The sequence below is a fragment of the Mytilus californianus genome, unplaced genomic scaffold (assembly GCF_021869535.1).
Source record: "Mytilus californianus isolate M0D057914Y unplaced genomic scaffold, xbMytCali1.0.p SCAF_8, whole genome shotgun sequence".
NCBI classification, from domain to species: domain Eukaryota; kingdom Metazoa; phylum Mollusca; class Bivalvia; order Mytilida; family Mytilidae; genus Mytilus; species Mytilus californianus.
In genome coordinates this window covers 66,573,285-66,645,373 of record NW_026262734.1, presented here as the reverse complement: position 1 = coordinate 66,645,373, position 72,089 = coordinate 66,573,285, and the positions used below count along the sequence as shown (strand labels likewise).

Below are 72,089 nucleotides of genomic sequence, written 5' to 3'. Positions count from 1 at the left end.
GTAGAATGCAGCGTTTATAGATCCTTGTAAGCAAAGCTTAAACACAGGATCTTTATTTTAATCAGATTGGAATACATTTTTCGTAATTTCTCAAATGTATTGGGGAACCTTATTTTCAATCTTTAAAACGTCGCATACGGAATGACTTCATTAACATAAGTGCGTAATTCAGGTCTAAACGTCATCTTATTAATTATCCAATTGTCATGTGACCCGAAACAAACATACATCTGAAATATTAAAGGCACAAATTTGTCGGATCTTCAGGAAGACGCAAGGCTCAAATTTAAAAAAAAAAACATTTAGTTAAGATTGTGCGGGTTGTCTTGCATCAGCATATTTACTCATACAAAAGTTTTGCGTGTACCTACAAATGCATTTTTTAAATTGAATTCTGTGCACTATATGTTTAGAAAAGTGTCGTCACAAATATTTATACTAAGTACTTATAGGCGAGTGACATTTTTGGAAAAGACGCTTAGTTTTTGACTTCAATGCATCCACCTAACACACAGCGTAGATAGTGATAGATGAATATCTGAACTTCATTGTTTGCCCGGTCGTAAAAAAATCGTACGGTGCAATTTTGGTAAAAATTGAAATAAAGTCGAGAAATATTTTCAAACTGAAAATTTACAACCTGTGTGTCAACGTAAATTAATTGCATGTAGCTTCCATTTCTTTTAATACAATGTATTGATTTTGTGCGTAATACATAATTAAGTATAACCAAATGATTAAAAAAATAATATTGTGTGTTTTTTCGGAGAAAAAGTAATTTTTGTAACAATTTTGTCATTATTTCCAAAAAACCACCCCTTCTTTTCAATTTCTTTTTGTTGTTTTTGCATATTTGATTTTGTTTCAAAACAAAATCATATCAAGTAATTATTCCAACTTTATAACGCATTTAATACATATTGTTTTAACTGAATTATTCTGGATTGTTTGCATTTTCACACACACATCAATATTCCACCGCAATTACGGAATTCATTTTCTCCGTAATCATTTCTTTACCTGTCTATTATAATGTTAAAAATTTTCATGAATGTGAATTTAAGTATTTGACAAGATTCACAAGCACAATTGAAATAAAATTATTTGTTTGACAAATTAATGTGATCCAGTAATAGAAAAATCTTTACGGGAATAACATGAATAGCTTAAGTATTTTTTCCGTACAATGTATAACTGGAAGTGTAGTCCTGTGAAACTAACCCCTCCTGCTGCTAAAAATGGCGGACTCTCCATCGACTGGCAACGATGTATCGTTTGTCAAGTATTTACGGGAGAGAGGCTCTTTGTTTTCCAGCTGCCAAGGGGAAACAACTTTATTTTTGCCGTAAATCAACGGAAGGATAACGTTTATAGAAGGCGTGTTGGTGAATACAAAACGGTCGAGGAAGCACCACTTGATAGGATCACATATCATAAAAGCTGTTATAAAGCTTTTACAAGTAGACAAAACATGACCATAAATTAAATCGACTGAAAGGGAACGTCGGTCTCAAGCAGCTAAACAGGCTTTGATCTGCTTTATCGGGGAATTTATTTCGAAATTCTATTGTGCTTGTATCCACTGCCTGTCGGACAAACATTATATATATAGCAGGGACTTTCCAAAATCCAGAAATCGTAAAAAAATTAACTTACGATAAAATAAAACTGACTGTGCGAGCTTGTTCAGCACACAAGAGGAAGCCGACACAAGACTCGTTCTACATGCTCTCCATGCAGACGAACATGTAAGAGGGAGAACGATTGTCAAATGTTCTGACACTGATGTTTTAGTTTTCTCTGTTCATCACAGATCAGTTATGGCTCTTCATGGGTTCTGTAACTAGTGATAAGGATGGTAGGCGATACATCCCAGTGCATGAATTGTGTAGTTTCCCTAAAAACATTTCACGTGAAATTCTACCAGCAGCTCATGCTCTTACTGGTTGTGACACCACATCAAGTCTCTTTGGCATTTGGAAAAGGTCTGTATTTAAGATTTTGAAGTCGTAATCTGCAGAACTGGCGGGTCTATCACAACTATGCAACTCAGATATTGACACCTCCATCTGTGTTGCAAGAAAACTTGTATCTAAGTTGTATGACACAAAAGGCACATATAAGTCAAGTCACCACGATTTGAACAAGTTACGTACGTGTTAGACTTACAACCAGCAAAGACTGCTCTCTTGTTCGCCTTCCAACAAGCGAATCGTCATTTAAACAACACGTTCCAGGAGCCAGCATGCAAACAACCATATGGATGACATCACATCGAGCAAAACCGTCAATATAGGTTCACCCTATGATTACGGTTGGGAAAGAGGTTGCAATGGTCCAATCCCAATTCTGTTCACTGGACTTATGTCATCAGACTTTCTTCAGGATTTGATTTGTTCTTGCAAAGAAAAAATAATTTGCAGTAGAGAATGTGTTTGTGTTGAACAAAACCTTTGTTGCACCGAACTATGTCCTTGTCAGGGGAGCGATCTCTGTTCTAATATATTGATAAGTCAACAGACGATGACGATGAAGAGGAAGCTCATCAGGCTTGATTTCAGTTTTGTAATTTGAATTTAAATTTTGTTTCAGTGTTAATAAATCACAAGATGAAATGTCGCGTTGTGTGATTATATTTTTAACATTGTGTTCCATTAGATAAAAAATGGACAAAGAAACTCCTTATTCAAATAATCAAAACCCCTTTGGTGTACCCTAAAAATTATCTAACAAAAGAAAAAATATAAAAACAAATAAAAAATAACCTACCAGACGGTCTCCACCTTGACGTGGTTGGTGGGCTTTACACAAACAAGAGGCCCTCTTTATTGTTGATGCGACAAAGAAGTCTACTTGGACACCCTTTATTTTGATATTCATCTCACTATTATGCTTCTATCTTTAAAATAATTCTTATTTCCTTTATAGATGCATGCTAGAACAATAATTGCAATATAAAATAATATGTTTAAGGTCAAATTCTTTTCATATTCAGTCATATTTTGCCAAAAGAATTGTTTTACTCATATCAGAGTAAAAACGTCAAAATGCCGTCAATTATTGCATGTAGCGTATGTAATTTTCAATTGGAGATACAATATTATAACATTGTATAAAGTGGAAAAAATCGATTTCATAACCCTCCAGCTTCAAATTAGCTCATAGTGCTAAATAGGCCTGAACTTTGAAATTTTTCTCGTCCAACCGTTGACCCGGAGTTTTCAAAATATGCACAATATTTCATTTTTACGACCGGGGAAATTGATATCTACACATTTTTCCCTTTCCAAAGATATATAATTTAGCCGTTTGTTAGATAGGTGCATTAAAATTACTTTTTAGGTCTGAATATCGCTTGCCTATAGCTATTATACATGTTATATGCATAGATGTAACCTATATCTTTTAATTAACAGGGCTAACAATAACGTGAATCGTTGACTCTTCATTTGTCTCCATTGCTGCTCAGTAGTTCTATTGCCCAACGAGGGAAATAACCTGCCTCAAATTATAATTTAGAGAGAAATTCACGATTCAGAAATGAAGAATTTCTTTCTTCGAAGGAAAACATGACGGACATAATATCAAACTTAAAAATGAAATTATCCAGATGAATAAAAATAAATTCAGGTAAAGAAGGTGTCATTATCACCACTGTCAAATTGTTTGGATTTTGTAGGCTTAGCCTGACGGGTTCATTGGATCTACCAGGTCAATATTAGGCTATTAATAGCTCGAGTGCTATAAATATATCTTATCGACTAAAGCTTCCAATGCGTAATAATAATCTCAAAGAGTACAAAATATTATACTTGAAATAAAGATTGTCAAAATACATATATTGCAAATTCAGTCAGCTCATAGACAAAATTCTGTCATGTGGCTGTGACATCATCAACATTTTTTCATGATTTACTCCTTAAACATGAAATTTGGAATTAAATTATAAGGAATTACTGTAATATTTTGTTCTGTCTATTCAAAATAACCTAACAAATGTGGTGCACGCTGCTTTTAAATAACGTTATTCTATGTGCACCACATTTTTGACGTTATTTCGAATAGACAGAAAAAAATATTAGTCATTCCTTAACTGCACAGTATTTTTCAATGATATGCAGAATGATGGGAATGGGGTAAATCGTGCATGTTGTCTTAGAATACTCCATATTACTAAAGTATAAATGGATTAATTATCCATGAAACAGCACCTTGTCAACACAAATAAACCCTTTAATGACAGAGAATACCAAATAAATATGTCAAATTTAAAAACGAGCCTTTTATTGTAATTTTGAATTTGATTTTATTGAAAATGATTGTGTGCAAAAGGGAAAATGAATAAAACAGCTCCTTTCATTATCAACTTTATTAGAACATAATGATAAAATGCATGTTTATCGAGCATGAAAATGTTACAGTGAAATATAAATAGTTTTACATAGATTACGAAAGTAGTTTTGGCAACTTGGTCTATCGAAGTGTAGAGAATGGAAAATCCAAATTAAATAGACCAATTAAGAATTCGTAGACGTACAAATCATATAACAATTTTCAAAGAGTTACCAAATCAAAAAGTACAAGAAAGACAGACAAAACAGACAATATCTTGACCAAAGGAAAAAAAATAAACAAACAACATTCGAAATAACACTAAGCAGAAATAAAGCTTAAGGAACACAAATGCCGACTAAATCCGAAGGTAAATTCATAAATATGGGTGATGTTTTAATTGATTGACACCGTGCTGAAGTTGCATTGGGGGGAATTAAATTTTTTGCCATATTTTAACCTGTAATAAGTGATTCCAAACACTTTGTCTGTTAAAGGAAGAATACGAAACGTCTTGATCTTTTAAAGAAGGATAAATATAAATAAGATGTGGTATGAGTGCCAATGAGACAACTATTCATACAAGTCACAATGGGTAAAAAGTAAACAATTATAGGTCAAAGTACGTCCTTCAACACGGAGCCTTGGCTCACACCGAACAGCAAGCTATAAAGGACCCCAAAAAGACTAGTGAAAACCATTCAAACTGGAAAACCAACAGTATAATCTATATAAAAAACGAGAAACGAGAAACAATTATGAACCACACAGGACAGGTGCATAAAAATGCAGCGGGTTTAAACGTTTTAACAGGCGCCAACCGTCACTCTAACCAGAAACAGTGGTATAACATTACAACATAAAAAGACACACAATAAAATATCAATTGAAATGGCTTAACTTGATCAAATAGACAATACACAAAAAGAAGTGAATATACACTGAACGAATAAGTTTGATCTATGATACAATATAAATAAAAAAGATGTTTCAATGTCAAAAAACAACTTTAACATAGGACAAAATGGCGTTTAATAAAGTAACGTACACAGGTAAATTTAAATATAATAATTTTGTTGTAAGTACAAAAGCAATTTTTACAAAATAAATTTGTTATTCATAGTACAAGTACAGAAGTGAAATTCCCCCCCCCCCCCCCCCCCCCCCGTCAAACTTAATACTTATCAAAGGTGGTACATTATATAAATAACACATAGCTGAGAAGGTGATATAGCAGATTGTTTTCCCGAGAAAACATTGTCAACTGAGGCGAAGCCAAGGTTGACAATGTCTTTTCGAGGGGTAACAATCTGCTCTATCACCCTCTCAGATATATGTTATTTAATTTATTATACTGAATGTTCTGTTATTACTGTCTATTAAATTTCAAATTCAAAGTAATAAACTATGTCGTCTCGTACATAACAATCATCCGTATTTATTAAAGCGCACACTTGAGCAAGCGTTTCCGTGAAACGTAAAAGAGTATTTGCCATGGGATAGAGTAAATTGTCTCCCTCGTATTAATCAATCAAAATCTGGCATTTTGACATGAAGTATAATAAATTTAAAATAGTAAGACGAGTATAACACAAAATAAGTTAACATCGAATAATAGAAATGCATTTCAAATTGTGTCAACGGTTCAAATTAACACAAAATAACGATTTGAGAGTACTCGCAGTTACTGAAAGCTAGTTAAAAGCCAAAAACAATTAAAAATAAAAAATCATGCGTCAGACACTAAAATCAATTAAAACACATCCCAGGCAGGGATTTAGTGTTTTAACGCCATGGACAGTCAAAGAAGACATGACTTATGCAATGCCAAAATAAAAGTAACGACAGGCAGTAGGATAGTTAGGATTTAACCTTATAATAAATATGTATAATATAGATATAAGAAGATGTGGTATGAGTGCCAATGAGACAACTCTCCATCCAAGTCACAAATTGTAAAAGTAAACAATTATAGATCAAAGTACGGCCTTCAACACGGAGCCTTGGCTCACACCGAACAGCAAGCTATAAAGGGTCCCAAAAATGACAAGTGTAAAACCATTCAAACAGGAAAACCAACGGTGTAATCTATATAAAAAACGAGAAACGAGAAACACTTATCAACCACATCAACAAACGACAACCACTGAACTTCAGGTTCTTGACTAAGGACAGGTGCAAACAAATGCAGCGGGTTATAATGTTATGTATAGATAAAACAATTTCTAAATAGAAAATAAACGTGAATGTGTATATATACATCCTAAAAAAACATTCGAAAAGAATACAAATTTAGTTATGTTTCAATTTGTTGATGACAAAATCGATGTTAGTGTCAATGAAAACAGTATTCAAAGATCTTATTACAACATTAATACATTGTAAGATTACCTTTACTAATAAGTTTGTTTAAAGGTTCGATAAGTTTACACGGATCACAACGTGATTTTCGCGCTTTTAAAGCACATTTTTTTGTGAAGGACCAACCCCAGATTAACAATGAATATGATTGCAAAGATAACCAACTTATGTTAGGAATACTATATATTTATTTCAGTCGAACATAAAATATTAATTTTTCATATTCGCTTGGTTTTATAAGTAAACACGACATAAACATTGATAAACAGTATCGATTGAAAGTTATTTATTGATTATTTATTCTACGACGCGTTTGTTTGTTGTTACGATGATGACTATATGAGGGTTTTGATGGAGTTTTACCGAATAGAGATTACTAGACAAAATGTGCAGAATAAAGGACAAAAAAATTAAAGAATAGAGAAAAATAGGCCAAAATAAAGAATAAAGAATAATGGTGTGTTTTAAAAATATAAAGAATAGAGAATAATGAGCAAAATCTATAAAGAATAGAGAAAAATTGCTTAAAAAATAAAGAATACAGAAATGAAGGACCCCATCCAGACCCTCATACTACCGCTTAGGAAAACGTTCAAAACGCTATGAACATTAACCGCGCGTAACATTGCACGAGGTAGACCCGATATTCAGAGATTAATATACAATATTCAGAGAGGATAATGAAGTTTTGTTCAATGCAAATGAAATGTCTCAACCAATCAACTGTTGATTTCGAAATCAATATCAACATACAGTTTGAATCTTTTAATTCATATCTCATAAATCTTGATACAAACTCATCAAAGATGAGGCTTAATATTTTTTCGTCAGAGCGCATTTTGTCAGATTACCAGTCACGGTCGCGCTAATCAAAACCATTGGAAAACCAAATTACTACAGACAAAAATAGAAGTTTAAACAACAGGATATTTACTCCAGACGGGGTGATACCAAGAGTGTCGACAGAACCAGCATATCCTATTTTGGTGAAATGTTTAAGCTAGCGTGGTAAATGTCATAGTCGGAAACGTGGCAAAATCAATACAAATCAGATTGACATTACAAGACATATCTGATCAATGCCAGAACTAAAATGACACTTGTCAACAGACGTTTATCAACGATCAGTACAGTTACGGTCGTCCCTGAAGTATTTGCATAATTTGGTGGTTTTTTTTACACATCGAGTTTAGATGACTTTTTATTCTATAATATCTTTTTTTTATTGATTGAAAGATCTGACATTTTCAAACTATTTGGCATTTGTTTTCTACACGTAAACTAATTTTTCAAGTAGTATACAGTTTTAACAATATTTATATACTGTGGATTCATTTTTATTCGTGGTATACCAATTTTCGTGGGTTTCGTAGGTCACAGCGAACCACGAATTTAAGAATTCAACGAAGAATACTCCCGAGAAATGTGTATGGAGTCGGATGTTTATTTCCGGTTATGTTATGCTGTTCTAGTATAGTGTTGACTAGCGATAAACATTGTAACATAACACGTGTTTTTATTGAAAGAAGATACAAGTATTTTGATTAAATCAATAATAAATATATCGAATATCGGTAATAATTTACTTTTTGAAATTGATTAAACTGTTCATGGAAAATAACTGCAAGTTGTTAATTACCGTGTCATAGTTTGGTTTACTGGTGATAAAAAATCAATAGGATTAAGTACGGGGATATTGCCCGTAGGTAATATTGTTTATGACAGGAACATTTATTTTCACACCTTTTACTTATATGACTGTTAATTATATCGTGATTAGGGAAATGAGCTTTCAATCATAGAGTTTTGAATGCCTTATAAAATTCCGACAAGAATTTATAAATTGTAAAACAAACAAATAATTAGTTGTCTCTGTCCATTATTTTTATAGAAGTTTTCAATGAACACTTTAGCCTAGAATGACCAAGCGAGGATTTTGACAATTCAAAACTTTTTCAATGAATTCCTTCTTTTTTGTTTGTTTTATTATTGATTAAACCAAGGAGGTTATATGATCTCCAAAATCAAAATGAAATCCACGAATTACGTATCTGATTTTTTTTTTTTTTGTAATTAGCGATCCACGAATTTACGTATACCACGAAACGTCTTTTTTTCTCTATCCACGAAAATTGATACCCACGAAAATAAATGAATCCACAGTAGCTAATATTTGTGGATAAACTAATCATAGATACCAGAATTAAAATTTTGTAGGCCAGACGTGATTTGATAGTTGATGTAATGAAACATCTTATATAACATTTCGAAAATGGAAGTTTTAACAAAATAATATATAAAGCATATCACTGTCCAAGAAAACACAAGGGAGACATGAAAAAAAATCAGTTTGGTTCCTGAAATTGCATAAAAGATTTTCCTTATTCTTTGATTATTCTAGAGAGCCTGTGTCGTCACTTTAATCTTTGCGTATTTTTCAACATTGAAGGCAAAAATGTAATTCAGGAGTAGGATCTCTTTTTTCTTGATTCTAAATTACTGGTCTTTTTCTGTTTTCAGTTTCTCTATATCTATAATAGTTTGCCCAAAATACCACAAAATGGTACATTAAGGCGACAGTAGTTTGTCGATGTTGAAATCTCGTCAGTCGCTTTGGTAGAGACAATCAATTTAACAAACAAAAAAACTGAGATTTATATCTTGAATTATGGGATTTATTTATTAAGAATTTTAATGGCAAATCATGTTTCTTATATAACAAATTGGTTTCCTCAGATGTTTTGAAACTTTATTCAGATGCTGCTGGGACACATGGTGGACTTGCTGCTGTTTTTGGCAGTAAATAGTTTGCAGGTGAATGGCCACAGGAAACAAGAAATTTGCCCATTACAATAAAAGAGTTATTCCCGATTGTTTTGGCAATTAATATTTGGGTTGCTTTATTAGCCAACCATAAATTTTGTTTTTAACCGATAATGCAGCGGTTCCTGCAATAATAAATAAAACATCTTCAAAAGAAAAGAATATTATGAAATTGGTCCGTAGATTGGTACTAGCTGCTTTAAAATACAATATTCATTTTCGAGCTAAACATATTCCTGGAAAGACCAATGTAATTTGTGACCTGTTGTCTCGTTTTTCTTTTCAGAAAGTTCATCGGGTAGCTCCATGGCTAAATCCTTCTCCTGTGTACATTCCACCTCAATTATTGAATCTATAAATGATCAACTCATTACTGCATCCTGAATGTCAAATGCGTATCAAAATTTTGGTACAAAGTTTTTTCCTGGTGATCAATTACTTCCATCTTCTCATGTCATGATCGCTCATTTTATTTCGTATCTTTTTTATTAAAAATTATCAACACTCTACGATAGCTTCATACTTTTCTGCTATAAGCTATAAGCTATGTACACAAAACAAGATTTTTACAAGACCCGACAGATACCTTTTCGTCACAAAAATGCTCAAAGGTTCAAAACACTTACGTAGTTCAGTTGATACAAGGTTGCCTATAACCAACGATATTCTTAAGAAATTAATTCAACCTATTCCAAAAGTGATAGTAGGATAATATAATCAATTTCTTTTGAAAGCTATGATGTCATTGGCATATTTCTGCTTCTTACGGATTGGAGAAAAAGCTATTAAATGCGATAAGGAATTATTTTAAGTAATTCAGAGACCAGATGTGAGTTTTGAACAAGTGGACAATAAAACGAGTTTTGAAACATTCCATACACAGTAATATGCAACAAAAGACTTTATCAATTCCTATGGTTAAAGGAAATACATAGTGTCCTGTTACTGCTCTATTGGAGTATTTACGGTTGTCAAATCATAAACTATGTTCTCTATTTAGATTTCAGTGTGCGAAGCCTGTTTCATCATTTTACTTTAATTCCTCTTTGAAAAGTCTATTATTGTTTGCTGGTTTGGATGCTAATGTTTATAAGGGTCACAATTTTAGAATTGGGGCTGCAACTCCAGCAGCTGCCAGAGGAGTGCCCTTACCTATGATTCAAAACATGGGTAGATGGAAGTCTCATGTCTTTCAGCATTATATAAAACTTGATAATTTTTGTATGTAAGGTAAATAACCTTCTGTCCTCTTGATAGTATTTTTTTGTTTTTTCATTTTGTCGAACATTCTGGACTAACTAGTAGAGGTCAACATGGCTTGCTCTACATTTGTTTTTCATTCAACATGTCCAATACATAGTGTTTTGTGAAATAATTTTATTTGTTTGTTTTTCTTTTTATATTTTAGAACTTGTAAGTGAATATTTTCACATGACTATTATTAATACTATTTGTTTTTATTTTCATATGTATTTTTGTCTATATGGACGGTAGAGGTCAACATGGCTTGCTCTGCATTTTGGTGGTCAGAACTGGCTTATTTTCCTGAGCTTTATATACAGTACAATTTAATGAACAAGCCATATTTGTCTTCCCTAGTTCTGGACAGGGAGTCCTCGGGTGGGGATCCCCTAGGGGAATTGGTGGCATTTTCTAAACCCCAAATTGGCTTTTTAATATCATTGTCATTTATTTGCTACTATTATTATTATTATTAATATGCCATTCTCAATTAATGATCAATTTTTAATAAATGACATTTTCCTCAACTTGAGTTATATATTAACAGCAAACTTAGCTCAGCCTAGCTATAGGTTCTTGAGGAAACTCGGCTGTCAAAAGTAAATTTATTGGAAATAAAAACATTTTTGTCTCCAAGTTCAGATAATCATTAAGGTTTAAGTAATATCTACTGTATAGTAATTTTATCTAGGGATTAGCTACATGCGGTCTAGGGCAGTATTTTACATCATAAGTGTAGAAACTTTATCTCCCGCCTGAGGTCAAGGTCTGCATGATCAGTGTATGCTATGGTCAAACAAGGAAATGGATTAGCCAGTTATTGGTAGTGACAATTAAGATCAGATTATTGCATGAGCTTGGACATGCAGTCATTCGGCTAATTTCGCTCAAAGAAGAAACATCGTTTATTTGAAACTTAGAAAATATTTTGTAACTTTTTGCAAAAAGCCACCCATCTTCCACCCAATTTAAATAATCAGTTTTAATCTTTTTTTTAAATTTCTTACTGTTATTATTATTTCATCTAGAAATACTTGTTATGTGATGCTTCGCAAGATTAGTAGTGTTTAACTATTTGTTACTGTAATGTATAAACTGGTTGGGGCATTTTCTAAACCCCACCTTTGCTTTTTAATGCCATTGTCATTTGTTACCTACTATTGATATTGTTAATATGTCATTCTCAATTAATGATCAATTTTTAATAAATGACATTTGCCTCAACTTGAGTTGTATATTAACAGCAAACTTAGCTCAGTCTCCCTATAGGTTTGTTGAACACTATCTTGAGGAACCTTGGCTGTCAAAAAATAAATTATTCTTTATATCTGTGAGACATAAGTCTAGCAAAAATCCGGAGGTTGAAATGTCCCTGGTTTTAATCTGATTTTGTATTGCTAAAGCTACCATCTAACAATTTCATTGATACATTGTAAGATAACCTTTACTAATAAGTTTGTTTAAAGGTTCGATAAGTTTACACGGATCACAACGTGATTTTCGCGCTTTTAAAGCACATTTTTTTGTGAAGGACCAACCCCAGATTAACAATGAAGATGATTGCAAAGATTACCAACTTATGTTAGGAATACTATATATTTATTTCAGTCGGACATAAAATATTAATTTTTCATATTCGCTTGGTTTTATAAGTAAACACGACATAAACATTGATAAACAGTATCGATTGAAAGTTATTTATTGATTATTTATTCTACGACGCGTTTGTTTGTTGTTACGATGATGACTATATGAGGGTTTTGATGGAGTTTTACCGAATAGAGATTACTAGACAAAATGTGCAGAATAAAGGACAAAAAAATTAAAGAATAGAGAAAAATAGGCCAAAAATAAAGAATAAAGAATAATGGTGTGTTTTAAAAATATAAAGAATAGAGAATAATGAGCAAAATCTATAAAGAATAGAGAAAAATTGCTTAAAAAATAAAGAATACAGAAATGAAGGACCCCATCCAGACCCTCATACTACCGCTTAAGAAAACGTTCAAAACGCTATGAACATTAACCGCGCGTAACATTGCACGAGGTAGACCCGATATTCAGAGATTAATATACAATATTCAGAGAGGATAATGAAGTTTTGTTCAATGCAAATGAAATGTCTCAACCAATCAACTGTTGATTTCGAAATCAATATCAACATACAGTTTGAATCTTTTAATTCATATCTCATAAATCTTGATACAAACTCATCAAAGATGAGGCTTAATATTTTTTCGTCAGAGCGCATTTTGTCAGATTACCAGTCACGGTCGCGCTAATCAAAACCATTGGAAAACCAAATTACTACAGACAAAAATAGAAGTTTAAACAACAGGATATTTACTCCAGACGGGGTGATACCAAGAGTGTCGACAGAACCAGCATATCCTATTTTGGTGAAATGTTTAAGCTAGCGTGGTAAATGTCATAGTCGGAAACGTGGCAAAATCAATACAAATCAGATTGACATTACAAGACATATCTGATCAATGCCAGAACTAAAATGACACTTGTCAACAGACGTTTATCAACGATCAGTACAGTTACGGTCGTCCCTGAAGTATTTGCATAATTTGGTGGTTTTTTTTACACATCGAGTTTAGATGACTTTTTATTCTATAATATCTTTTTTTTATTGATTGAAAGATCTGACATTTTCAAACTATTTGGCATTTGTTTTCTACACGTAAACTAATTTTTCAAGTAGTATACAGTTTTAACAATATTTATATAGCTAATATTTGTGGATAAACTAATCATAGATACCAGAATTAAAATTTTGTAGGCCAGACGTGATTTGATAGTTGATGTAATGAAACATCTTATATAACATTTCGAAAATGGAAGTTTTAATAAAATAATATATAAAGCATATCACTGTCCAAGAAAACACAAGGGAGACATGAAAAAAAATCAGTTTGGTTCCTGAAATTGCATAAAAGATTTTCCTTATTCTTTGATTATTCTAGAGAGCCTGTGTCGTCACTTTAATCTTTGCGTATTTTTCAACATTGAAGGCAAAAATGTAATTCAGGAGTAGGATCTCTTTTTTCTTGATTCTAAATTACTGGTCTTTTTCTGTTTTCAGTTTCTCTATATCTATTATAGTTTGCCCAAAATACCACAAAATGGTACATTAAGGCGACAGTAGTTTGTCGATGTTGAAATCTCGTCAGTCGCTTTGGTAGAGACAATCAATTTAACAAACAAAAAAACTGAGATTTATATCTTGAATTATGGGATTTATTTATTAAGAATTTTAATGGCAAATCATGTTTCTTATATAACAAATTGGTTTCCTCAGATGTTTTGAAACTTTATTCAGATGCTGCTGGGACACATGGTGGATTTGCTGCTGTTTTTGGCAGTAAATAGTTTGCAGGTGAATGGCCACAGGAAACAAGAAATTTGCCCATTACAATAAAAGAGTTATTCCCGATTGTTTTGGCAATTAATATTTGGGTTGCTTTATTAGCCAACCATAAATTTTGTTTTTAACCGATAATGCAGCGGTTCCTGCAATAATAAATAAAACATCTTCAAAAGAAAAGAATATTATGAAATTGGTCCGTAGATTGGTACTAGCTGCTTTAAAATACAATATTCATTTTCGAGCTAAACATATTCCTGGAAAGACCAATGTAATTTGTGACCTGTTGTCTCGTTTTTCTTTTCAGAAAGTTCATCGGGTAGCTCCATGGCTAAATCCTTCTCCTGTGTACATTCCACCTCAATTATTGAATCTATAAATGATCAACTCATTACTGCATCCTGAATGTCAAATGCGTATCAAAATTTTGGTACAAAGTTTTTTCCTGGTGATCAATTACTTCCATCTTCTCATGTCATGATCGCTCATTTTATTTCGTATCTTTTTTATTAAAAATTATCAACACTCTACGATAGCTTCATACTTTTCTGCTATAAGCTATAAGCTATGTACACAAAACAAGATTTTTACAAGACCCGACAGATACCTTTTCGTCACAAAAATGCTCAAAGGTTCAAAACACTTACGTAGTTCAGTTGATACAAGGTTGCCTATAACCAACGATATTCTTAAGAAATTAATTCAACCTATTCCAAAAGTGATAGTAGGATAATATAATCAATTTCTTTTGAAAGCTATGATGTCATTGGCATATTTCTGCTTCTTACGGATTGGAGAAATAGCTATTAAATGCGATAAGGAATTATTTTAAGTCATTCAGAGACCAGATGTGAGTTTTGAACAAGTGGACAATAAAACGAGTTTTGAAACATTCCATACACAGTCATATGCAACAAAAGACTTTATCAATTCCTATGGTTAAAGGAAATACATAGTGTCCTGTTACTGGAGTATTTACGGTTGTCAAATCATAAACTATGTCCTCTATTTAGATTTCAGTGTGCGAAGCCTGTTTCATCATTTTACTTTAATTCCTCTTTGAAAAGTCTATTATTGTTTGCTGGTTTGGATGCTAATGTTTATAAGGGTCACAGTTTTAGAATTGGGGCTGCAACTCCAGCAGCTGCCAGAGGAGTGCCCTTACCTATGATTCAAAACATGGGTAGATGGAAGTCTCATGTCTTTCAGCATTATATAAAACTTGATAATTTTTGTATGTAAAGTAAATAACCTTCTGTCCTCTTGATAGTATTTTTTTGTTTTTTCATTTTGTCGAACATTCTGGACTAACTAGTAGAGGTCAACATGGCTTGCTCTACATTTGTTTTTCATTCAACATGTCCAATACATAGTGTTTTGTGAAATAATTTATTTGTTTGTTTTTCTTTTTATATTTTAGAACTTGTAAGTGAATATTTTCACATGACTATTATTAATACTATTTGTTTTTATTTTCATATGTATATTTGTCTATATGGAGGGTAGAGGTCAATATGGCTTGCTCTGCATTTTAGTGGTCAGAAATGGCTTATTTTCCTGAGCTTTATATACAGTACAATTTAATGAACAAGCCATATTTGTCTTCCCTAGTTCTGGACAGGGAGTCCTCGGGTGGGGATCCCCTAGGGGAATTGGTGGCATTTTCTAAACCCCAAATTGGCTTTTTAATATCATTGTCATTTATTTGCTACTATTATTATTATTAATATGCCATTCTCAATTAATGATCAATTTTTAATAAATGACATTTTCCTCAACTTGAGTTATATAATAACAGCAAACTTAGCTCAGCCTAGCTATAGGTTCTTGAGGAACCTCGGCTGTCAAAAGTAAATTTATTGGAAATAAAAACATTTTTGTCTCCAAGTTCAGATAATCATTAAGGTTTAAGTAATATCTACTGTATAGTAATTTTATCTAGGGATTAGCTACATGCGGTCTAGGGCAGTATTTTACATCATAAGTGTAGAAACTTTATCTCCCGCCTGAGGTCAAGGTCTGCATGATCAGTGTATGCTATGGTCAAACAAGGAAATGGATTAGCCAGTTATTGGTAGTGGCAATTAAGATCAGATTATTGCATGAGCTTGGACATGCAGTCATTCGGCTAATTTCGCTCAAAGAAGAAACATCGTTTATTTGAAACTTAGAAAATATTTTGTAACTTTTTGCAAAAAGCCACCCATCTTCCACCCAATTTAAATAATCAGTTTTAATCTTTTTTTTAAATTTCTTACTGTTATTATTATTTCATCTAGAAATACTTGTTATGTGATGCTTCGCAAGATTAGTAGTGTTTAACTATTTGTTACTGTAATGTATAAACTGGTTGGGGCATTTTCTAAACCCCACCTTTGCTTTTTAATGTCATTGTCATTTATTTGCTACTATTGATATTGTTAATATGTCATTCTCGATTAATGATCAATTTTTAATAAATGACATTTGCCTCAACTTGAGTTGTATATTAACAGCAAACTTAGCTCAGTCTCCCTATAGGTTTGTTGAACACTATCTTGAGGAACCTTGGCTGTCAAAAAATAAATTATTCTTTATATCTGTGAGACATAAGTCTAGCAAAAATCCGGAGGTTGAAATGTCCCTGGTTTTAATCTGATTTTGTATTGCTAAAGCTACCATCTAACAATTTCATTGAATTCCGCTAATTTTAATCTAGAAAAAAGGATTTTGATAGCACAAATTGTAGAATTTAGGACCTGTTGTTTACATTGCTAATATAAATACAATTTGTTGTAAATGATCTTAATATTACATCTCAAAAGTAGTAAGTAATTTGCACAAGAAAAACTTAATATCCATCTCATTCTTGACATGCTAAACTTGTAGATAGTTTGCACAATTAAGTTTTGATTTAATCAGCTCTTAAACGTACGATTAGCCAATTATGTCCTAAGTTTCAGAACTAATTCCTTTGTAGTTATAGATATTTCAAAAATTGGGGACAATTAAAAATGGCTCTGGCTGTCATGTATTTAACTTTTATCTGATTAATATGAAATCATGATCATATTTTGATCCTGTAAAATATGGTTGAAAATCAACCTATGATTTCAATGAAAATGTGACAATATGAAAATTGCATAACAACTGACTGAGGGTGATTGATGATATCTACAAAGTTGATGACTAAATCTACGAAAGCCCTTTCGGTCAGATGCTTAGATACTTGTATCGTTTAGGTAATACCAAATATTGTTCACTCTCAGTACTATCAGCAAACACTGTTAGATATATGATTGATAAATCCAAGTTTAAGCAAAGGCTGAATTATATGCCTCCTGTCCGCTGCTTAAAGATAGTTGTACGGTTTACTAAATCGTATTTTAGGTCCCGTTCCTGCAGGAAAAGAAGGATCTCCTCTTTTTATTTGATCAAATTCAATCTCAGAACAATCCAAATGTGTGAATGTTATCTGAAAAATGAATACAAACATGACATTCAAAATTTTAAACAAATGAACACCATTTAATGAATATCTCTCATAAAACTGTCAGATATAATGATACATTTTTAATTGAATTTTTTTTTATCCAAACAGTGCTGCTGGTCATGTTGATTTACAATAATTTCCTGGGGCAATTCAGGCCACAATGTAAGAAAATTGCCTAGCTATGATCACCCAGTTTGTTAGAAATCTTGGAGCTGCACATGATTAAAACATGGAAAATCTACAAAAATTCTACCACAAATGAACAACTCACCATTTCATAGTTGACTTATTTTTGCTTATGTCACAATACACAATATTTCAAATTTTAGAGATCAATAATTTCTGTCTTATTAACCAAATTATCAATATATTTAAACATGTGTTTTAAACACAATGTGTTAGGAGGGCCTCAGTGACCAAGTGATCTAAGTAGTCGAACTACTGAATGAATGAATGAATGAATGAATAAATAAATCTTAATTGCATTAGCAACAACATTGCTTTAGCAAAATAACAAGGTATATACATGTATGGCAAATATGACAGAATACAGAGAACAATTAAATAATGCAGAGATAACTTAAAACAATACATACATTTCTCAACATATTAATTGATAATTTGGAAACTTAATTTCCATGCACCCTTTAAATAATTACAGTTTCTTTGTTAAGCTTTTTGACCCGCTTGTAACAAAAAAAAGTTAGCTTTTGTGTATTTGGCCATGAATAATATAATATGACAATAACAATACTGTATCTGACTAGCCTGTCAAGAATGAGGTTGTGAGTTCAAATCCGGCATGTGGCAGATATGTTCGACTATAATTTTAATCGACAAGTTAGTTTCCTACCGAAGGTCGTGGTTCTCTCCTTGCAGTCCAGCTTCCTCCATCAACAAAAACTGACGGCAAGAAATGGCGCAATATTGCTGAAAGTGGCATTAAACACCAATCAATCAATCAACACACCATGTTTAAGATTAAGAAATCGAAAGAAGCCATTAGGCTGTCAAAGCAATTGACCATAAAGCAAATTGAAGACAGGAATATTCTGATCATGAAAGAAATAAGCCTTTCAAGTTGAACGAAAGAATCCTATTAAGTTTGTTTCAACTGTTATGAAGTAAAAAGGGCAGGATTTTTTTTATACTACTGAAGAAAAAAAAACTCAGAAGATATTGCAATGTTTTTATTAATGCGAAAAATGCAACAGTATCAGGTTCACAGTGAAAACAACTCGTATTCATAATTCAGATATTCCTTCATAATTTTTTTTTTGCAAATGGTCAATGATTCACAATAATAGATCCACATGTAAGTTTCTAAATTTACAGTATTCAAGTTAGATTTTTAGAACATCTGATAATCATGCTGCCAGTGTTTATGAAGTAAACAGTACAGGATTTTGCTGCTATAAAAAAACTAATCTCCAACAACTTCATAATAGGAAGACTGTGACTTATACACCTAGCATAATGTGGATTCATTTATTTTTTGGGGTACCAATTTTTTTTTTAATATTTGAAAGTACAAACTTATAGAAAACCAAAAAGAGCCAAAAGTAAAGCAAAACCTGGACAAAGATGAGAGTTGTGCATGAGGAAGATACAATACTTTATTTAAAATTATTTCTACTGTGCATTGCAACTTCAAATAACACTTACACTGGTGCCCTGAACAATAAAACCAAAAAGACCATACTGCATTTTTGATTTGCAAGGAAAATGTGCGAGATCACCACCATGTTGTCCAATTAAATTAGGAGACAGATGACAAACTTGCTGTTCCCTTCCTTCTTCATATCGACGTGATTTTGAAGGTGATGGTTCTTCATCATTCATTGAAGCATCTTTGTTTACCTGTTGTGAGAAATATAGTATATGATGAACATGTGTAGTACAATGTATATCAATGTATCGTCAGATCATATGTTTTCGTACGTCATATGAATTCATACTATGCATGCATTTTCAATGGGAATTGTGACGTCACAATGCATTCTAGATAGCACAAAAACCCATAATACGAGGATGGATACAGATCCAGGATTTGAGGTGACAGGTAACAGTGACCCTAATAATAAATTTTTGCTTTGTTTTATGTTGAAAAATGACAATTTTTTTCCAGTCTTAGACAGCACTCGACAGATGCACCACTGCCTGAATCCAACAATGCAAAGAATCAAAGAATTGTAGTACTCTTCATTGTATTTTGTGTAAAATTATTTAATTAAGATGCTCCCAAGAGCTTGAATTGCTCCCTGGTAAAAAAATATGCCAATTTGATATATTTTTTTCTATATTGCAATCAGTTTATTTGTAGATCTTATTTGGTGGCATGTCAAGTATAAATGATGAACATTGAATTGAATTATCATTGATATGGTCATTATTAGAAATTAACTGTTTACTAAACTTGGAATATTATGAAATAGGGATTGTCTACCAGAAATAGACTACCTGCCTAAATTTTTTTATTCAAGCTAACTGACAAGTCTTTTGTAGACGAAACGCGCATCTTGCAAACAAAATTGTAAGCATGTATTTATGATGAGATTATTTGTTTAGTATAAAAATTAGATGTGGTATGATTTCTAACGAGACAACTATACATGCACTTCAGACACAAAATGTCATGTGTGTAGTAAACTATAAAAGGATTCATCATGACAAAATGTCAAACAATTAAAAGGAGAAAACCAATGACGACACTTATTCTAAAACAATAAAAAAGATTATGACAGACAGCAACTAACAACTACCACTGAGTTAAAGGATCTTGACTTGGAACAGGCAGATACAAAATGTGACAGGGCTTAACATCCCCTACCCTAATATCAGAAAAATTAAAAAATAATTCAGATCCCTATTCTTTAACCACTTATCTTTGATATATATTTATTATATTAAAAGCTAATTTAAAACAGTCTTTCACAAAAATCACAAAATAAAAAAATACCCATTTTGGAGTCATTGCCCCTGAAATGGCAATTTTTTGGCAAATTTCCCAGTTTTTATTTAGTATCTTGAGAACATTAACAAATATCGAGAAATTTTGAATAGCAAGAATGACCAAAACAGTAATATCTTCCAGCAAGTCTTCATGGCTGAAGCATAAATTAACCATTTATAGGAGTTATTGCCCTCGAAAGACTAATCTTACTCATGTTTTTTGCAGAAACTATATAAAATTGAGTGAAATTGTGAAAGCAAAATGTTCAGCAAAATAAATATACAAAGAAGTCAATTTAACTGAAATTGTCATTTGACCACTTTTAGGAGTTATTTACATTGAAATGAGGTCAAGGTCAGATTACACCAAATATAGTAGACCGATTGCTTATAGTATCTGAGATATGGACTTGATCGATTGATTGTGTGTTGGGGTTTAACACACTTTAAACACTCTTGGCTATTTCATGGCAGCCAGTTTTTGATAGAAGAAGAAAAGTTAGTGGCCAAAGAGAACCATTGAACTCATCAGGAAATTCTAGTTAATTAAGATTAGAGATGAACCCACCTGCCATAAGCCGGGTTCAAACTCATAACCCCAGCATCAACAGCTTTTATAACACTAAAGAAGATAAAATAAAAGTCATATACTCAATGAACAATGTATTTTATTATCAACAGACTTAAAGACTGAAAATATAATTCTTCATATAAATCATTTAAGGCACAGTACTGATAGAGCATAACAGTATTAAAATATAACAAACAATAATAGTTTTACAAATATAAAATATCTGAACTAAAAATTTTGTAAATAATTTAAATTATTTTTCAGATTTTAAACGACTGTCTATCAAAAAGCTGTTCACACATTTCTCTTGCATTCAATCAAGCAACTGTCAAGTAATTGAATATTTTTTTCCCCTTTATATGCAGGTCACATGGCAGTTTACATTCTGAATATTGACAAAAAAAACTATATTGACTGCAAACATTGTTTTGATGCCATATTGGTGTATATCCAACATCTCCTTCTATACAGAAATTAAACCCTCTAATATATTTTAATTTATAGTAAATAAATAAAAATGTGTTTATTATCTATATCAAAGAAAGGCACTTGAAGGAAAACTTCAAAGTAACTGCCAGCTAATATAAATTACATTAAGCTAGCTCATACAAAATATATTCATGTGTGAAAAAAATAATGAAATTTTTGCAATGGAATAAACTAATGTGAAACTAAAGTTCATTTAATGAACAATATAGAATACATGTTAGCATTTAAACCCTTTAAAGTTAACTTTCAAACAAAGCTCCATTTGGCCAACAATTGTTTTCAAATTATAAGCACTACACTATAAAAATAAAATCTTTGACTGGAATATGTCAGTGAATGATTCATCAAGTTTTGGCAGCACTTAAGAAAATAAATAATTCAGTATATAAGATTCTAAGAAAATGTACAATAATGTTGATATACTGATATATAACAATGCAGGTTATACAAAAATAAATGAACAAATTAAATTGGGATCATATCAGAACATCTAACAATCACCATTGAGTGACAGTTGTAAATCCAAAAACAATACATATTTAATTATATTTTTGAGTCCAAATTTCTCAATTTTCTCTCACTTAGGCTGCAGTGAGGCTGAGGTATACTCTAATATAGCTCAACTAGAAATTTTCATAATTTTTTAGCACTTTCATCAAGTTCCATTTCCCTTGAAAAACTTGGATCAAAAGTTATCTCCCATTTTAGAGTTACCTCGAGCTCCCATTTCAATAGAAATATTCATTATTGGAATGTACAGAAAATGTTCACATTTCTTCTTTTTCAACATTTAATCAAGCTCTACTAAAACTTTCATACTCAGAATATTCTGTAATTGATCTTGCATGTTTTTTACTTCACAAACATTTAAGGAAAAAAAAACCAATATTAATAAAAACCCCACTATTAACACAAAAAAATTTTTAATTCATGTATACCTTTATTTTGCATACAAAAATGAATAAGATGGAACATTTAAACTCATTTATACAACGGAACAGATGATGTCATCATGAAAATGACAATTTAAGACCAATATTTTAAAGGTAAACATTTCCATAGCTATATTTAGACATGTTAGATTCCAATAATGATGAAATTTTTACATATATATAATAATGAAGATGAACAAAACAAACAGAGTAAAACTGAAAATAGGGCAAGTTGTAATATTTAAGTTTCAACTGATTGAAAAAACAAATTCAACAGATGCCACTGAATGGCAAAAGCTTATGGTTTCACTACCAAGCAGTAACAACAAGTTGATGAATAAAGGGCTTTAAAAAATGACAAAAAATGTAAAATTTGACCTTAAAAAAAAATATATTTGGCATTCCTATGTATCTCCCCAGTCAAAGACGATTTAACTAATTTATAATTACAAGTATCCACATTTTGATTTTGGGAAACAATATCATCGATTGAAAAAAAATAATAAATCTTCCATTGTTTGGTTTATGCAAGGATTTGTATAGTTATATAACTACCAGTATACAAATCCTTGGTTTATGGTAGAAAGTTTGTGTTTGAAAGCTAAGGAACCCAATTCATAACCACAATGTGAAAAATGTAGTGATTATCTCCCCTTCACCAGTTGTTATTTATTTATCTAACAGAACTTTTTAGAAATAACTTTAAATAATAAAAAAAAAAGAAAGAAATAAAATACAAATGAAAAGGAGTAATAACCATTGTAAAGATAAACATATAATTTGGAATGATTTTATGGAACCAAAAAAATAAAGCTTTTAGTTTTTTCTTGATTTCCCTTTTACCACCCCATTATATGTTTATCTAAATATAAGTATAATTAAAAGGGACTATTTAACTAATATTAAATTGCCTTTAGAATTTAATTTGATAATCTTCTTTGATTTACACCTCTTTATATACTTAACACTTTTGATTTGTAGTGTAAAATTAAGGTCTGTGGATTTATCTTGTAGTGTAAAAACCTTTTTTTTACCCGAGATTTTAAAATACATGTTTAACTATTTGTATCTCTGTCACACAAGAAATTCATATCAGACATGCTCAAAAGTGCCACTGACTACTACTCATTAAAACAAAATTAAGCTATATAGACGCATGTATGTGTATGTTAATACAAGATCTGAAAGTGTCGGACCAATAAGCAGAGAAAAGCTTTTCATGCCTAAGCTTTTTTGAAAAAAATGACCTATGTCATTGAATTCTGAGTATAACTGAAAGCAATTATTCAATCTACATTGTATGATCGACAATACAAAAATTTAACATATAAATAAATATTATTATGTATATTCAAAAGCATTAGAAATATGTAATTTTAACGAAGACATAAAGCTACAATCTCACTTTTAATTTTTTTGGCAAGTAAGTAAAATACACATTATAATATATGTTACTCTGAAATTAAAATAGTCTATTGGTAGTTTACAGAGTTTAAAGTATGTGGTTACCAAATGATATAAAGAGCCATTGGTTATTGTTTCTAGTTAAAAATAAACATGAGCAATATTTTAACAAATCTTAAATAATATGGAAGTAATTTTATAACAGAAAATAATAGGATAAAAATAAGTGTTTTGAATAAAGTTAATCTAGATCAAAACTGAATCAAATAAATGATGAAACAATGATATTGTGAGGCAGTATAACTGGGTCAAATCGTCTTTTTCTTTGCCAACCTGTATTCAAGTAAACCAAGCTGATTCTTTTACTAGGTTAATTAATCTTTTATCTTGGTAATTTTACAGAAATTTTTAAATATTCTCCTATGTACAAACCCTTTAGTTAAAATGTAGTCCTCAGGACCACAAGTTGAAAAATTTGAGCACACTGAATTTTAAATATGAATTTTTGGTTTAAACTATATCTATTTAGATCTGATGCCATTTAAATGAACAACTCTTTTGAAAAAATAAAACAAGCAAAAAATGCATCTAATGTAACACGATGATCCCCTTAAATATAATTTTTTTTTAAATAAACTTTATGATAGTAATACAATTTTTTTTTCAATGTATTCCCTCTTATTATTGAACAAAGAAACACTTGTTGCTTGTCTGGTAAGTATATAAATACACAGTACACAAAAAGTTGTTCTGAGAAAAGTCACTTTTTTTGTCTACCTCTATGAAACAACAAATCTACAAAAATGTGAGACAATCCACATTTGCTGAATTTCGGAAAATGAATACTTGGTTTCAAAGCCCAAAATTCTAATAAATATCAGTTATTAAAATTTTGTAAAATTAAGAATCACTATATGAAAGTTTTTTGGCAAATAAGTGGTTTTCAGCTTTGAAGAGGAAATTTGTCTTTGAGGAAGATAATGAAAAAGTTCTTGTCAAATGGAAAGCTCCTTTTATGTTTTTTTGTCTTATATAAAAATATATATAAAAAAAATTTTAACATGGACAATAATTTAAAAGTACATGTATGTTTCACTGAAATTGTATGAATTGACCTTTCAAAGCCTTTTTCAGCGAAATCAAAATTTAGGGCAGTGAAAAAGGCAGTCAAATCAAATTCACACAAAGCCATCACTAATGTAGTGTACTCTTCAATCCTTTCTGTTTGGCCTGCAAAAATAAATTAACCACAAAAAACAAAGAAAAATAACCCAAAACAACAGATCTATATCTTAAAAACTCCAATCAAAAATAATATAATCTGAGGTAGATTGTAACATTCCTTTCTTCAAAAAAACTTTGTAACTCACGATGAGATTCTATACAAGCCAAGAAAAAACAATCAAATAGTCTCCATCATTCAGTAGCTTAAGTAAGAATATAAATAGCTGATAAGATAAAACATGCAGTAGATATATCAACATTCCACCATATTACTGGAAGTCATTGTCTGACTAGGTGCTAGCTTTTTTAAAGAGGAAAAATCAGCAATGGCCACTGGTGAAGGATGAGTATCACGAATTGAAAGACGTTCCTGTTCCCTTGTCTCGATCCCAGAATCCTCTGACAATGGAGACCCATTGCTTTGATATTTAGAAGTCCAACCAAGTCCTTGAGCTTGAGCATACGCTAAATATCTTTTTCTTCGATTTATTTTATAGAGCTTAATTCTTTCTTTTTCCTCATCACTATCAGAGACAGCATTTTCCCATCTTAAACTTTCCGTAGATTTTAGTTCGTTTCTGTTATTTCCTTTCCTTGGGTCGCTGACGGTAATCTTTTTTAAGTTTTTAGCACCACTTTGATTCCCTGATTTGCTTTTAGTTTTATTTCCTTTGGAAGAAACTGTTTTAGATTTGGATGTAACTTGCATGTTGGTCATTGATTCTGATATAGATTGAACAGCTAAGGGTGAAATAGGGGAGGCTACTGGTTTGCAATCCTGTTTAATGTCAGATAAGACTGTTCGTTTGTCCTCATTCTTAACAACAGGCGTATCTAAAGGTTTCTCACTTTGTCCTTGAGTAGAGGAGTCTGATTCATAACCTGAAAAGATATAGAATTAAAAACTTTTAAATTATGAGTTGATATTGGTGCAAAGAGCAATGATTTCAAAACCCCTACAATTGTATACATATATTCATGCTTACTGCTGAGAAATAATGAAAGGCACATGTTAGAATTTAAGCTGAAAAGTAGTTGTTGGGTAAATATCAATGAGACAGAAACCAAACAACATTAGAAAACAAATTTAAGTTAATTACTTCATGATCAATTTATATTTAATTATGTTTGTACCATTCATGAAACTGCAGTACACACAAAGTAATTTAACTAATATAGCCAAAAATCACTTCAGGTGTTGATGTTTCAATATGAAACAAGGTGATTGCTAGTGATTTGAGGTGAACCACTCATAATTTGTGACTCTGTTACATTTGTTATGTACTGAGCAATATTTCACAATTCATCACTCACAATCACCAGCATTCACCTGAGAATATTCACAACAAACTGATTTTTGATACTTTTATATGAGATGGGAATATAATGCACAAGACATGTGAGAAATGTTTAATTTATAGACACAGATTTTCAAGCAAGTGTATTGGAAGTGTTTATTTGTTAATACTTGATAAATACTAAGTTTTGTGTCCAAAAGCTCTTTCCATTTGTATTTTGTGGTGGTCCCATTACTTGTTTACCCCAAGGGTTGACTGCATGGTGTATAGAAATATGGTCATCCCTGCATGGACTTTTCACGTCCCAGCAGTAAAAGTGAATGTAAAATTAAACCCATGCTGAAGTTTAAGGACTCAGTTTGGGTTTGCAGGATATATAAAATGAAGCCATCTTGTGTTACTGTAGATACATTTGTTCTCATGTGTACCAATTTTTCAAAAAATGTATTTTCGTGGATATTTGAATTTGTGGTTTTGCAAAAGTTTGTATACAAGCCTATAGCAAAGTAATACTTCCTTGGCTCCATGGACTGTATCTATATATATATAAATATTTCTGATTTTTTAGATACGCTCATGAGTAATTTTGATGATGGATTGTGATTATTCAGAAAATGACTATAAATATGTAGTAAATTTCTTTTGTTTCTCTTGAAATTTTTTTTAAAAGCACATAAACAGATTTGAAAGTACAAATGTAGTTGAAAAATCAGTTTACCTATATACATTACCTTTTTATTACAAGAATGCTTCAAAAATAAAAATTTAAATAAAATCCTTTTGAAATATCTCCAATCTAAAAGATGAACACAAAACTTTACAATTTAACTTTTCCTGTATTTTTCTCCAAGGTAGAATTCCGTGAATCCATGACATTTAATATTTTACAGTATAGAATTTTAAACAAGTAACTGTTTATTCCATAAAATAACCTTAATCACCGGTGAAACACAACAAAGCGTTAAGTTATTGAACGACCAGTCACTATACATGCGATTTAAGTCAAACACTTTCCATATCCAATGTTTAATGCGTGGACAGATTTATATTTCACCGAAAGACAAAAGCCGCAATGTCTGAACAATGACCAGAAATAAGAGATTTAAAAGGATTAAATTGGATGGAACATCATGCTTAGTCAATTGAGAATAATTAGGAAAGTTATATCTTTAAATATTGATTAATGATTTTTTTTAAACTTGCTTACTGTACTGGATTCATTTTTATTTGTTGGAAACCAATTTTCATAGATTTCATTTGGTACAGGAATTTAAATGCTTATAAGGGGAAAAAAATTTATTTAAACTTTGGCAAAACCACAAAATTAATTAAATATCCACGAATGCAAGTATTCTTCAATCCACCAAACTTGGTACCTACGAAAATAAATTAATCCACAGTATATATTATGTAAAAGTCCTAAGACTTATCTTGCAACAGTACTACATGTAATATAAAGTAGTAATATATAAAGATGATGTTATAAAATCATGTTGACAATTATTTTGGCTGAACAAATAGCCTTCGTCAGTGTCAATAATTTTAATAATACAATATATTTATATATATTTTTAAATATTGATTAATGATTATTTTAATTTACATACATACATATATTGTTTATATTTATATATGAGCTGCATCGGATAGAAATCAACCTTATGCAAGTGCATGTATACATGTACATGTAGAAGACTTGGATTGATTTGGGAACATTTAAGGAAGGGATACTGTAATATTTTTTCTGTCTATGAAGAAATAATGTCAAAAATGTGGTGCACACTGAATAACCTGCATAGCTTGTTATTTAACGTGTGCACCACATTTTTTAGGTAATTTCCATTAGACAGAAAAAATATTTAGCTCTGTATAAAAAGTGTTAATACTCAATCCTGATATTCAGATTTTTTTCATGGTAATCTTTTTTCTGTGTTTGTGTCCATCTACAGGTACCATTAAAATGCAACAGAATATTTTTTCTGGTTCTTACTAGCTCTGATCTTCAATTGTTGCTCTTCATAAAAGATTTTAAAAACATTATAGTGTTTTGACAGTAAAACTGACTCAATATTAAGCCTCATAAAAAATATTCATTTTTAACAACATGAACATGTTTAGTCAATTTTAAACTTATATTGACCAGTCCTTTTGACTATTTTTTTTTTTTTTTTGCAAAACTGTTTCCATAATTTTTTTTATCTTCCATAAATGTTTTTTTTTGGTTTTTAAACAAAGCAGAGTTATCTCCCATTACACATGTTAATTTGACCAAAACTTATATGATACCTATATATTTATGTTTTGCACTAGAATCTAGAAGATTTTTTATAATTTACAATGTCTTAAAGCAGAATAAGACTTTCCAGTACGATTATCGTACTCAGAATCAGAAATCAATCTATCAAAATACTAGATTTGTTGTTTCAAGCACAAGCTTTGTACTTTTGAGTACTAAGTAAAGTTTTATGACTGTAATTAAGCCCTGATCACTCCAAATCAGACAGCAACAATACTGTTTCACTGTTTATATTTCAAGATTTTGTAGGGTAAACATATTGCACCTAATGGTTTATTTTTTCTTGGTATATTTAGAAGTATAGTTTATTTTTTTTAATATATTTAAAATATTTGTTTATAATATATACTACTTTACTACAATTTTGATAAAGAAAAAACGAGTTAAAATGTAGATAACAATGGCCAAACACAATTGGTTAGTTATTATTCTTCAGCAAGTTTTCAGAAATATAAATTTAAAAGAAGAATGTGTCTGTGGACATTAATGCGTCCTCTCGAGCTTGCTAATAATATGTGAAAAATACTTTTGGACAGACAGAGGGATGGATTGGAAGACACTCAAGGCAGAGTTCTTGAAATCTTATTTTCCCTGGTAGTCCTTGAAGAAAATCTGCTGGTCCTCACTATTATTTCTATTTTGAAATACCAAAATTTGTCGGCCCTTTGCAAAATTATTCAAAGAACTCTGTCAAGGGTAACACTTTATGTCCCCTTCACCTAGCGGCAGGGGCATAAAAATTGATTGTGTCATCAATTTTTTTGCCACTTTTTTACTGTTTGTCATTTTACACAATTAATATATGTATGATATACATGCTATATATATACATATAGTATCAAAGATACTGAAAGTTATCAGAGTTGAACAAAAATACATGTATATTGTTAACATTATTAGAAGTACAAATAGTATTATCTAACCATGACAAATCATGACCATATCATTGTTAGGACCCTCATAGTAGCAATATATTAATGTCAATGTTTGAATAACTAATCTCTAATAAATACAATAATCTCTAATCAATATGATCAATAATCAAAGTTACATAAAAGCTTTAACCTATTGACCATCTAGATATGTTTAATTTGGTTTATTGGTTTAACATTGTGTATTGTCTATTAAATTGTGTCAAGTCATATATTTTATACAAACAGTTAAGTCAACTCATCCAAGTCATTCAAATTTAAGTTGCTTTAAAATATGATATGCTGTACTTAAATTATATGATGTCTACTCTCAAGACTAATATAGGTATGAAAGTACTTAAAATCTTAATTGTCAAAAAGATTTTGTAAAATTGAAGGGCCCACATCTCAATTAATCCCCCCCCCTCAAAAAAAAATATGCAGAAATTAAAAAATATTTCTAAAATAAATTTTTAAATGTGAAAACTTCTGCGATTTATGTTGTTTAAGGCTTCAAGATGCATTTTAACATGTTTAATGTACTAAGAATTTACCAAACAACAAGTAATCGATTCAAGCTTTATCCTGGTAAAGTTAAACACTTGATATAATATTACTTAAGTGCCAGTCTTTGTAAGAATCAGGCAATTTCGAAAAAAATCAAAACATGGCTGAAAAAAACCCACCAACCTAACCATCCTATTTTGAAATTACTTTCATCCCGAGTTAGAAATAGTAGGTCTTTCGTTTCTGTGTGTCTGGTAATTCGTGAAATCTCTAGATAACTTTTGGATAGAATGATAGCAAATTACGGAGTTAGCTCCCCTTAATTGTAAATTTCTAGTGCATTTCAACCAAATTATATCTTGAATTACCAGAACAGGAAAAGGAAACAAATGTTATATTCATGCACCATTATACACTTTGAACATAGATTAATGTCAACCTAAGTGGTTTTTCGTTTGTCATGTTTTCACCACTGCCTGATTCTTAGGCAGATTGGCACTTAATTTGGGGAACAAAACCTGACTTGCACTCTCATTCAGGCTTATATAAGTGCAAATATTAAAAACAGCCATTAATGCATGAAATGTAAGTGATGTTAGTACACAGTTCAAAACTAGTCTCAGTCTTAAAATAAGTTTTCCATTCATAAATTATTAAAAATTTATTAACTATTGCATACATTATACTATATTTATACATAGTCCTTCAATTGATAATGCACCTTACTGTAAAAATTAACAGAATCTTTCATGCATAGAAATGCAAAGCATTAAGATGACCAAATATTTCAACCCTGACCCTTATTTTTAATTTTTAATAATATATTGACTCTTTGGCCTTTTGGTAACATGTGTATCTTGTCAGTGCCAAAGTTTGAAGCTGACAAAGATCATAAATGTAAATCACCAACAAATAATTTCAAAGTATAAGTACGTGTACTTTTAAAAGTTGGTATTCACAGCTTCTCTGCCAAGAATGTAGCATTAAAGAGCAACAGTATGGAATTTTTTTTAAAGGAATGTGGCTTACATGAAGTGTAACTAAAAGAAAATTTTAAAATTTAAAAGATGGGGGGGGGGGGGGGGGGGGGAAGGGGGGGCTTAATTAACGCATAGGGTCACCATCATGAATTAACCCTTTTAGCTAGATAAAGCCTGAATATGTTCAGGGAAGTAATCTGGATCTTACTGCAGTTTGTTGCCTCAGATGTGCATGTATACGTAGGACTTTAAAAATTTGAATCACAATGTTTGTCTTATACAAAACAGAGACTCACTGCCAGAGTTAATTCAATAATACCAAAATGACAGAATTAGACCGTAGATAAAACATGTAATTAAGTATCATTTTGTTACAAATTATTGTTTTATAAATATATGTCAAACATAACATTTATAAGGTCACAAGACAGTGTCAAATGTAGGTCAATGTGATCTAATCAATTGCATATAACACTACTGTTTAGGTTTAATCCACTGACCAAATATATTTACTCCAAGACTTGTATTTTTTTTAAGTTATCTACATTGTACCTGTACCAAAATGCATTACATGTAAGAGGTTTATACAAAATGACAGGTATACTTTGCAACAATTTATTATAAATCACAACTTTTATTGTAAAAAAATACCACATTTAAAACTTTTAATCATGCCTTTGAATAAAAATTGGTTCCTTCATGTCTATATCAGAATAAATGTTGCATGTGTCACAATACAAATTTCTCAGCCCTCACTAATTATACAAGAACCCCCCTCCTCTGATTAAATAACACAACTAGTACATATTATACTACATTGAAACAATTACGAATAGTAACCAGGAAGACTTGTGTTACCTATCCTTACAACAAAGTTCCAGGTCAGGTAACCGTTTCATTCAAGTTTAAGTAATATGATCACAACAAAATTAATTAAGAGAAGGTTGTATAATATATTGAATGACCCCTCTCAGAGAATTTGTTACAATTGCTTTCATTTTATTTCTATATATCAAAATATTTTGAAATCAACATATTAAAAGGTAATCTATCTTGACAATGTAACAAAGAAAGTCAAATTGATATATTAGTACATGTATTTATATATTTTAAGCAATGTCAAGTGATAAAATCTGAACAAAAAGAACATAGAATAAGATAAAGGGATTGTATACACATGTTTCAATATTTTCACTGCCTATACTGAATATTTTAAATCTTGATAAATGTGTATTTCAGACTAAAGTTTTCATACTTAATCCTTTATTTTGATTTCCTTTCATTTATGAATTTTTCATCTTAAAAAGTTTTAACATATATAGATCATGTAGATATAAGAAGATAGCCTTTTAAAAGTAAAAGTAGAAGAGTAAATTTCCCAGGTGTTTTTAATCCACATGACTTAGTTACATTTGTAGGTCCATATTAAAATTTGAGCAATTAGGAGTTAATTTTCCAAATAAGCAATCCAGGCTCCTCAAACAAAGACCTTAAATCACCAAAAATTGAATTGTTCAATGCTTCTGGTAGAAGCTTATGCTGTTTAGGCACAATTCCTTTTTTACAAACGCAAGATAATTAAATTGTGTGTAATTTTGATAGTACTATATAATGCAAATATTGAAATTCTTTCAAAGTCAGTGCACAATGATTAAGAGGACAGGACAAAATAATATGAATGGAAATGAGATCTGCTAATGCTACAACAAAACAACCAATGCAATGACTAATCAATTACTTATACAAGTTCAATATTACAAGTGGTTCCCCTTAAACATGTTAAACTAACGATCACAAACTTCAATAATTGTTGACACCCCCTGATATCAGAAACAGAGTACGTGGTTAAGTCTCACCTCTGTGATTTCTTTTCAATAGGCAAGACAAAATCATAGGACCTTCAACTAACAGAAAAACCTTCAAAAGAACATTGTTGGAATAACATTTTAAGCATCCATGACATTTCAAATGCAAATTTGTAAGACTTGTATGAATGTATTGGCCTTTCGTTGCATTAATTTAATTTGTTCAATATGATAGGTAATCATTAAATAATTTAATATGTCGTAATAGCCTAATAAATGGAATTTTATTGATGCATTTCTTAATACAACAGAATATAATTTAAAGTTTTAATAGTCTGAGTTCAAACTCATTTAGAATATTTACCAAAGTTTTAAATTCTGATAAAGACCTTTAATTCAAATCTATTCAAGACAGATATATATCTCTATGTATTTAAGTACTTTCTCTCTTTGGTTATAAATTTTGGTGTGATGAGTCAAGAACTGTATATTATTTAACAAAATAAATAAATTGAAATAAAAGTAGCTGCATGTACATGTACTGCATGCAGTGCACACAGTGTTATTTAAAGAAAAAAATTATTCTTAGAAAGTTGGTGATTCATCCATCCGTCTATAATATTTGTAGGACTGGGAAGATGTGAAGGAATTAAGACAAAACCTTTATCATTAGAAGTAGGCACAAAATCCTAAAATCAATGGCAATGATATCGATGGAAAGCACATCCGCAAAATCATTTTGTTTTCTGAATTATTCCCCAAAACAAATAATCATTAGGGAGGATAACAAACTACAGTTTAAATACTACTTTTAGGATAAAGAGCCATATAGAATGATTTGAATTTGATCTTCTAGACAGAGAAGTAACACACAAAAACAGGTCTCCTCATTTAGTATTAAAGATCATATACATGTATGACAGTACCCTAACTCAGAGGTTATGGTGAGGTGTGTTACAAATTTTGCTGTAACTGCATGCATATTCCAGTTACCTGTTACAATGCAAGTCTAACAGGTGAAAAACAATTAAATACAAAAAAATATGTTTTGACAATTATAAACTATGAACTTTGGTGGATAGTTATCTCATTCAGGCAATCATACCTCATCTACTGTAGAAACATTAATTTTCATGGGGTTAAAATTTCGTGGTTTTGTCTCTATATAAAATTTCATGGGGATTTAATTTTTCATGATTTCCATTAACTGGAAGTGATATTATATGTAGGTTAAATTTTCGTGGGGGTTTTAATTTCGTGGATATATTCTTTCCACAAAATAAACGAAATTAAATCCTCCACCAAAGTTTCTGCTTTTACAGTATCTCCTTATTTATCATGTTTATATATAATCTTAAAATGATTCATCTTAATCTTTCAAAAAATAATAGAATTTTTTTCAGTTCTTTAAAATGGGTTTAAAACATGAATGCATTAGAATAGTGACATCCTTTTTTGTTTAAGGTAATGATTCTGGGGAGAAAATTCCATATTTATATTAATTCTTTTTTCAAGGTTTTACAAGGGTCTGGATGGGGTTTACAGAATATAGAAAAATGGGCAAAAAGCTGCCACAAAATGTAGAGAAACAGACAAAGTAAATAAAGAGTAGAGAAAAAATGGGCCAAATTAATAAAGAATAGAGATTAATTGGGTTCTCAAATATAAAGAATAGAGAAAAATGGCGGAAAGATCCAAGCAAGACTTGATTATTCAGATGGTATTTTAATAATGGCTTACAAATACTAAATTTGTATCGCTGTACAGTAGCGACGTAATCTGATAACGTGAATGTCACAAAGGTTTGTGTTGTAGTGGTATTTTCCTGGAATAACGGAAGATATTGCAAATGGCCCGAAAAATTAAAAAATACATAAACTATGTACACCCCATCCAGACCCTCTTTTACACATAATCAAAATTATACCATAAAAGTTTGACTCACAAAAGACATAGCAGTAAAATGGTTGCAATGAAAAACTAGATTTCCCAGTGAAATAAAAACCAATAATTTCACATGTTAAGTAAATCTGATAATTTCACTCCTCATGTGTTATACAACTATAGGTGTTGTCAAAAAATTGTCAATGATGTTGCATCAGAACAAAAAGCGGAATGCGTAGAAAAAGATACAGTTTCTTGTGTTCTCTCCATTAAAAAGCCCATGGCCAATGTAATAAAAAGAATAACTAACCCAAGAATTAAAATATCGACAGACACTGATACATGTAATAAAGTTAAAACGCATGCAATATGTCATGTATGTGCATTCATGAATTAATGTGTTATTCTGTCACTCGGTGAATATTCTTCTTTATATTAATTCTTCACTTATATTAATTTTTTTTAAAAGTATATTAAATAACACTTAAAACAAAAATCTGCCGTAACATCTCACTTATTAATTAAAATTATTGTTCAGCCCTGAATGCCATTAAGCCAATGATGTAGCTATAGGGTATTCAAAAGTTACAGTGTGTTTTGAAATTATAGTGAATTTTTAGTATTTTTTAATGTCATAAATGATAATTTGTAAATTAAGCCCCTAAGTAGTTTTAATTTTTGCAGAAATCAGCATGATCAGTATGTATACTGTATTTAAATAATTATTTAAACAGACTCTGTCCTCCTTCACATCATCATTTTATTGAATTTCGTATTTATGTTTGAACAGTACAGTTTTGAAGAGACAGAGTACAAATACTGTTCATGATTGAATCTAATAAGGACAACATCAATTTGTACCTCTCCAAATTTAATTATAGACGATTTAAAAGATAAAATCAATAAAAAAAAACACCAAAAACACAGAATTAGATGGAATAAAAGAATAGCACAAAATATGTATGTATAGTAAGTCTTAGACAATCAGCCTCAGTGATCCAGTATGAAAGTTTATAACTGGAGTTATTGATTGAAATGAGGCAGTTGCTGTATAAAGATTCTATTAGCTGCGTCTAGAAGTGATGCTTTTATTAGAATATTAAAAACATTATTAGATTAATTCATTAATATATATATATTTACTTATTACCAATAAATATGAAACCATGTATATTTCGTTTAAATCCTTAGCCATAACAGTGCCTTTATATCTATGTAAAGTGTGCCCTTAAAGTGTAGCCAATTGTGCTAAGTGTGAGAAAAAAATTACCCTTGCTCTTTAAAAAAGCTGCAGGACACACTATAAACTATTTATGTCATACAACAATCACTTTTCTTTTGCGGCCTTAGACATTTCCTATTGTGACAACACAATTTTACAGAAACCTATCTGAAGTTCCTGTAAAATTTTGACGTCACAAGAAATTTCTGATGCCACAAAGGAAAAGTGATTGTTGTTCGATGTTAATAGTTCAAGTATCGCAAATTCTTGGGTCAAGTGGTGCAGATCCCCAAATAATGTAGCAATATTTAAAGGTCTATCAGAGTGAAATCACTACAAAACATTTAGCTCTTTTGATGGAACTACTTGTGATCACATAACTGACATGTTATTGTTTCAACCATAATAAAACATAGTTTGATACCTGTTTGATCTAAAGCCCTGACCCCTTCAATTTCTAAGGCATCTGGACTCGGATCACTGTCTTTCGCATCTCCTTTTGACGCAGATTTCCGTTGTTTCTTTTTCTTGTTTTTACTGTTAAGTTTTGCCATATTTTTGTCAACTACTACTGACAGCCTTTTCTGATTTTTCTTTAAAAGTGTCTTTGCTTCCATAATGTGACGAAAGCCTAATATAACGTGAATATGTTGACTTTTTCATCTTTTATCTGCCGATATCATCCATTGCTGTTGACAGGACCGAAGAACAAAGAATATAAACTATGAGTCCGCGAAAATTCCAACAAATAGTTCATGATAACTTACCACTGTTTTCAAAGTCTTGATCTTTTCTAAATCAAATCACAAAGTTTTGTATCAAATATGACTTTTTTTTTTACTATTGATTAATATTGAAATCATATTATATTTATTTTAAAAGTGGAAATAACGGAAACGTGTAAGGTAGTAATATATGTTGTTAGGTACTATTTTATATAACCTACTTCCGGTGTAAACAACCGGCTTGAAATGTGCGATGTCTTGTGCGCCAAATTCAAATAAAGAGATAGACTTTGATGACGAAGATGACGATTTACTTTTGAAATCTGTCAATGAATGTAAAATAAATACTGCTTTGGTAGATTAAGTAAAATTAGTCTCCAATTACTTCTTTTAGGAATTTATGTGGCAGCCACGCCCACTTCTAAATGCACTTTTAATTATTCTGACCATACATGTAGATATAATATGGCTATTATATCTATGGTCTGACTAAAGCCAACCTCACTTAAACCACTTGGGTTTGTAAAACGCAACTGGATGATGGGGTTTGCTTTAGTAATGATACAGTTTTGGATAAATTGAGACACTATCCTCGTCTCATGGGTTTTCGTGCTATTAAGAATGAATTGTGACATCACAATTTCCATTGAAAAAGCATGCATAGAACGAATTCATATGATGTACGAAAACATATGATCTGACCATAAATCGTTTTGGGGGTATATCTACATGTATGATATTAGTGCCCTGTGTTTGAGACCAGCAAACACTTCATCTATTTGTTATTAGGCACTGGCTACAACACAATTTAACTGTAGACACAAATATTATTGTTAGAGTTGTAATTAATCGATTCCTTGCCCAACCTGTAGCATTTGGACAATGTACATGTAGTCATTTTGTTATTTTTACTTTTTCAACATATTTGTTGCCAGTACCTTATTATAATATTAATGCAGTAAATACACTTTGAACTGTGATATGAAAAGTTTGAATTCAAAGTTCTAGACCGAATGAAATCCAATTTAATAATATATGTCAACTTGATTGTAAATTTGTATATCATGTATATGATATCACTTCATTGAATGTGAACAAATTAGCTGGTTATTCAAAATAAACTGAATCTTATTCTCAACAGTTCTACTGTAGCGGTATCTCATGTATTTAACTAATTCTTATATGAGACAGGTCTACAAATTTGCAGGAAATTGTATGCTCTAAGACATGATTTGTGGGAAATCATATGCTCCTATTAGAAGTTTAACAAAAAATCCAGAAAATATTAACCAGAAAGAATTTTTATAACTTCCATGTTGTTGAAGGTTTTTCAGGACCATACTACATGTATTCAAAGCCAATACCCTCTTACCATAGATGAATTCCATTTTCCCATTAAATGTAAAGGGTTAGAATTTAATAGAAATATACCATTTTGTAATTTAAGTGATATAGTTCCAACTTTTGTTATGTCAGAACAAGAAAGATTTAGTTTCATTTTGAAAAGTCATGATACTGACATTTGTACTGTATGTGTTATGCTGGAATAAGCCATATGTATGATACGAACGTTCATTCAAAGCAAATATAATGTTGTTAAGAATTGTTGTACATAGTATTAAAGATGATAACATAGTATGAATGACACTTCCACGCAATCTAGATATGATATATGTGTCTCTTATCATTAAGAAAATATGTCTCTGTATATTTGTCTTTGTTTATTTTTGTATTTTGTAAATGTCAGCTGGTATCATCTGATCATTCCTGTGTTGGAATTTACACCAATAAATTTACTTGATTTGATTTATATTCTAATGTTGGGCACATAATATTATAGATCAAGTACATATGAGGCAAGGGGCCTCGGTGGCCGAGTGGTCTAAGTAGTTCAACTACTGTAATCACTAGCCAGTCAACACTGAGGTTGTGAGTTCGAACCCCGCTCGTGCGGGTGCACTCGACTCCAATCTTAATTGACTAGGATTGTCAGTTTTCCTATCGAAGGTCAGTGGTTTTCTCCAGGCACTCCGGCTTCCTCCACCAATAAAAACTGGCCGCCACGAAATAGCCCAAAAGCGGTGCTTAAAAGTGGCGTTAAATCACCTAAAATCAAATCATATGAGGCAACTATCCATTTTTTTTTCTTCAGGTGAAGCAGACATTACAAAAAATTCAACAAAATCACAGTTGTCATTAGCTTCAGGAGATGGACAAATTGTTCCACTGCAAAAGTTTAGACATGGCTACCTGTGGGTATCAGATTTGTCCTCCCAGAGTTGGTGTGAACAACAGATGTTCTACAAGTTTACAGTTCCTGGGGTCATTGAGGAGAATCCTGCAATGACAAAAGGCACAGATTTACATCTAGCTAGAGGTATGTTTTTTTCGTATTGTAACTTGTTGGACTAAAGATATGCAGATAAATTTTTAACTCTGTCATATCTTAATCACATTTATAGCAGTGAAGGAAGAGCGTTTTCAAAAATTTAGAATATTCTTTTAACAATATTTTCATTGCCAAATTAAAATAAAATCAACATTGTCTGGGCTTTATTATATTGCACAAATGTCAATAATCATGTCTGAATACATGGCTGATTCAAGATTTTTATAAGAGACTTAGAGGTGTAGAAAATATGTCATTTTTATGTACATGTTAAAGTGAAATCATGTTTTCAATAATATTGATGATTTTTCATATGCTTTTGTTATAAATTTGACAGTTTGATACCACCATAATACTGGTATACAAATTGAATGAAAATCAGGTTAATTTTTTTTATCTTTTATTGATTTTTTTATCAATTTAAGGGATGTACAATTGAATACTAAGAATAAAAAATAACAAACTTATGTTTTTGATGATCGAATTTTCTTTGTTGTAATGAATTTTAACATGTTCAACAGGCAAATTCCATAAAAAAATAATGAAAAAATACAAACCCTTATTTTTATTTTTTATTTTTTAAGTTGTGTTCAAAACATATATGGTTGTGGTTGGTTCATGTCTGTCATATTTGTTTTTTCATAAATTGACTTGTTATAAATTTGGCCGTTATTTTTCTCAATTGAATTGTTTCATATTTTTCATGTCAGGGCCTTTAATAGCCGACTATACAGTATTGGTTTTTCCTATTGGTGAAGCCGTACGGTTGCCTATCATTTCTTACATCCATGCCACTTCATTTGAACTTTGATGGCAAGTTGTCTCATTGGCAATCATACCACATCTCCTTATTTTTATAATGATAGATATATTAATTGAAATATGATCAGTTACAATTCAATTATAAATACACCTTAATATTTTACTTTCTGTTTATCTATTATTTTTTTGTCTAATTTTGGACATCCAGGAAGGGACCATTTCATAACTTGATAATTTCAAATAGAATTTTAGAATATAAAATAAAGAATTTAGAATTTAGGTAATGTAATGTGATTTATTAAATTCAAAGAATTGTATGTTATCTCAGTAGCTGTAACTATTTAAAATGTTTAGGGGAGTTAATTTGATAAGTTGAGACTGAGTTATCTCCCTTACATATAATTATAAATTAACTTGCGCATTTTATTAACTTGAGTTCCTTTTGACTTAAAACAGTTCAATATATATTTAAATATGAAAAAAACAACATAATGAAAAAATATAAAATTTTAATGATTTACTTTAAAGCTGTTAGAGTTGTCTCCCATTTGTAATATTTTTTAGTATTGGTATAAATGCATGGTGTGCAAGGTGTAATGATAATAAAGATTTGAATTGAATTGAATTTAAAAAAAAAACTCTAATTCAAATTTTGTATTTAATAGATTTTTTTATTTCATAGAAAATCAAACAAGACTTCATTGCACATGTTGCATATGATTTTTATTTTTTTAATTCAATGTTTTAATCAAATCCAGGTATATTTGGTTGAGTAAAACTGATGCAAATTATATTTTATATATATGTAATTACTTTATCATTTGAGGAGTTTTGAAAGAAAGATTAAATCTTAATTTTTTTATGTTTCAAAATTTATTTCAGCTTTCCTTTAGTCCTTTTTGTAATTATGTGTTAAAGTAAATGTTGAGGTTTACATCATTGAGACATCAAATCATCCAGACAAAAACAATCATCTAGAGGTGAAGGCATAGAACTTTTATACTGATATCATTCATTTCTTCATAAATGAATATATATAATTCTTTAATTAAAAATTATCTATTTGATATTTCATTTGTTTAGATTTGGCAATATGTTCAAAGTTAAATAATAGTTCATAAATGAAAGAAATTATGTCAGTTTATGTTAGTAAGGACTTTTATAGCTTACTCTACAGTGTGAGTCTTTGTCCTCTGCTCTTGACACCATCTAGGGGTAAACTTGGGTGCTTCCTAAGGCTAAATAGTTCCTGTTCCACTAGTTGCACCTGTTGTGTTGCTCATAGGAAGAAAAATCATGTCATAAGTTGCAATTAGTTATTTCATAATCTAATTGGATTTGATATTTCCTGTATGTTTTACTATTTCATGCATATAGAATGAAGGCCATGCTAGTGGGCAGTGGCGATCCGGGGGGGGGGGGGGGGGGTCCATGGGTTGGAACCTCCCTTTTTTTTGGATGATCAATGCATTTGAATGGGGACATTGGTAGTCATAACATTTCTCTATTTCTTGACACATAGCATTTAGCATAACATAAAAGAATCATTTCAATGTATTGCACCTACGTTTTTTTTAAAAGGTAATTTCAAAATTTTTGTACTTCATAGGGGACCTATAAGACACTTAGAAAATCATCCATTTTAATTTCCTTAAGCAAAAACATTTTGGTAAACCAACTGTTTCACGATTGAAAACTGTAAAAATAATTATATGTATACTTTTAATAGAAAGATTTTATTAATTTTCCTATTGCGCAACATAAATATCTCTTTTGATCTCTGGAGTTGTTCATTATAAAACTGACATTCCCAGTTCAAATGTAACATCACACATGTGCAACCCTTGTTTTATTGAAATTAGAACATTGCTTTATTAAAAAAGCAAAAGAAGAGCCTCATATTAGAGTTCAAACAGTACTTTGAGTTTCTATAAGATGGACTAATTCAAATCTGCAATACAACAAATGTTGGTAGGTATCTTGTATCCATAGCAACTCTTTAACCACAGATTGGATTCTCGGATATGGGGAGTGGTAGGAGTGTGGATATAAAAATAAGAAGATATGATATGATTGCCCCCAATGAGACAACTCTCCACATGAGACCAAATGACACAGAAATTAACAACTATTGGTCACTGTCACTTCAACAATGAGCAAAGCCCATACCGCATAGTCAGCTGATTTTGTGAGTTGTAAAATTGAGAATGGAAATGGGGAATGTGTCAAAGAGACAACAACCCGACCATAGAACAGACAACAGCAGAAGGTCACCAACAGGTCTTCAATGCAGCGAGAAATTCCCGCAGTACATGTACTCAGATATTCTTGTAATTTCAGCTGGAGTTACCTCCCATTCATCATTATTGATCAGTCTCATGAATTTATTCAAGGATTCATATATAGTCAGAAGAGGTTCATTAAACAATAGCCAATATACCTCTCGACAATATATAAAATATATAAATATGAAAAGAAACACTAGGACACTTCCAAGCAAGAAAACTGGGTCAGTCCCAGTATCTGCTTAAAATTTATATGGTTGTTCCAAGTAATTCCATTTGATATTTGGAAAGTTATTTTTGAGGGTTCTTTTTCACCCTTTCTTAGGTATTATGAAAATGATTATGGTATCCTTTTACATTTGTATACTTTAACTTTTCTTTTTATATTTCAGAACTAGCAGCACATGACATAGTACAGGTACAAGTAACCTCTAATGAAGACATCTGGGCTATAAAAGTCCTCAATCTACTGACTGCCATCAATGCATTTCAGTTTGGTCAGACTATTGCCAGAGAAGTACCAATATTTGGTGTTCCATTCAAGGAGGAAGATATTTTTGTGGTTGGGTTGATTGATGAGTTAAGATTTGACCCTGAAAATTACACAATAGATTTATCAGAACTGAAAACACGAACCTCTAGGATGAATCCATCCAAAGCTGTTACAAAACAGCATAAAATTCAAGTGATGTTATATAAAAGATTATTTGATAATTTAGTTAAAGGTACTTTGTCAAAAAATTCTTTAGCTACACATTTGAGACTAGATTTAAATAAACAGTTTGGAGATCAAATTGTAAAGCATTTAGAAGAGAAAGCAATTATTAATAAAAATTTGAATGATTTAATGGATCACGTTTTTGGAAAAATGCAATCATTGACTTGTATCAACCAGTTACATGTGGAATATGTGTACCAAGACACATCAGAAACATTAAGTCATGTGACCCATCCATATGATGAAGGAGAAATCAAAACTCTATATTTAGATTATTTGAAATTCTGGAAAGGTGAAAGGTCACCAACTGGTGTTGATATCGAAGAAGCCTGGAAGTGTCAAAGATGTGATTTTGAACCAATTTGTGAATGGCGAAGGAAGAAATCAGAAGAATGTGCTCAGAGAAACATTCAAAACAACCATTTGTATTGAATTAAAGGAATCAAAATCATATTATCCAAATTAAAGAGGGTGGTAAAGGGTTATTTTCGTGCAACATGTTTTGCCATTTTTATTTCACGTGCAGCCATGAAAAAGGTTCGTTATTCACCGTGTTTAGTGAAATCGGTAAAAAGATCAACGTGCTAGAAATTTTTAATTGTTCGTTCATCGTAAAATGGCAATTTTATTTCGCGTTCTTCCGTGCAGATACCCCCCTTTACGCCCCTCATTAAATGGCTGACTTTGTAATTTTGAAATGAAGAGGTGACAAGAAAGGTGATCAAATTGTTTGTAACTGAAGCAAGATTAGAAAGATATTCATATTAACTTATTATTATCACCATTGTGTTGGACACTGACTGGTCTGCTTGCTTATCGGCAAAAGCAATAGCAACCAAAAGAAGTAAAATAAAACATTAAATCAGGGTAATTTTGGGGGAAAGTTTACTGTTTTCAGATTTTTTTGTCATTTATAGAAAATATGAAACAGTTAATTTTCCGCCCAAATTGTACCGATTGTAAGCTTGATTTTACTTCTTTAAGTTGCTCTTCCTTGACCTAGTTCCAGGATGAGATTATTTGATTGTAATTCATCTAGATGATTAAGAATATTTTGTTTTAACTCTATTCTCTTCATTTAGAAAATTTTCGTATGTTTTAAAAAATAAACCATGCTCAAATAATAGAATAATAAATTTCCACACAAAAAAAGAATTTATAGAACTAAATAAAAAGGATACAAATGGTATGATATATCATAGAAAAAACAAACTTTAAAGTGTCAAGAATGAACAAGCACTTCTGTTTAAAGACTCAGGACTTCTCCACATGCTCCATATCAGTTTCAAAAATAGAAGTCACTTCTCCCTTTTATAGCTGTACAGGTTTTTTTTTCATTGTTGAAGGCTGTGCGGTTTCTATAATTGCTTACATCTAGTTCACTTGAGGACTCCTGTGGAAAGTTATCTCATTGGCAATCATACCACGTCTCCTTACTTTTTATACCTAGTGCTAATACATGAAGCTAACAATTTTTATGCCCCCGCTGTAGCGAAGGGGGCATTAAGTTTTACCCTTGTCCGTCTGTACGTACGTCCGTCCGTACTTCCCAAAATTGGTTTCCGTTCTCTAACTTGAGTTTGCCTCAACCAAATGTTATGAAACTTATACACAATGCTTATTACCACAAAACACAGATCAAGTTTGAATTTTGGTGGCGTCACTTTTTTTAGTTTCCGTTCTCTAACTTAAGTTTGCCTCAACCAAATGTTATGAAAATTATACACAATGCTTATTACCACAAAACACAGATCAAGTTTGAATTTTGGTGGCGTCACTTTAACCGTTCTAGAGTTATGCCCCTTTATAAATGGAAAAATTGCAAAATTTTTATTTTCTTCTAAATATCAAGTTATTTTTAAAATTGGAGTTATCTTCCTTTGTCCATGATTATAGTTGAATCAACTACAATCAATGCTTTATACAATGCAATGTTTAATTTTGACTTCCACTGATAAAACACAGATCAAGTTGAACTTGGGTAGTGTCACTTTAACCATTATTGAGTTATGCCCCTTTATAAATCGAAAGATTGCAAAATTTTTAGTTTCCATTCTGTAACTTAAGTTTGCCCCAACCAAACATGAAACCTATACACAATATTCATTACCACTAAACGAAGATCAAGTACAATTTTTTTGTTTCCGTTTTCTAACTTTAGTTTGTCTCAACCAAATGTTATAAAACTTATACACAACTGTTCTAGAGTTATGGGTGTTAACAAATAGAAAAATTGCTGAATTTTTAGTTTCTGTTCTCTACTTAAGTTAGCCTCAACCAAATGTTATGAGACTTACACACAATGCTTATTACCACAAAACTCAGATCAAGTTCAAATTTGGGTAGCGTAACTTTTACCGTTCTTCAGTTATGTCCCTTTATAACTTGTCTATATGATATGCAAGCGGGTGCCTCATCTGTGTCCACATGTGGACACTATCCACATTTATTTAAAAAAATAAAACACAAAATATTTACATGATTCTGAGACTACCAGTACTATAACATGTGTTATAGTAGTTTCATCATGAATGTTGCAACACAGATGAAGTCGTACATACATTAATTTTGGTGTATAGAATTTCATTAGTGTTATATCTTTCTCAATTGTGTTCATCAGAAAAAAAACTCTTAATGAAAAGGTGTCATTGAATATTTACTCCTAATGGACAGCGTAAACTGCCATGACTGCATGAAATGTTTCACTGTTACACAAAGTCATAATAATTTTTTAAGAAAACCAAATTTTTTTCATTTAGTTTTTGAAAATACCATGGACGAAATATTCATATTTCCCTGATGAAAGACAAGAATCAATCAACTCCTGTAATGTCATGTTTATATCAATCTCACAGACACTATTCATTGTCAATGCCAGGGATAACCACACATTAATGTCCAAGAGTGATGCTTTAAAGAGAGTCTGGATGGGGTTTATAGAATAGAGAGTAATGAGCACAAAGAACAGAAAAAAGGCCAAAAAATATAAAGAAGAGAGAAAAATAGGCTAAATAAATAAAGAATAGAGAATAATAGGGTGCTAAATATAAAGAATAGAGAATAATGTGATGCTGAAAAAAAAGAATTTAGAAAAAAGGTTTAAATTTTTTTTAAATACAGAAATGATGGACCCCCATCCAGACCCTCTTAAAACAATTTCATTTTAAATGTAGAAAATAAACAGTTTTTAAAGACATCACTTTATAGCAAAATTTCTATGTTAGTTTATGACAAAAAATCAAAACTTAATCACTCAAAATTATACTACATTATTTTACAAAACTTCTCTCATATACATGTAATCTAAAGATTTAAAGTTGGTGCTGAGCAAATCAAAAGTGGCGCATGATGACCACCCTTAAATAGCGTGTTGAGATCATTGAATGCTCAAGATATATTTTTTTTAAACATACCTGTATTCGTCAAATATACATTATGTACATGTTAAACCAACTTCATTGTGAGATGGTCCAATGGTAACTATAGGGAATAGAAATGTAGTCGCGTAGGTCTTCTTCCTACCGACAGTAAAACCCTTGGTCTTGGGCGTCCGTTTAGCTGTGCAGGATGTACAAGTACGCAGCCACGTCCGGTCAGAATAGGGACGTTAAATCCGATGCCTCGTGTAGAGAGTGTCACGCTCTCTGCACGTTAAGAACCCTTGCAACTGCTCTTTGAGGGGTTCATAGCTATTGTATGTATTGCAAGTTCTCGTTCTGAACATGCATGAAATATTTGCCACTGGGCGTTAAGCAACCAGCAATCAATCATTGTGATATGATGCTTTACCTTGAGGTATTATTAAAGTACATATGATTCGAATAAATTTACGAAACAGATGACATCATTGATATGAAAAGTTCAACAGTTTATTGAACAGAGGACATTTCAAATAATATAAATCACAGAAAAAACAGGAATATTAATAATACAAATGTAAACATTAAAAAACTTCAGGGGCGGATCCAGCCATTTTAAAAAGGGGGGTTCCCAACCCAGGATAAAAGGGGGGGTTCCAACTATATGTCCCCATTCAAATGCATTGATCGTTAAAGAAAAAGGGGGGTTCCAACCCCCGGAACCCCCCTCTGGATCCGCCACTGAACTTTATTGATAATCTATGATTTTAAATGTACCTCCAAGAGTATGTATAGCACTAACTTTAAATATCAAAGAGTAATGTTATAATAATTTGAATAATGCTATGCACCCAGTCTTAACTTTAATCTCTAATAGGTGAAAATACCATCTATAGTTTATTTTTAAAGTATTTCAACCATATGTTTAACTTCCCCCTAATCCGCCTCAGTGGTCGTGTGGTACCGACCTTATCGCCTCGAATGCGAAAAATCGTGGGTCCCGCCGATTCCAGGCCGAGTCAAACCAATTAATTTGCTGCTTCTCTGTTAAGCAAGCACAGTTTACGGGTAAGAGAAGTCGGAGTCGAAATAATGTGTCTGGAGTGACGTGTTCCTGCAGCCTGTTTCCTTGTGAAGAAATATGTTTAGAATCTGAATTAAAGTTGGTTTAATACCGAAAGTAGGGTACATCCTCATGCCATCTTAAACAAATTGGTCCTGATATGCATGTAATATTTGCTACTGGACGTAAACACCAATCAATCATCACACAACGAAAAAGAACGACATGAATTATTATGTAAGAGTGTGTTAACTATCAATAGTGATAGCAATTAAGTCGTGACCAAACACATACTCTTTTCTGTTTAACAAAATCAATTCTCATTTTCGACATTACTTTTAGCCTAATATAAAAATAAGAAGATGTGGTATATGACTGCCAATGAGACGACTCTCTAACCAGAGATAAAATGGCATAGTATTTAACATATATAGGCCACCATACAGCCTTCAACAATGGCCAAACCCATACCGCACAATAAGCCACAAAAGGTTCCGAAATGACAAATGTAAAACAATTTAAAAGAGAAAACTAACGGCCTGATTTATGTACAAAATAATAAACGGAAAACAAATATGATATACAAAAAAAACTACAACAACTGGATTACAGACTCCTGACTTGGGACAGGCACAAAAAGAATGTGGCAGGGTTAAACATGTTTGCTGGCGCCAAATCCTCCCCTAACCTGTGAAAGTGGTGTAACAGTACGACATAAAAACAACTGACTATACATATCAGTTGAAAAAGGCTTAACTCATAAAATCGATACAAAGCACTTAAAAACAATAACAAAAAAAAAAACACAATTACAGATCTAAGAGTACTCACAATTAATGAAATCAAGTTCAAAACCAAAAACAACGATAAAAAAAATCATGGTTGTAAGACTAAGATATCATTCAGTACCCATCCAACATCCAATGGATTTAGTGTAAAGACGTCATTAACAGTCAGAGAAAAACATTACCTTGTACAAAGCCAATTGATAGTTAACGACAGATTGTAGAGTTGTTAATGTATAAATATGTGTATAACAATAACAATCAATTTAGTTTTAATTTATGGATAACAAAGTCAATATTTATACCGATAAAACAACAATTTCAAAGATCTAATTACAGTAGTTGTCGTTTGTTGATGTGGTTCATACGTGTTTTTCGTTTCTCGATTTTTATATAGATTAGACCGTTGATTTTCCCGTTTGAATGGTTTTACACTATATATATAGTAATTTTTTGGGGCCCTTTATAGCTTTCTGCTCGGTGTGAGCCAAGGAAGGCTCCGTGTTGAAGACCGTACTGTGACCTATAATCATGATAATGGTTTACTTTTATAAAGTTTGACTTGGATGGAGAATTGTCTCATTGGTACTCATACCACATCTTCTTATATCTATTGTGTATGTAATTATATATAACCTGTTAGAATAAGTTTATCTAAAGGGTCGATAAGATTACCCGAATCGAATTTAAATTTACGGGCTTGGTAAACAACATCGCCGTAAAAATTATGATGTGCTATTGTTATGATTTTGATTGATTGATTGATTGATTAGTTGGTGTTTAACACCTTTTTTAACACTATTGTGCTATTTCGTGGCGGTCAGTTTTTATTGGAGGCAGCCGGAGAGAACCACCTTTGGTAGGAAAACTGACAATACTAGTCAATTAAGATTTGAGTCGAGCGCACCTGCCCTGTGCGGGATTCGAACTCACAACTTCAGTGTTGACAGTCTAGTGATACAGTAGTTCGACTACTTAGACCACTTGGCCACCGAGGTCCCATTATGATTTTGTGACAACAAACAAACAATGTTATACTGATATACGTTAGTACTTATGCCAATCATATCCAATCACGCAATTTATATTTCGATGTTCTAATTAAAAATAGAAAAGGTATCTGAATTTTATTTTATTTAAATTCCGCTCAAACCGATGCTAGGGCCGCTAATCTCCCATAAGTTCTCATTGTTATAGTTTTAACTTACGTGCATGTACGTCAATTCATAAATGCTTATAAAATTTTTTCCATTTTTGTTTGTTATATATCGGAAGTTTTGAAAGACATGAAACTAAGTTACTTGAAGAAATAACAATTACACCATATATTTAATTAATTATTTCATCAGACTCCGCTACACTGTATTTCCATACAGATTGGTAGTGTCTCGAAGTAGTCTGTTTTAGATAATATAATATATATTTAGGATTATCACTGACGTAAATAAAAAAGTAAATTGTTTACACGTCAGTGATGATCATAAACAGATATAAACATTTGTATTATGAATACAAGGAGACGTGGGAAATATATTTATTTTGCAAAGAATTCCGCTCAAACCGATGCTAGGGCCGTCTTAAACGTGCAGTGAGGTGAGAGGTTATTTTTGCTCCTTGTTGAAGGCCTCATTCTGACCTTGAGATGAAGAACAGCAATACAAGCGCTGTTCCTTTGCTTTTTGTGTGTTTTTGCTGTGCATGTACTGATTTTGTGTCATGGAAGGATACTCCATATCCTTTTTTTCCATTATAATATTGACATATCTACCAAACAGCAGAAATAGACAATTTGTTATTTTTAGATTGTTATAAATAAGGCCGTTAGTTTTCTCGTTTGATTTGTTTCACATTTTTCACGTCGGGTCTTTTACAGCCAACTATTCGGTATGGTTTTTTCTCATGGCTGAAGTCCTTACGGTGACCTATAAATGCTTATATCCGCTTATTTGAACTGTGGTAGATAGTTATCTAATTGGCAGTCATACCACATCTCCTTTTTTTCATATAACAGAAATAGCATTTAGAGGTTAACAATAGACAAGAGTCTTTAATATGTCAAGGTCAAAACCATCAAACATAATTCAAAGTTAAAGTGACAACGAAAGATCTGCCCCCATTACTTAATGACTTTGAGAAATCTCAATGGCAAAATAAATCGAAGAAACTTTTAGCAAAATTCACGTTGATTTCTTATATTTTCTACAGTGTCTGTATAGGTCTGAATTAAGACACAGCTGTGAAGTATAAACTAGTTTGGTATTCAATGCGATTAGATATATTAATTAAACTCATCATCGATACTTGGCTTAATTAAAATTATGTACGCCAGATGTGAATTTTGTCTACAAATGATTCATCAGTGACGCTCGAAACAAAATAGTTATATAGGTCAATGAGGTACGAAGTTGAAGAGCATTGCAGAACCAAAATTCCTAATGGTTTTGCCAAAATACAGCTAAAGTATTAACTTACAGATAACACTTGAAGTCAACGTATGACTGAAATATTACATCCGGATAAATGATTAAGAACATAAACAACATGTCTTTGGGTAGCGAAAGATTATTTCATATTTTTGCATTTGCAATACTACCGGTATAATAATAAAGTATAAAGTTAACGTCGTTTTTTTAACCACTGAGGATGTATTTCATATAGGAATGATGACATATGGTAGGATATCTGATGAGATTACAATCCACCAGAATCCAAAAAGATGACTATATAGGTATCTGTACGGCCTTCAACAATAAACAAAACCCAAACCATAGTCAGCTATAAAAGGCCGGCCCACATCACAAAATGTGAAACAATTCAAACGAGAAAACCAACGGCCTGATTTATGAAAAAAAATATAACGAAAAACAAATACTAGTATGACAGACAGCAATATAAGACAACCACCTAATTACAGGCTCCTGACCTGAGACAGACAGATTAAGAATGTGATGAAGATTTTCTCAACCCCCACCGTCATATTGGTATGAAGCACAAACACAACTAATATGATATTAAGGATGTTCGCTACTCTTGTTTTTGAAGTTTGTCAGATATTCTGAATCCTCTAGTTTTATCCATGTAGTGCCAATAAAAATTTTGCCCACAGACCCCTACTTTTCTTTTCAGAATTTTATTGCATATTGTTTTAAAAGTCATTTTTGAAAATTTTATAAAATCCTTGTTATTTTTTCATGGTTTTTGAAAGGAAAAAGGTGTCAATGTTAAATGTATGAAAAATCAAGAGAGAACTATTTCCCGCCAAATTTTCTATTGATTATATCTCAAAAACTAGAACACGGACCTATCATTTTTTCTAATTTTTGAGTTCCTTTATTCATATTCTATCAATCTATAACAGTCTTTTAAAAACCTAGTTATTTTGGAACAGAGGAGAGAGCATCCTTAAGACACAAAGTACAGTTGGAGTTATTTAAAGCTAGTTCAAAGCCAATAACAACTAATAGATAAATCATGGTATGCTGCACTAAATTATCAAATTTGTTTAGATGTATTTTTTGGTCGATTATGATCAAATATATAAAATTAAATAAACCATTTTTAGACATTCATCAGACTCCACACTTTTCCTCCGTTTTTCTTATGGAACATAAAACCAAGAAAAAGGAATGTTGAAAATGAAATAATTACAACAAATTCGTGATTTCTTTATTAATTTCTTGTTTTCTGAGATTTCCTCTAAGATAATGGAGATCTTAATCTGACATGTTAACACAACGATGATTATCGTCAATAGATTAAGTTTGAAAGTCGTTAATATTCACAGGATTTTAAACAATAACCTGACCTCTTAATAACAATAGTTTACATATTAACAGATTAGTTATCCTGACTAGTTCAGTGGTTATGGTCCCAACTAAACAAAAAATGGGTAGCTCGGGTCAAGTTTAGAAAATTTAACCTGGATACAGTGAACTGAAAAAAGGGTAAGATGATATTTATGGATGTGTTTATTAACAATTCTTAAATTAACTTATATAAAAAAATACTTATGAATAAGTCCCGGGAGCGTTGCTATAACGACATAAGAATGCGCCAGTGTAAATTCGTGTTAATGAAATATTTTCAAAATATAATTTATTTTATATTAATTTTGTTTCGTTTTATTAATTACTTAAAAAATATAGAAATATTTAATTGTTCCTTTATATTATAATATTATAACGATTCATCTGGCGATCGAGACCATTTTCTGGGGTAGGTTTTTTTATATTGCGCCTGTTTGTGTGTTATTGTTTTAAGTTTAACTGGTGTGGTTACTCTGTTGAGCCAAACAATGTTTTAATGTTTTACACACTAAAATTGGAATCGTAGGTCACGTAACATAAACTCATTATCGATACCAGGATTAAAATTGTGTACGCAAGACGCGCGTTTCTTCTACAAAAGACTCATCAGTGACGCTCGACTCAAAAAGTTAAAAAGCCAAACATATTCGATCTCAATTTATAAATCTTTCGTTTGACTATTCCTTCCGTTTCAGACTATTTCTCTGACCCTGTAAAGTATCTCTCAAGTATTACACAAACACTTATTTTTCTGTTGATTATGTTTCCTGTACTTTAATGACTAGGGAGCTACTATTTGATTTATATGGAGGGGGGGGGCCTAGGATGAAAAATTGTGCCCTGCAATTTTTTTTTAATGTAATCTCGGCCCTGCCTTTTTATTTTTCACTTTATTCGGTCCTGACTTTTTTTATTAGTTCATCCTGACTTTTTATACATTTTGTTTTCAAATTTCATCCTAGCCCCCCCCCCTAAAAATCAAATGATAACTCCCTTATAATAAGTCTTCATAGTCAAAATGTGCTGTGCAGCACAAACACATGCACGTCTTACTCGTGCTTTCGCCTCAGTTTGTCAAATAGAATCTATATTCGTTTTAGTCCTAAATTTGTTTTTAGCAAACAGTATAACCCTGATGGCTGAAATAGAAATATTAGAAAAGGAAGGTGAAGACCATTTGATTCTTTTGGATTTTGAAAATTAATATTCAGGCCTGGTAAGAACTGAAATTAAATAACCTTCTTGTTCAAACGCTTTTCCATCCATACACCTGTATCATGCGGCTATACGCTTTAAGGATGTACTTAGGTGAAATTTAAAAAAAATCTAGAATTAAAAATTGATACTATAATTCAGAAGAGCATAAGTTAAGGAACAAAATAAGCTAAAAAGATTGATAGGTTATGGAACTCCTTTTTGAGAAACTCCTTTTTGAGATATTTGATTTTTTAAAAATGACGGGAAAAGTCTGATTCGGACGTTTACCTTATATTTAGCATTGACATTTTTTTGGTCTCAAATCGTAAAAAAAAAAAACCGGGAATCTGCTTAAATTTTGATAATGACCCTTTTATGAGCTTTTGAAGTCTTCTATGAAAAGAAAAGTGGGTGATATGGGGCTAAATATTTTACCCTGTATCGTAGGAAAAAAAAACCAAGGAGTCCGAACATCTGACAAAAATTCCTAAACCTGACCTGACTACATCCTTAATAAACCAATTGCATTATACATTTTTCATTTGTTTGTTTAATTGTAATTGCACAGTTACTTGGGCCAGGACATTTTTTTTTTGGTCATTCCCTTTTTTTATTTTATTGTTTTCTTTCAAATTTTCTTTCAATTATTTTGTGCATCGGAAATATTACCATATAACCGGACCACAGTGAGCCAATAACTAGCAATTGACAGTAAATGGTAAACACATGTTATTTCTAGCATATTTATGTAAGTCTTACACAGAAAAATCATTAAAGAATTGAAATAAAAACAAAATCTAAAAATAACGAATTTTTGAAAAGGGGAGGACAAAAAAATTCTCCTATCCCTAAGTACTTCTGTGTTATTATACTTATACCTGCATATTTATTTTTATCAGACATGAACATGGAAAAGCAAGTTTCCGGGTTATACTCGATAGGCGATTCTCATGATAAAAGAAAGACTTTAGAAATAACGAAAGTTATGAAGGGAGCACTGAGCGTATCGAAAAGTAGAACTGGCGAGACCATTTTCAGGAGTAACGAATTTCATAGAAAGACAATGGAGAAAAAAGTTCACCAATACAAATCAGCCGCAATAACTGAAATAAGTTCATTTGAAGCAAAGAAAAGAACTATCACACAACGGTTTTCTACAGTTTTTGGAAAACACAAGGCCACTAACGAAACGATGCACGCGTATGATGAAGTCATTACTAAAGCTCTTGAAGAAACAAACGAAAAACCACCAGTTTCAATTGTCAAAATCAATTATACCAATAAACATGAAACTGAGAAGAATGAAGACGACGAAAGGAAAGAAGATGAAGTCGATGGAAATAAAGATGGCGTAAAATTACCCCACGTCAGCAATTCTCAGGGACGAGTTAAACATGTTGAAAACGAATTGGATGAATCTGAGCGTAAAAAGTCTGTATTCATACCAACAGGAGTTTTGATGCCAATTTCATCGACTGTCAAATATTCACGTTTAAAGTTTCACGATGAAAAGGTTGAAGAAGAACCGGAAGTGGTTGTAGAAGAGGTCAAAGAGCTATGGCCTCTTGAAAATACAACAAAGTACGATACATATATTAGAACACAAAAAGATAGACATGAGGTTCTCGTAACTAGGAACATTTTGAAGAAAATAAAATCGAATATTTCCGGCAAAAACACTTTATTGAAATTTAAAATGAAAGCCATCCTAACAGACGACCCGGAAGACTTTGTTAGAAATCTAACAACTTCCGCTAAAACAGCGCCAGCGGGAAACGCAATGAACAAGAAAAACAACTCTAGTCGTAAGTTCAAAAAATTCATAGCAAATCTTCCAGTGCAGAATACAAGATCACAAGAACCTAGTTTTGCCTCATTGCAAACAAGCAGAATGTTCCCTCCAATAACTGCAGGTTCCGTAAAATCGACGGGTAAATTTTTGTCTCTAAGGCGTTCCAAAACGATGCCAATTTGAGGAATACCATCCTGATGGAATTTATTCATCGGACAATGGGAACATTATAAACTACCAAGACTGTGCCCCTTCTTTTTTCCTTCATACATAAATATTTATGACCGAGTCGTATGGATGGATTTGTGAAAAAGCAAATAATATATTTCGATTGAAAGCTAGAAAGGATATTTCATAGATCATATTGATAATAATTTCGAAAGTTCCAACAAAATATATGAGCGCATAATGTTACGATATCGGTCTGAGATATAGGGAAAAGTCATCTATCCCGTGTTGTTAAACATACAAGTATGGTTTCTAATCACGTATCCAATCTACAATCCATATTAATTTTGAAAAATAGAATAGACAATTAAAGGTGAATGAGTGCAAAAGGACAGATTTACAAATGGTGGATTTGACTGTGTTAAGTTTACAGAGGACAGTCTGTTAGTCTGTGGATTACTGTCTTAGTTCTATAGTCAAACACCGAAGTGTCATAATGTATATTTATGAATCTAAGTCTACTCCTTGAGCACTTGATATCAAATTTCGTTAATCACAATTAGTATTCCTTTCGAGATTAAGCCTCTAAATCTGATATAGATCTGTATATATGTATGACAAGCAATACCTTTTGAATTTAACAGTTATTGGAATAATCTCATCGATTTCTAGACTGACCCTACCTAGCTGTATGTGCGTCAGACATGAAAAGTACTTAAAAAATAAGAAGATCAAGATTAAAATCTACGCAATTAAACATTTGTGTTTCAGTACTTGTTGTGTTGATATATATATATATATATATATATATATATACATTTATTATTGCTTTGCATTAAAAGCAACTTCTTATTTCGTTTGAACAAACACACAAATTAAGAAAACTAAAATTAGAAGTACATATTTATTCAATAGGTTAAACTGTTGAAGTGTCTAAATGTAAAACAACATGTACTATTTTGATAGAGGATATTTCAAGAAACAGCAAAAATAATATTTAAGTTTTTTGCTTCCTTATATATGAGCCACTCCATGCGAAAAGGTACAAAAGGTGTTTTTGATTAATTCACAGGATTTTGTTAAAGTTCGTTAAAATATTTTTGAAAAACGATTTTATCTGTAAAAATTGGTTTTACTCTAAATATTCATAACACGGTCAATTCTGTCCCGAATTTGTCACTTAAAACAGATTCTGATTTGTTTTAATTATACTGAGCCGAAATAAAACCATTTACAAAACTATAAACATATAAGTTTTAATACAATTTGTTAAATATTATATAAATCAACAGTCCTTAATCGGAGAGACAGTACTCTGACCGTTGCCCCCATTACATTACATTGATTACTGCTTTATTGCCACTGCTATCTAAGAGAACAAAATTAAGTGGAAAGCTAAGATACTTAAAACTTTTATACATGGACAGATGAATATAAATTCTAAATATTGAGAAAAATTGAAAAAAGGGGGTGTAAGCACTGACATGTGTGTATAACTTAATACATCTTTTAAAATCATATGATGAAAATAACGGTGTTTTACTTGTATTGATCACAAGTCTGCTATAAACAATTTTGGACACGTTTTAGTGTTTCTAGATAAGTGTTTCTTAGAATTTCGTTATTTTTTTTGTGTTTGTATCTTTTTGCATGGAAGCGCTTCATATATTATACGGATAGGATTTCATGCATGTATATTTTGTCTAGAAGAATGTGTCCCTCAATTCAGCCAGCATTAGCATCTTCAAATAAAATGTTGTTTCTTTGTTTTCAAAATTAGTCAGAATGAGTTTACCATTATTTTACTAATCTCGAATCCAGAAGTTTATCAGTAAGAGAAAGTGTAACCAACATCTTTTATACATAAACCATGTACGCAGTGACAACAAAAAGAATGCTATGTCGTAGTATCTGAACACAGGAAAGCTCACGTCCCCCTCCTATATCACGAAATCACTTAGTACGCTCTGTTAAAGCCAACAGAAACATCCCTTTGAATCAACCACTTGGATATCTTCAATTGGTATATTTCGGTAGGGAACCTGTCTTTAAATCAGTGTATTAAGAAATAGAAAAAATATCCCGAGTATCAACCAGTATAAAAATAAGGAGAAGTGGTATGATTGTCATGAGATGAGAAAGATATCGACCAGAGTCCAAATGACAAGGATGAAAGCAACTATAGGTCACCGTACTTTAATATTGAGGCCGAGGGTCAAGCTCACATAAAGGTCACGATAATACGCGACACACCTCTAAAGGTAATACACGTTTACGTCAAATATCATATAAACCATCGTAAACATTGTTTTTTAAGTTATGGGCCTGACAAGGTGGTAAAAGAAGAACCAGAAGAAAAAATACTACTAAAACATATCAATATGACTAAACTTTCATTTGAAAGCGCAGAGATAACATTTGTCATAAACAATATAACCCAAAACCACGTGATCGTACTGAATATGCATGGTATATTAGCAACTGGACCTTAAAGCAAACAAAAATCAACTAAATCATTTCTAGCTTAGTGACACTTGTGTCAAATTCATTTCAGAAGTGGTGTATATCATGACATTCAACGATGTTCGGCGAGTTTGCTTTTGTCGAGTCCTGTATTCGAAAAGACACTAGAGAACTCCATGTCTTGAACACAACGTGCAAAATGAAGATTTGTGGCGAATTTTTCTTCAAATGTTTTAGTAATCGATTAAGTAAGCTTTGGAAATGTTCATCTAGTAGTAACATGTATATTTCTACCATATTGATAGGTTTTGAATAGCCAAAACGGGCAATGACCAGTACAAGAATTTGAGACGAATGGTACCAAAAACTCTATTAAGGCAACGAACCGTACATTGATGAAATTTGGAGGTCAGTCTTCAAATATCTATGTGTATGAAATACTATTAAACAGCTAGAAACATTAAGGACTCCTGGTGTTTATGTTATATAAAAAAATATACAATGATTGTCAGGAAGCAGTGAACTTTTTGTTGTGAACATTTCATTTTTACGTTAATGGCAGTAAGTCTTTGAAGATAAATATTTAGAACTTGTATCTACCGAACTCGCTTCGCTACGCAGCAACGTCCGGAATCAATTGTAAGGCGGTTATAATACCCCGTGATATAAACGAAGATGTCAATTTCAAAGAAGATAGCCCGGAAAATATTTATCAGGGTAACCAAATCGCTTATGCATAGCTTTCTTGTGTATTCATGTATACAATTTCTTTATTAATTGTGAATATTTGCCAAAAACATTTTTTTATTCTTTAGTTAATATTGAAATGTCAACCATGATACATTTGTAGCATGATAAAAATACAAACAAAAGGCGCTGTAAGTTGCACACAATTTAAAACATTTAGTAAGTTTCATTTTTCAATAGATAAATAGACTTATAAATAACTATAAAAGAAGACTTGTGTTATACATCAAAGACAACAATCAAACCTACTATACAAATAACCAAAAGACATTTAGAGGTCAACTTATAGTCTTCAACATCACATTTAGAGGTCAACTTATAGTCTTCAACATCACATTTAGAAGTCAACTTATAGTCTTCAACATCACATTTAGAGGTCAATATACAGTCTTTAACCGCGAAAGACAGGACTAGTGTCCGGCACAAAAATCACTCCGAGACTAAAAAGATGTGAATATCTTAAACAGAAATTATCAAAAACTTCAACCTCAAAATCTTCTAATATGAAATAAAACTGTTAAGGAATTATATAAGAAATCCACCGATGATGTACTTGACTTGGGACATGCATATGTTACGGGGTTAAACTAGAAAAAAAATTATCGTAGAAAAGGTACGTTGTTGCCTTAAAATGAATGTGTTCTGTTTGAAAGTACATGTATATTGTGAACAATTTCTTCTTATTTCAAGATGCCAAGCTTTTCGCACATTTCCATACAAAGCAACCTACAAAGCAATTTCAAACAGAACTTTTTTATAGTCAATCCTGATACAACTACCTGTTTAAAGATAGGGTCTAGAGGGGAAAGGGCTTGGATTCTGTATTATTGAACTTTTAAGCTAATCTTCTCCATTTATGTTAACTATTGTTCTCTGTTCTTCATATTTCATTACCCTATTATTCTCTAGTTTTGATATTTTTACCCATTTCCTCTTTTTCCCCCCACTTTTCTCTATCCCGTAAGCCCCATCCATACCCTCTTTAAAAATTTTTGGTCGTCGGAGAGCAAATTGAAATATAAGTCGGTACCTTTTTAATCAGTCTTCAAATTGTTCAAAAACACTGCAAATTCGAAAATAAAGATGTCAATAATATAAACTAATATTACATTGCATTCATATTTTATGTAAGTTCCATATTTTCCTCTCTATCGACATCCCACGAAGAGGAATAAATGCACTAATTTTATTAGTATTTCTCAGTTTATTCATGTTTTTAGCACTACATTGTATTTTTACATTGATACGTCCAAGTGAGGCTCCTGAGCTGAAATCTGCCTGATCATTTAATGAGATATTGGCATGTTTGTGACAGTTTTCGTAGTTACCCCGTAGACCTCCTTCTCTAGGCGAAGGGACATTTTCTCTCACAGGGGTATTTCTGGCAGACATTTGAGATTCGGTTCTAATTCTGAGGTTATTTAAATGCTGTTCTATCCTCATCTGAGCAAAATTGTTTTCTACATTTAGTGTTCCTAAGTTAGGAGTCTTCTTTGCCAGTGTTAAAGGTATTTTCACCGGTCTTTCGTCTTTGCCTCTCGGCGTTGCAACGTCTTTGCCTCTTGGCGTTGCAACCTCTCTGCCTGTCGGCGTTGCAACGTCTTTGTATCTCGGCGTTGCAACGCGTTTTACCTCGGTTTCAACTAGCTGTTTATTCATAGAATTATGATCCTCAATTATCTTGTGATCTTTTGAACTCTCTGCGTTTTTTGAAAGTCGATTTAAGTCATTTGTTATGACATTACGTAGATGTTTTTCCGGGCCAAGCACGACTTTTGAAGACACGCCCTGTCTCATCGGGATCAATGGAACTCTAGTCTGTGACTTATCTTCATCTGGAATTGGCAAACATTTTGAGCGAGGTGTACTCGATTTATGTTCTAATCCAATGTCCATGGTTTTTATCTCGATAGGTTGTTCTTTATACACAGTGTATGCGTCAACATCATGCGAATTTCTAGCCGCCTCTGCACTTTGAGGTACCTTTAAATTTATAGAATTTGCTTCAAAAACAGCGTCAATCTCTGTTGATTTATTTGTGCATGTATTTTTAGTATTCAAATTATCGTCTGTATTTGAATCTTTCGCTTTACAATGTTCGCATGGTTCATATAATTTTCCACTTTTCTCAAATTTTTTCTTGCAAACTGTATACTCCAGAACATTCCCTACTGATATTCTAGGTATTGGAACCATTTTGTAGTGGTTGTCGTCTTTGTCGCTTTTACACCTATCACCTTCAACTTGTAGCAAGTTGGTAACATTACTTGTTTCCATTTTCTTCAAATCAACAGAGTTTTCTACGTTTCCCTTCCTTTTTGGTGAAATGCGTAGATTTGCCTTTACAGGAATATTTTGAAATATTACGTCGAAATTGTCGAAGTTTAATATTCCCGTTGTATTTCGCGTAACATCACTTTTGCGCGGAACGGCTAAACTTTGTCGTTGTTTATCCTGTAGCTTGGGTGTGTTCGGATAGGAGGATTGGTTGGTCTCTTCATTACGATTAACATTTGTATTAACAGAACATGACACTGACCTTTTACTACGCGCCCATTGATTGTAATGATTGTCTCGAACTCCAATTTTAACGTCCAATTTAAATTTACTAAGGCGTTCTACACTGTCAACTGCGCACTGGTCACTCAAAATTTCTCTTCTTGTATATGATCCTCTCCTTTTTAAAGCACTTGAAGATCTCTCGTCGTCGTCTCCGATATGTTCGCCATTTGAATACGAAGTTTTGAGAAAGGAAAGGTTTTTATTGGTTTTCAATGATGCGTCGCTTTTCGACCGTTTTAATTTCTTGCGCCTTGATGCAAAAGAATCTGATATTTTTCCACTTTTACATAAACGCAAGTATTCACTTTCTTTGTTTGAGTTTTCGCTGTTGTCTATTGTTTTACTGCGAGGTTTAGTGAAAGACGCACTCTTGCTTACTAAGTTTCCGTCAAATTCTTCTAATTTTGAATTAGGTTTTGCTGGAGATCTTGTTCCAGAAAATGCCGCCCCTCTGACACACATAAAATTCCGAACGGGTCTTATTCTTTCTTTCGTGTGAAAATCAATTTTTGAACTCATTTTTATAACAGTCTTCAGCCTTATTTCAACATTTCATATTTTGGAATGTTGAAAATGTCACTAAATTGACTAAATCCATTTTCGTTGTTAAAAAGACGTATTCTAATTTAGTAAAATGTTTTTTGTTATAAAATAAAATCTACACCAAGACAACATCTACTCTGTCCAATGTCCATATCTATATAAACTGTTCATATTTGTCCCTTAGAAACAATGTTGGTGTGACAAATAGTTCTTTTAATTATTCATGATTTTTCACGGGTAGCCAATTTTTGCTCCAAAAATGTACAAATCAATAACTATAAGTATTTAGAGTAGGTATGTTAGTACTTTTTAATGGAAGTTTTAGATCATAAATGATAAGGAATGCCTTATATCTGATCAATTTTATAATCTCGACTTTGATCACGCGAGAATTCAGTTAAGCATCGTGTAAAGAAGTACTAATCTAGGTGGATTTTATTCCTCATTACATTAATAGCATGTCATACAATTTTAATTTTTAGATTCTATTTTTATGTACTAAAATGAAAAGTTCACCCAGTATGTCTCACTTCCATTGTAGTTTCAATGCCTTAAAAAATATCGGTCAAATCAACTGAATGATAAGCCGAAATGGCAAGTAAATATTTGTAGAAAAAATCGTATATCTAAGACTTGTCTTTTTATCATAAGCGGACGAAACTCGGACTTGATTGGGTTATTTTGAGACTTTAAAATTCAAGAAACTTTTATACTAGATATATAGCGTTAATGTACGTATATATACTAAAGGTTTTTGTTCGTTGTTTAAAAAAAAATGAAACGAACTTTTGGGCCATTTAAGGCAGTTTTGTAAAGTTTTCAAACCATTTAAGATAAATTTTCGACAGTTATCGATAACAGTAGGAAGTAAGTAATTAAAAAGAAGCAGCGATTAATGGACAAGGGGATCAAAATTTATAAAAATGCAATGATTTCTGTATGGGAAAAGCAAAGTCGATATTTCTTCACGATCTCTAATGTATATCTATTACAATGTTTTGTTGCTAAAGCCACGTAAGGTAGTTAGTGAACTCTTTAAAATAGTTGTTCATTATTTATCACAGCATTTGAGTGCCAAATATCGCTTTGACACGCGAACATCTGGGTTAATCAATTAATTAGATCGATAGAAAATGGTTAATTACTTAAACTAATTTTTGATGTCATGATTTCATACTATTATTGTTTTCTTATGTAAAAAAAAATCCAGCTACAAAGAAAATATAGTATTACAATCTCGATAGATTCAACTTGGAATAATTTGCAAAAAACAAATACATTATTTTCATAAATTGACAACAATATAAATAAAAAAATAAATGATTAAAAAAGTGAAAGGAAAACAAATATAAAACAAGCATCAATTAAAATAAAATTCTTTGAAAAATGAGGGTAAGTTAAAGAGAAAAATAAAAATAAACAATATATATATAAAATTAAAAAAAAAACTGAAACAATAACTAAAAAACACAGATTTGACAAGCGTACTTCAAAAGCAATATATATATATGTGTAAAAATAAATAGAAGGATAGGTACATCAAGGGTCAACATCTGTCACAACTTATTCAAAAATACAGTTTTTCTTACTCTAGAATTGAATGGTATTATTCTATTTTATAAGATACAAAAGTGTTCTGTTCGGAAGATTTTTTGAAGGTACATAAAGTAATTATGATTTTTTTTTAAATTCTGCAAATTATTTGACAAAAAATGGTAGTTTGATTACCAATCGAAATTTTTTCTTGTGTACACTAACTATCCCCTCTTGTAATTCAAAATGTACTGTCAGACTTCTTACTGTCCCCTCAAGTAGGATTTGTAATTTTAAATGGGAGTGTTGCACAAACAAAACATAGAATTTGAGAACCAAAAGGATGCTATGTATGATGGAAGTTAGGTCTTTCTTCAAAATGCGAAAAATCTGTTACATCCAGTGGCATTCATTATAGTAAAAATATATTCAGTGCGGGAACATCTTTGACAAATTATATGCGTATTTTGTATAAAAACAATATCGAATGTAGTTTTATTTCCAGCGAAAAATGTTCATGCATACTAAGGATTGGACCAAGTTACGATTAAAAAACGACAGAGTTACAAAGATGGTTTTGCGTTCAATCGTTATATTCCGCTTTTTTTGTCGAAAAGGAAACTACAGCATAGAGCTTTCATGTCACAATCCAGTTGCATTAGCTAATGCGCATAAACAATAGGCTGTTTGGTCTTAAACCAGCAACAATCATCCAATCAGCTGTTCTATGACGTGGTACGGAGAGATTGATTTACGGGGAGGGCATGATTATTCCGGTTAGATTAAAAAGGGGTGATCTTTTTTATAATTTGATAGACTCCTAAATACAGTGTTGAAAGTATGACACAACGCAGTGTGTTGAATTATAAATGTTCCATGTCTGTCAAATCCACAGTCTTAGCGGATTTCCCGTCAGCTTCTTTGATATAGATAAGATAAGATAAGATAAGATAATTTTATTGGTTCAAAATCCAAAATTATAGGATTGTTACCAAGACAATACAAAAACATAAAAACAAAATCTGACCACATTTATAAACATTATATATATATAACTGTATATCCCCTCCATTATAAAAAGAAAATATTGTTACAATAATAAATGAATGTATATAATCTCTGCTGAGGAGGTGGTACCACAAAGTTATTAAGTGCTCAATAAAGCATTTCTAGAATTATACATGGTGCTTATGAATTTTACAATAATTTTAATTATATCAGTCTCACCACAGGTATACAAAAATTTAAATTTTGCTTCATTAGTCATATTTAAAAAAGAGGGAACTATTTCACTAATTTTGGAAAATAATTGTTCTCTAATTGTATTTAGTTTTGTACATATTATAGTGAAATGAAATTCATCTTCTACTTCTAAAAGACACAAGGGACAAATTCTTTCATCTACAGGTGTTTTAGTGTGTCGTCCTTGTTCAATTTTAAGAACACTATTACTTATGAGAATTTTGGCAAAATGTCCTGTTACTTTTCTGTCAATATTTAACAATAAATAGGTTTCCAATTTGTAATTTTCTTTAAGCTGCCTATATGTTCTGAGCTTATTACCGTGCAATGATTTATCATCACAAAAATATTTTCTTTCCAATAATTCAGATATCTATCATTAAGTTTGGTATGAAGTGCATATAATAAACGCCTTTTTGAAATAGTATCATGATTTTCCCAAACATGTGAAAAATTTAATGTAGCAAGTAGCTGTTCAATTTTTTTCGCAAATCCATTGGTTATTTGCAGGTTTGAACTATATACAACTTTAAGTAAACAATTATTACCAGATTTTATCACATGCAACCAGAAGCCAATTGACAGTTTTAATGCTTCTATAAAAACTGGATACATACCAAGTTCAGCTAGCACTGCTAAATTGACAGCTGTTTTATTTACTCCAATTAAAGTTTTTGCAAATTTAATCTGAATTTTATTGGTAGCCAATGACCAATATTTTGACTCTAGATTTGTAATATCTTTAATCATATATAGATACCAAACTTCACTACAATAAAGAAGTATAGGTTTAACACAAGCATCAAAAAGCTTTAGGTGAGGTAAAACATTAATATCTTCAGAAAATAACAGTTTTCTAATACAAAATATAGCTTTTGAGGCTTTTTTACAAAGAAGTCTCACTGCCTCAGTAAAACTACCAGAGGGTTTAAACAGTATACCCAAATATTTATATTCCGTACAGTGTTCCAAAACATTATCATTAAATACAAACTTGTCTTTTGAAAGTTTTTTACCAGATTTGTTAAAAATCATAATTTTGGTTTTGTCAAGATTTACTGTTAAATCCCAACTAGTGCAATATAAACTTAGCTTATCAAGGCATTTTTGTAGGCCATAAGCAGTTTCAGAAATAAGAACTAAATCATCAGCATATAACAAACATGAAATATCATTATCATCTAACTTGGGCGGATCACATGTGGAGTAAAAAATAGGGGGTAAATCATTAATATATAAAGAAAATAATGTGGGACTTAAAATACACCCTTGTTTTACCCCAACTGTGGAATTAAAAAAATCAGTGACACCTTCAGAGATCTTCACGGAGTACAAAACCTCTTTATACATATCTCTCATTATACCGAAAAAGAGGCCATCTATGTTGTAATAAGACAATTTGTAAAAGAGAGCCTCCCTGTTAATAGTATCAAATGCCTTCCTGAAATCTATAAAACAGGCATATATCTTTTTTGATGATTTAAATGCCTTATCAATAATAGTTTTAAGAGTCAAAACATGATCACTTGTTCGACTTCCCTTTCTAAATCCAATTTGCTCACGACAAATAATTTTATTTCCTTCAAGATATTTTTCTAATCTACTATACAAAACTTTAAGAAAGAATTTTCCTAAACAACTTGAAAGGGCTATACCTCGATAATTAGATGGATCATTAAAACACCCACCCTTAAAAATGGGCTTAATAAAATTTTCTCTCCATAAAGTTGGGTAAATACCAGACTTAAGAATAAGATTAAACAATTTTACATAAACATCAATATTCATATTACAAGATATTTGCAACATTTCATTTGTAATACAATCTGAACCACTTGCTTTATTATTCTTTAAAGATTTAGCTGCAATAACCACCTCCTCAGTTGTAATATAACTGTTTATAGTGATATACACTATGCAATAACCATCCCGTGACGTCAGAACTGATATTTGTACTCCATGCAATAACCATTCCGTGACGTCAGAACTTATATTTGTATACCACACAATAACCATTCCGCAGGGCTGCAAAGTCTCACGCATTTAGCGTGAGACTCACGCATTTTCATATAAAAAAGAAGATGTGGTATGATTGCCAATGAGACAACTCTCCACAAGAGACCACATGACACAGAAATTAACATCTATAGGTCACCGTACGACCTTCAACCATGAGCAAAGCCCATACCGCATAGTCAGCTATAAAAGGCCCCGAAATCACAAATGTAAAACAATTCAATTGAGAAAACTAACGGCCTAATTAATGTACAAAAAAATGAAATCATGCTTAAAAAGTATATAAAAAATTGGAATTTTTATGTACGAAAAACATTTACTGAGTGCAATGCAGAACATTTGTGTAATATTACAGAATATGTTGATAGTACCTCAGTGGTCAATACTATTATGTCTAAAATGTTTAGTAAATATGTTGAACAGTGGCAATGCAATTTACAGTCAGAGAAAGCTTTATCTGGTAAAGGTGGTAACAAACTTCGAACATATAATTTATTTAAGAATAGTTTTGAATCTGAAACTTATTGTACAATTCCAATGCCATTTCCACAAAGGAGTTCTTTTGCCAAAATTCGACGTGGTTTAGCACCATTTAGAATCGAAACGGGGAGATTTGAAAAAATACTTTTAGAGGAGCGAGTCTGTGATAGTTGTAAGGATATTTTAGAAAATGAAGCCCATGTTATTTTATCGTGTCCTTTATATGACGATTTTAGAAAAAAAAATATTTGATGAAGCAACACATTTTAATAGTGATTTTATGTCTTTTGATGATAAACAGAAATTAGTGTTTTTATTTACAGATATTAATATGATTCGTAGCTGTGCAAAAGCCTGTAATCTTATTTTAAATAGACGTAGAAATGTTTTATACTGTAAATAATGTTCTTATTTATATGTTTTATAATAGACGAATTCTCTATAATTTTTAATGTTATAGTCTCTTATAATTCTGTACAGAATGGCTCTCTTTTTGTATCTATATATTTTTACACTAAATGTAATGTTGTATTATATATTATTGAGAGGTGAGACTTAAATAAAATATTGAATTGAAATATTGATTTGCTTATTTGGCGGCATTTTCCTTTGTTCTATAATAATTGTTTTTTCTCTTTGGTCTTTACAATTTTAGCCAAATCTCACGCATTTGCTTCATGAAAAGTTGGCAGAACTGATTCCGTGACGTCAAAACTTATATTTGTATACCATGCAATAACTATCCCGGGACGTCATAAGTAATATTTGCACACCATGCAATAACCATCCTGGGACGTCGGAAGTTACATATATACGCCATGCAATAACCCTCCCGGGAAGTCAGAACGTACAATAATAATATCATTCTGTCAGAACTTATGTTTGTACACCATGCAATAATCATCCAGGGACGTCAGAACTTATATTTGTACACCATGCAATAACCATCCCGAGAGTTCGAACTCATATTTGTATACCTTGCAATAACCGTCCCGTGACACCAGAACTTATGCTTATACATCATGCAATAACCCTCCAGGAACGTCAGAACTTACATTTGTACACCATGCAATAATCATCCAGGGACGTCAGAACTTATATTTGTACAACCATGCTATAGTCATCCAGGAACGTCAGAACTTATGTTTGTACACCATGCTATAATAATCCAGGAACGTCAGAACTTATATTTGTACAACTATGCTATAATCATCCAGGAACGCCAGAACTTATGTTTGTACACCATGCAATAGTCATCCAGGGACGTCAGAACTTATATTTGTACAACCATGTAATAACCATACAGGAACGCCAGAACTTATTTTTGTACACCATGCAATCATCATCCCGGGACGTCAGAACTTATGTTTGTACAGCATGCAATAATCATCCAGGGACGTCAGAACGTATATTTGTACACCATGCAATAATCATACAAGGACATCAGAACTTATGTTTTTACAACCATGCAATAATCATCCAGGGACGTCAGAACTTATATTTGTACACCATGCAATAATCATCCAGGAACGTCAGAACTTATATTCAATTGAATACCATGCAATAACCATCCAGGAACGTCAGATCATATATTTGTACACCATGCAATAACCATCCAGGAACGCTAGAACTTATATCTAAGGAATGACTGTAATATTTTTTCTGTCTATGAAGAAATAACATAAAAAATGTGATGCACACTGAATAACCCGCGTAGCGGGTTATTTTAAAGTGTGCACCACATTTTTTATGTTATTTCGAATAGACAGAAAAAATATTACAGTCTTTCTTATAATTTAATTCTAAATTCCATTTTAAACCGGAGTAAACCATGAAAAAACGTTGATGACGTCACGGTCACATGTCTATGAGCTGATAAACAAAACAACGCCAGCCAATCAGAAGACGCGTTACATCCAAAATTAAATTATTTGTACACCATGCAATAATCATCCCGGGACGTCAGAACTTACATTTGTACACCATGCAATAACTATCCAGGAACGTCAGAACTTGTATTTGTACACCATGCAATAACCATCCAGGAACGTCAGACTTATATTTGTGCACCATGCAATAACCATCCAGGAACGTCAGAACTTAATTCAATTGTATACCATGAAATAACCATCCCGGGAAGTTAGAACTAAAACCAGACATATACTTTATACCAAACAAATTACCATCACAGTCAGATCAGATTTATTCTATATATGTTCAGATTTTTATCAGCCGACTTTATGCATATAGGTCAGATTTGATTGTTTCAATTAAATTTACTATTTCAATTTTAGAAGTATTACACACGTTTGCATTAAGTGTGCTAAGCACTACTTTGATATAAATATGAAATTCTCCAAAAGGATATAAGAATACAATTACCATGAAGTGATTGCTTTAATCACTTCTCCTACTGATACAAATTAACTTTTTCTTTTCAAGGATTCCAACTCGACTGCTAACAATATGCAACTACGCAGCAACGTCAGCCATACATATCTTCATTAAACACTTATCTATTCATCCGCTTTTCACTAAGAACCAAAAGAGATCGGGCCAATTTCCTTTGAATTTATTTCACACAAGGGCAATTTGTAAGTCTTCCGATCTTTATTTCTATAAGATTTACATTATTTCATCTTTATTGGTGATCTTTGAGGTTTTAACAACACCATAGTCTCTTTAATATCACACATTCGGACACATTCCATGCGTATAAATTAAGAAAACGTAGCGCATATGTGAAATATCTGGGTAAGTGGCGATGTCAATCTTGGACAAATATCACTAGCAGTGGTACCTAGTAAACCTCACTACACCAACAACTCCTCGAAATATTAAATGAAATTTTGAGTTCATGTTGCTCAGTCTTGAGTTTTTTATGTTATATTTTGTGGATTTTTTGTCTTTTAATCGACTTTTGATTTTAATGCCATGAACGTGTCAAATTATTTTCGACTTATGAGTTTTGAGTGTCCCCTTTGGTGTCATCCGCCAAGTTTTTATGTAACAAAAAAACTTAATATTATGTATATTTTATGTCCAGATTTATTATCTATGCGTAGGAAACATTAACACCAACAATATATATGTTCCTGAACAAGCTAAGTATGTGAATGCATTTTTCTTATCGAATAATAATCAAAATACGATATATTAAGTATTTGCACATATATTGCAAATACCTTATATTTACAGATAAGTAAAAATAAGTATAAATGAGGTTTCAAAATAACTTTTTTCATTAAATAAGTAAACTAACTACTTTCTTTTGTTAAACGTAGTCGCAAGAAGAATTCTGGTAACATATCTTTTGTTTTCGATTCACCGGGAATAATTTGTCCCTTCTTCCAAAAAAACACAAAACAAAACAACAACAAACAAACAAGATTGGCGCCTGCTCAAACGTTTAAACCCGCTGCATTTGTATGTACATGTCTTAAGTCAGGAGCCTGTTGTTCAGTGGTTGTCGTTTGTAAATGTGGTTCATAAGTGTTTCTCGTTTCTCGTTTTTTATATAGATTAGACCGTTGGTTTTCCTGTTTGAATTGTTTTACACTAGTCATTTTGGGGCCCTTTATAGCTTGCTGTTCGGTGTGAGCCAAGGCTCCGTGTTGAGGACCGTACTTTGACCTATAATTGTTTACTTTTTACACAGTGTGACTTATATGGAGAGTTGTCTCATTGGCACTCATACCACATCTTCTTATCTATATATACAATATTTTTCTGTGGACAAATGTGTCCTTATTCTATGTAGGAAACAATATGAAAAATAATGCATATAAATAATCAAAACTATGATTTAATAATTGATGCACAATATAAATAAATTACAATAATATCATCATGATAATACAACAGTTACAAAATATATCATTATGATAGTATTTCATTTAAAACCGGAAGGGTCAACTTTCAACTACAGGGTCATTTCAAAGAAGTCTTTGACTCTTTACAAACGAAACACAGTAGAGCCACATCAATTGTGTACTTTAAGGTTCTGACGTAATGATACCTTCTTCTTTCTCAATAAATAAGCAAATTTTGATTTGAAACAATTATTTTGAACCGATTTCAAAGGACTGATAACAATTAATTGAGTCACGTAAAGAATTTAAGTCAATATGCAGATATTTTTACTGCAGTAAATTCAACACAATTAAGACACTACTTGCAATGAATAAAAACATGTTAAGACAATATTTAAATCCTCAGTAGCTTGAATATACCCGCGTTGTTTGTCCGGAAAAAATTGATTAAGAAATGTGAATATACTATGATCGATGAATATAAATTACTTTATATACGATTTCAAAATTATATTGTGTCAATATAATAAATTAGTTGCTCTTCGTGGGCCCTTTAATTGGAATAAAACATATCTTATCTTATCTTATCTGTATATATGTTTATCCAGGGTGGGGGGGGGGGGGGGGGTCTTTCATTTCTGTATTCTTTATAATTTTCTCTATTCTTTATATTTTAGCACCCCATTATTCTATAATCTTTTTTTTTGCCCATTTTTCTGTAGATTTGGCCCATTATTCTCCATTCTGTAAACCCCACCAGACCCTCATAATATTATATTGTAAATAGATTTTCGAAATTAAAGTCATTCAATTATATCCGAAATTTTTGAATCTGTGTCAGTAAAATTGTCACGCCAATCGTTTTGCAATTTGAAAAGCTTAACAGTGTTTTTCTCAACCGGTATCAATGTTACAGCATGTTGTGTCACAAGCATTGTGTCACCCTGTGAGTTCAGACACACTTTGTGAGGTGATGACAGGTTTTGTTTGATCACGTCACCCAACATTTCTCCCATGGTCGTCATAGCACAGATATTGTGAGATCTGCTCCCAGCAATGTACACGCGTGTTCCGTGTACAGTTATTCCACGAGGTGCCTTCAGAGAATTTGGTTTTGATTCCCATCGTTTCTCACCACGGACGGTCACAGAAATAACGGACTTTTTATACCTATCTGTTACGTACAAGGTTTCCCCTATATTATCGAACGCAACATATTCGGGAAAGAAAAATAACTGGTGGCCGTATTGGTCAGCGTTAATTGTCTTTATTTCTCTGCCATCGCGGGTCATCAATTTGACACATGGCGGAGCTGTGTAACAAGAAACTGCAATAGTGCCTTGAGATGAACTTATTCCCCAACATTTCGATCCTGTTTGAAAACTTGACGATACAGATATTTCTGGATCGCGCACATAAAAAAGTAAAACACGTTTCTCTTTGGGAATAGTGACTGCTATTTCGAAAGGTGCAATTACAGTTATGTCATAAGGCCGTGCTGACAAGACTTTCTCAGAAACCCATCGTTGCATGTCGTCATACAGCTTTATCTTCCGGTGAACTT

At 31.7% G+C, this 72,089-nt stretch overlaps 4 protein-coding genes across 4 annotated transcripts in view; 2 read left to right on the top strand and 2 right to left on the bottom strand.

The window, feature by feature from the left end:
• Window positions 1-21,205: 21,205 nt before the first annotated feature.
• LOC127710590 (corepressor interacting with RBPJ 1-like) lies at window positions 21,206-36,807 on the bottom strand. The gene is made up of 2 exons (XM_052216537.1): window positions 36,503-36,807; window positions 21,206-26,057 (listed from the first exon to the last, which is right to left on the bottom strand). Exons 1-2 carry the CDS (start codon window positions 36,693-36,695, stop codon window positions 25,429-25,431), a joined length of 822 nt encoding a protein of 273 aa, XP_052072497.1. The 5' UTR covers window positions 36,696-36,807; the 3' UTR covers window positions 21,206-25,428.
• A 212-nt stretch (window positions 36,808-37,019) lies between these two features.
• On the top strand, window positions 37,020-44,182 carry LOC127711636 (exonuclease V-like). Its single transcript, XM_052217743.1, has 3 exons — window positions 37,020-37,138; window positions 38,956-39,180; window positions 42,632-44,182. The coding sequence occupies exons 1-3, from the start codon at window positions 37,057-37,059 to the stop codon at window positions 43,387-43,389; spliced, it is 1,065 nt and encodes a 354-aa protein (XP_052073703.1). The 5' UTR covers window positions 37,020-37,056; the 3' UTR covers window positions 43,390-44,182.
• Window positions 44,183-52,037: 7,855 nt separating this feature from the next.
• Window positions 52,038-55,884, top strand: LOC127711161 (uncharacterized). The gene is made up of 2 exons (XM_052217109.1): window positions 52,038-52,108; window positions 54,067-55,884. Exon 2 carries the CDS (start codon window positions 54,069-54,071, stop codon window positions 55,140-55,142), a length of 1,074 nt encoding a protein of 357 aa, XP_052073069.1. The 5' UTR covers window positions 52,038-52,108; window positions 54,067-54,068; the 3' UTR covers window positions 55,143-55,884.
• Window positions 55,885-70,500: 14,616 nt separating this feature from the next.
• LOC127711113 (tripartite motif-containing protein 2-like) overlaps window positions 70,501-72,089 on the bottom strand; it is a 9,353-nt gene continuing 7,764 nt past the window's right edge. Inside the window, exon 2 of the mRNA XM_052217064.1 lies at window positions 70,501-72,089. This exon is cut by the window's right edge and continues 1,843 nt beyond it. Coding sequence (XP_052073024.1) covers window positions 71,329-72,089 — 761 coding nt within the window. The 3' untranslated portion in view covers window positions 70,501-71,328.

What these genes read in the sequence shown, in the direction of transcription:
- LOC127711636 (XM_052217743.1), top strand. Translation starts at nt 37,057, where the DNA reads ATGTCTTGTGCGCCAAATTCAAATAAAGAGATAGACTTTGATGACGAA. An exon ending in TTTGAAATCTGTCAATGAAT is followed by an intron (nt 37,139 to 38,955) that starts GTAAAATAAATA and finishes TTTTTTCTTCAG; the next exon opens with GTGAAGCAGACATTACAAAA. An exon ending in AGATTTACATCTAGCTAGAG is followed by an intron (nt 39,181 to 42,631) that starts GTATGTTTTTTT and finishes TTTATATTTCAG; the next exon opens with AACTAGCAGCACATGACATA.
- LOC127711161 (XM_052217109.1), top strand. Translation starts at nt 54,069, where the DNA reads ATGAACATGGAAAAGCAAGTTTCCGGGTTATACTCGATAGGCGATTCT.
- LOC127710590 (XM_052216537.1), bottom strand. Translation starts at nt 36,695, where the DNA reads ATGGAAGCAAAGACACTTTTAAAGAAAAATCAGAAAAGGCTGTCAGTA. An exon ending in CAGGGCTTTAGATCAAACAG is followed by an intron (nt 26,058 to 36,502) that starts GTATCAAACTAT and finishes ATATCTTTTCAG; the next exon opens with GTTATGAATCAGACTCCTCT.